Source organism: Arvicola amphibius, chromosome 4 (assembly GCF_903992535.2).
Source record: "Arvicola amphibius chromosome 4, mArvAmp1.2, whole genome shotgun sequence".
In the NCBI taxonomy this organism is placed as follows: domain Eukaryota; kingdom Metazoa; phylum Chordata; class Mammalia; order Rodentia; family Cricetidae; genus Arvicola; species Arvicola amphibius.
In genome coordinates, this window is record NC_052050.1 from 161,155,357 (window position 1) to 161,216,304 (window position 60,948).

The window sequence follows — 60,948 nt, forward strand, 5'->3', positions numbered from 1 at the left end:
GAGACTATTTCTGACACACAGTACCCAAACAGTCCTTAAAGCTTTTGCAGTTGATTATTTACTTATGCTATATACCCCACTCTGCTTGAAGGGAAAAAAAAAGAAATTTTGTATATTTCTAGTGCTTCTGAAACAATCCTTAGACACACACAAAAAATCCTCACATACCTTACAGGAAACCACCTGAGAGGGACTTTTCCATTGACATACAAGTTCCTTCCTAGCTCTGAGCACATTTGTGCCTGCTTGACCTAAAGTGTCTTTGGTAGAGATGAAGAATTCAGAGAGCTGGCTCCATTTACAGCAAGAGTTTCTATGCTGGGAACTTACCTAACCCAAAATAGACTTCCCAGTGAAACGTGACTACATAATATTAAAGATGCAGTAATTAGACACCAGATGTACTTAAACTTATTGGCTACAACCTCTTTTCAACATTACAAACTGTCTTATAACACCCACTTGACTTATAAATTTCTGCTTTGCCATTTTCTTATCTTCAGTTTACATGTGAAATCAATGCATCTATTTTTTTTCTAGTATCAAAACTATGCTGAATAAATACTACTGTAGACTTTTATGATTATAATAATGCATGGTTCTCCAGTATGGGACTGTCTCTATCTCCATCCATCCATAGCCAGATGAAGGTTCTATGGTGATATGCAAGATATTCATCAGTATGGCTATAGGATCGGGCCATTTCAGGCTCCCCCACATTGGAGCACCGGACTGAGCTCCCAAGGTCCAAAGGAGGAGCAGAAGGAGAGAGAACATGAGCAAGGAAGTCAGGACAGCTAGGAGTGCACCCACCCACTGAGATGGTGGGCTGATCTAATGGGAGCTCACCAAGGCCAGCTGGACTGGGACTGAAAAAGCATGGGATCAAACCGGACTCCCAGAACATGGCAGACAATGAGGGCTGCTGAGAAGCCAAGGACAATGGCACTGGGTTTTGATGCTATTGCATGTACTGGCTTTGGAGGGGCCTAGCCTGTGTGGATGCTCACCTTCCTAGACCTGGATGGAGGGGGGAGGACTATGGACTTCCCGCAGGGAAGGGAACCCTTACTGCTCTTCCGGCTGAAGAGGGAGGGGGAGGGGAGTGGGGGGAGAAGGAGGGAAATGGGAGGCGGGGAGGAGGCGGAAATTTTTAATATAAAAAAAATAAATAAATATAAAAAATAAAAAATAATGCATGGTTATTTCACTTTGACAAAACTACTGCAGATTACTATAGAAGTCATAATAAAAAACAAATTGCTAAGGAAAGTATGAACTTCTTAAGCATTTTTAAGACAATATGGAAATACTAGTGTCTATAATACATATATTTAGCATGAAATTAACATTCTCTCAATGTTCTCTCTTGAGATTTTGTTTGTTCTTTTGTTTTTTAGCATCTGTGCCAGAGTCCCATAATTTGAATGGCTTTAAAAATTAAGCACTGTTAAGCCTTCCTGTTGATACATCTGTATTTCGAAGGTTGTGTTCCAGAATAACTTACCATAGCTTTGATAACTACTTCAACAGATCAGCCACTAATTCTCAAATGTAACAGCAGCAAGTTATTCAAAAAATCCATCTTTTGAAAAATTTGATAAGATCTCATTGGGGGAGCAGGTAGGACCTGTACCTCCCACCCCTTTATGTCAGGAATCATCAAGCTCGGGAACCTCCTGAACTACACTCCAAACCCTAGACTCAGGCCAAGAGAAACTGAATCAAATCAAAAGCTGACACCAGAGAGCCAGGGTCAAATGGGAACTATTTAAGTGTGTACCTTGGAATCCCTGTACATGAGTCCACCAGGAGACAACGGACAGAAAAGTGGCATCTTGAAAAGCGATTTGAAGAATACCTAATGGACAAGTGGGAAACTGGCATCTCATAACAAGGAGTGTTATGGTTTCAGACTTGTATATCTGGTTCCCAGCTGGTTGAACTGTTTGAGGAACTTGGGAAAGATAAAACGAAGCTAAGTAGAAACCATGATGTAGTGCTACTTACTGGCTTCCTTTCCATGGCTTTCTCTGCTTGTTTTCTTATACAACACAGGGCCACTTTCACAACAATGGTGCCACCCACATTGGGCTGAGTTCTCATACATCAAGTATTAATCAAGAAATTGCCCCTACAGACATGCCTACAGGACATTCTTATAGAGGCAAGTATTCAGTTGAGGTACTCTCTTCCAAAGTGACTCTGTATTCAATTAATACAAACTAACCAGTATACTTGGGCATTCTGTCACAATTGGCAAGAAAAATCAGAAGTACCAGACTAGTAGTGAGTATAGTGCTGAAAGTTTAAATATCTGGCAGCGTCCATTGGGAATCCACTGTGATTGGTATGAAGGTGAGAGGAACAAGGAGCTATTGGCATAATATAGATCTGCGTGACTTTGCCTGAGAGAGTGCTTTATAATAAAATGTCCTCTAAAAGTGGCCCAGAAATACTAGTGAAAAGTATTAATTACAAAAGGAAGACCCATATGCCAGATTAATGGCAACAGATGCTGTGACTAAGGACAAAGGCTTTGGAGCCCATTGCTTGTGTTTATTGTTGATCTTCCTTCTCTGGCTCTATGACCTTAGACATGTGGTACACTCATCCATGAAATAGATAGAGTCATGTACTACCTTAGGGTCATTATGAGAATTAAAGGAGTTAATTATTTGTAAAGGGCTGTGCACGAATCTGAAAATGGGTAAACAGTACATAAATCCCTAGTAAACAAAACAGTGGTTGTGACAGTTAAGCATCACGCCTCTACCAGGAACACCTGCTCTGGCTTCCAGACTTAAAGGAGTCATTCCTTTTAACAGAAGGACACACGAACGATAACTGAAGTCTAAATCTAGAGATCTTAACCTAGTAACTTATTCTGAGAAAGAACTCTAGTCTTGACTCCAGTGCTAACTATTGAACTGAAACTTGTGTAAGAAAGCATGGAGATCATCATGTAGGCACTGTACTCCCCTGAAGAAATCATGTGGGCATCTGTTTGTTCGCTTTAGTAGACATTTCATAGCAAAAAGCAGCAGATAGATGTACAGGGCATAGTCAAGAGAAGAGATTCCCCCCTCAGGGCTCTCTGATCATCCTTTGCCTCTCTAAAAAGCAATCTTTCCTCTTTATAGGTGCTTCAGAAATACAAGGTTATTAAGACCATGTTTAATTCACATAGCTCAGATATCTTTGGGTAACTATGTCATAATTACTGAGTTATGCATTCAGACTGTATATAAAATAAATTGCTGTGTATATATGAAGAGATGAAAAATGAACTACAATATTCCTTATAATTGCCGCTACAGTCACCTAAATAGATTGTTAAAAATTTTACAGGACTACATTGAATTATACTGTGTCTCCACCTTAAACCTATGTGGCCCAAGGGTCATCCAACTTTATTTGTATGACTAACAAGAAAAATTCATGCTAGACAATTGACTGGATAAATTTTTTAGGTTTTATACTATAGATTACTGACTTCTCTGACCTAAAATAAAATGACAAAAAGAAAACTATCAATTCAATCAACTAAATAAACATATGGAATGTGTGTGCAACTGTTAAATTCAGTCATCTCAACCAAAGTGTGGATTCAAGTTTATTAAAGAATAATTACTACAGCCCACTATTTTAAAACCTCTTTTAAATATTTGCAATTTAGACACTATATATTTCTTTTGAACAGAAATAAACTTTAATGTCTCAGTATTTGCTTCATACATGAAACCATCACTCCTACATCCTTGCAAATGTACCTATAAAAACAATGAATGAGGAAGCCCATATAAAATATAGCTCTTTCTGGATAGCAATCTGTGTCTATTACCTTCATATGTAATTTCTGAAAAAAGTAAACAACTCATAAAATGTTTCATTTAATGAAACAATATCTTTTTAAAAAAATGAAGTCAAGAAAATGAAAACAGGTAATGGGCTTTTCACACAGACTAACAAAAGACTTTTGGTGTCATGAGTTACATCATCTTTCAACACAACCCTGCTTCCTCCTGGGAAGTTCTAAGAGGTTTAGTTTAAATTTTTCAGAAGCTTGTTTCATGTAAGCATTTCCACATATGCCAAATGATCCATTAAGGGTGTTCCATTGCAGCTTGAAGAACTCTGGGTTAAACATACAGGAACCTGTAGCCTAAGACGCTGAGCAAATATGCAGCTCACTTTCCATCTGATACAGCTCTGAGAGCAGATATTATCCACAGAACATTTGCTGCATTAGAGCACACATGGATATGATACCACAGAACTTGACAGGGCGTGTGGATATCCTGATCCCTTGAGACTAAAGTCCATCTTTACTAACTTTGTGGAAAGCTAGTCAGTTACTACCACTCATATATGGGATTTAAGAGTAAAGTTTTTTTTATATCAACAACTAGAGATCTAAGGTATGTTTTTGTACTTTCAGGAGGACTTTGTTTTTTTGTGTGTGTTCCCCCTTCCAAAGAAAAACCTTTTTTATTATTAAAAATTTCCACCTCTTCCCCTCCTCCCAATTCCTTCCCCCCCCCCCAATCCCCTTCCATCTCCCTCTCCAGTCCAAAGAGCAGTCAGGGTTCCCTGCCCTGTGGGAAGTCCAAGGTCTTCGGGAGGACTTTGTACCATCATGCCAAGCCATCTTTCTTGGCCCATACCTCCAGCAATTTGTTTTAGGTCTTTCCCAAGAGAGCACTTCAGGGATATGCACACATTTTTATTTTAACTGTGCTGTGCAGGAAAGTGTTAATTAACACAAACAAGTGTCCCAGAAACACCCCTCCTACTAGACTTACAAATCTTGTCTGAATTTTTGCAAAAAAAAAAAATTGATGACTATGTGTCACTGAGAATGTTCTGGACTCACGACATCACGTGAGCCCCAAAGGCTGTATAGAGTTAATGGTGCAACAATATCCTGTGGATCTTGAATGAGCGCCATGATGAGAGAGGGAGACGTGATATTATGGAGGACAAACTAAAAGATGCATATCCTGAAGGCATTTATTTCTTGGAAGAAGTTTAGACAAATTGCTTCTGGAAACTGACGTCCATACACATCAATCCTTTTATGTTTTGCTTTCTTTCCACTCAGTCACTCTCTGAAGAAATCACCAGACTTTGATATGATGAAAAAAAACAGCAAGAGCCCAAGTAGTTTCAGCAAGGTCAGGCATAGGACAGCAAGGATTTGAGCATGTTTGCACTTTCTGTATAAGTGGGAAGTAGTGAAGGCACATTCTAAGTAAGAAATAGTACAATGGACAAAATCACCAGGACTGGAATTGCTGCAGCACATTCAGCTTCCCTTGGTGGAAGCTGCATCTTGTGGGTAATTAGGTAGGCTCAGTAAGGGTTCATGAACCTGGGAAATTTGGAATGTAGCATACAGACAATAGGAAGCCATCAAATGCTCTTGGAATAATGAAAAATGTTGGAGGGGGTCACTTGTTTATTCCTGGCTGCTCAGCCCCAAAATAACCACACAGAAACTGTATTAATTAAATTACTGCTTGCTTTACCTTCTTATTGACTAATTCTTGCACCTTAATTTAACCTATTTCTATTAATCTGTGTATTGCCCCGAGGCTGTGGCTTTCCAGGTAAAGTTCCAGCATCTGTCTTCAGAGAGGCTACATGGTTTCTCTTGCCTCTGCCTTCTTTCTCCCAGCATTCAGTTTAGTTTTCCCCACCTACCTCTGTTCTGCTCTGCTATAGGCTCAAGCCAGCTTTCTTTATTCAGTAATGGTAATCACAGCATACAGAGGGGAATCCCACATCACAAAACCACGTTCACTTATCTGAAAGTACAATACAAATGCATGAGACAAAATGTGGAAAGCTAAAAAGTGGTGATGATTCAAACGCCCTGGCTGAACCTCTCCCTTGATGTTCGTTCTCAGAAAGAAAAAATAATATGAAATTGTCCTCAACTAAGTCCACCCTCTTTCCTTGTGCCAGAACTAAAAGTCAACTCACCCCAATATCAAAACCCCAAGTAAAACAGAAAGGTGGAAGAGGAAAAAAAGCTGTATGATCCTTTCTCCTGTTCACTCACTGAAAAATAACTTGGTAAGAAGCCTGTCCCTTTAAGAGAACTGGATTCCCTCAGCTAGTAAGAACCCTTTAAAATCAGTAAGCTTTTATTTGGAATGTAGTCAGTTAAACAATATCTAAATTGCCCTGGATAACAGATCTCATAGAAGCTTCTTATCAAAGTTACTAATCTGTCCAAATGCAATCTTCTTTATGCCACACCCAGCCCCACTGAAGTCCCTCCCACGTGCCTTTCAAGGTTTATATCTGAAACTCTGCCTAAAGCCACATCAGACTTTCCAGCTTCATTGCAAGAGCAGCTCACAGACACCTTCTTCGCTCTACCAGCGAGATTTCTCAACCTTCCTAATGCTGCGACCCTTTAACACAGTTTTCATGTTCTGGATAGTCAACCATAAAGTTATTTGTGTTGTTACTTCATAACTGTATTTTTGCTACTGTTAGTAATCAAAATGCAAATATATGATAGGCAGGATATTTGATCCCTGTGAAAGGGTCATTTAGCCCCCACAGGAATCATAACCCACAGTTTGAGAACCACACTAGCCCTCTCAACCAATGCTGATTTCAGCTTGTTTCTAGCTGGTTTCTAGTGGTCACAGAGGCTCTGAGGCACTTTCTTGATAGAATAGTTGTCAACCAAGGAAGTTGGGGAGGATGTAAAGTTATACAGAATTAAAAAGTCACTGTGAGCAATATGAGAAAGAAGCAGGTATCAAATAAAAGCAGAGAGTCATTTTTGGCTGACATATCATAGGAAGGACATATGGTTATGTCCCTCCAGAAGAGAAGACAACTTACAGAGCATGTCCACAGGATCTAGTAATAGATAAAACTTTGCCCACAGAGTTATATCCTTAAAAGCCTTTATCAAACTGCTGGGGCCTAAGACTGAAATTCATACTATTTATACAGGCAAAGAAACCATAGAAAGAAAACAAGGCTTCTCCATCACCCTGTTCTAAACTGATTCAGACTGGGTTGCTGGAGGAACAGATTGCTGATCCTCAAGGATTCTTCATGATCAAATCTGGGTTACTATATAACAATGAGGAATTTGTGTATCATAATCTATTTTATAAAATATTTGCATTTTAAATGAAGATGAGAGAAGGCAATGACCATAAAAAATGGAAATGCTAATATGTATCAATAGAGGGTAACATGGATTTGAAAGACATTGTTTAATTCAATAACCACCTATATAAAACCCTGTCACATAAAAATGAAGTTTCAACAAGCAGATCCAACCCAAAGTTCTAAAACTACAGATGTGTGTGGCCATAATCCGTTAGGGTATTATAGAATAACGAGTCTGCTATGGCTCTGTTACTTCACATTTATTAAGCTTGTTTTTTATATTAGAGACTGACTAGAGTTTGACCAATTGAGAGCTTTATTTACCCCAAAAATTCCATTTAAACTTACAACTAGATAGTAAAAACATTATGGAATTACATGGGAATGGTACTTGACTCAGAAAATGGAGTTTTGGAAGAAAAACTACCTAGAGGAAATCGTTTTGGAATTTGGTGCTGACGAGCGTAGGAAAAAACCCAGGCATTGACATGTGAACCATGGAGAGAGCACAAAAGCACACTGATGTAACAGCTCATGGGTCACACAAGAGACTACTAATCATTCCGCTGAGGTGGGACTGAAGTGCAAGGATGGTAGTAAGAGGAAGGCAGAACAGGGTGGTAATAGAACACAAAGCACTGTGCACTGTGGTGAAGTCCTGGCTTTTGGAAAGGAATAGAAGTTGAAGACATAACTTATGGTGTCAGATTGGTAGTAGTAATCTTCATGTTGGTATCAAAGCTAAGGACAGCCTGAGCTGGGGCAGGTATGGAGGCAATAGAACTAGGTGAGAGGCTGGGGAATTTTCTAAAAAGAGAGAGAGAGTTAAATGCAATGTAAAGAAAGAAGAAAGATAGGAAATGGGTCAATTTCATAGAGATGGACACTGTCAGGTGAGAGCAAAACCAGACTTCTAAAACCATTAATTGTAGAATGGGTGGATGGTGATAATTCTCCGAGACAAGTGATGTGTAGGCAGGGACATCTGAATATATATCTGAAGGTTGCAGTATAACTCCTCTAAGTAGAGAGTTTTTTAATCTTCACGTCAAAGACTTACACTATGTCAAACTATGAAGTTCTCATTCACAAAAATGATCTGTCTCAGACTTAAAGATCTCTATCTGACTGTCTGTTTGTCTGTCAGTCTGTCTGTCATCTATCTGTGTGTGTGTATGTGTGTGTGTGTGTGTGTGTGTGTGTGTGTGAAAGAGAGAGAACATATGACTTCATGTTAGCTCCTATGTCTGCTAGTGCACTTGTATATGTGTAGAGACCAGCAGGCAACCTCAGCTGTAGTTCCTCAGTTGCCATTCATGTTATTTTTAGAGACCAGATCTCACTGAACCTAGAGCCTATAGAGTAGACTAATGGCTGTCCAGAAAGCCCCTGACATTCTCCTGTACCTGCCCTCCTAACACTGTGAAGACAAGTATACACCAATACACCTAGCATTTTTGATATAGGTTCTTGGGGACTGAACTAAAATCCTTGTTCTTACAGAAGGAATTTCCTGTCTGAGTTTTACCCTAACCTCTGATAATATTTCCCAAAGATACTAACTTTTGAATTAATGTGTTCTGTAATTATATGGCTCACAGGTAAGTACTTCACGCTTTTTTTCAGAAAATCTTACCTTGCTGTGTACCTCTGGAATTTATTGAAAATCTGAGAGCCTGTGATTACTTAATAAATTTTTTATGATGCTACTATTTTTAAATTTCTTGTTCAAAATATTTTTCCTTTTTTTCTTTTTTTCTCTTAAATTTCATTTTGGTGGGAAGGGGGTTACAAGGGCAGAGGGTGAATACGAAAGGATAGGGAAATAAAGGGGATGAGATGCATGGTTTGAAAGACTCAAAGAATAAATTTAAAAATTAATTTTTTTCATTTACTAGTCTATAACACAAAGCATTAATATCATCCCTCAGCTCTTATTTTTCTTCAAAAATTCTTTAAATCCTCAGATATCATGGTTCCCAAACAGACCCAGGAAACATTCTTTCAAGGATCTTGCAAAATATAATCAAGATAATTTTAATCTAATAAAGTAGTTGGTAAAGTTCTAGCAATTCTCTCAAAGGGAAAATAATCAAACTCTAACAAGAAAAAGCTACAATCTCAGTGTAGCATACATACTATACTTATGCAAAAACCTTACAGATTATTGTATCCCTAATATTTTAAAAATATCTCCAAGTTTAAAATGTAAGGTCACATTCAACCAGAATGAGCCAAAAGTCACTTTTCCCAGCCATCTCTAATCAGAAAGCCTAGGATTTTGTCTATGTAAAGTCTCCTGGTCCCTGCTACTGTCTGTCTTAGTTGTGGTTTCAATTGCTGCTCTGGAATTCCATGACCAAGGAGGACATTGGGGAGGATAGTGCTTATTTGGCTTATCCTTCCACATTGCTGTTCACCACTGAAGGAATTCAGGACAGGAACTCAAAACAGAGCAGGATCCTGAAGCTAGAAGCTAATGCAGAGGCCATGGAGGGGAGATGCTTACTGGCTTGCTTCTCCTGGGTTGCTCAGCAGACTTTCTATAGAACCCAAGACCACCATCTCAAAGATGGCACCACCCACCGTAGGCTGGGTCCTCCCCCAATGATCACAAATTGAGAAAATGCCTTCCGCTAGATCTCATAGAGGCTTTTCCTCAACTGAAGGTTCTTCCTCTCTGATGACTCTAGGTGGTGTCAAGTTGACACAAAATCCGCCAGTAAAATCCCTTCACAGTTTACTGGTTTGTCGTAAATTTTTCCCTCTGTTATGGTTGGCATGTGAAATGTTCCCCACTACCACATGTGTTTGAACTTGTGATGCTATTTGGGGAAGGTTGTAGAGACTTCTGTAGAAAATATGGCTGGCAAAGTTTGCTCTGGCAGACCCTAAGTTTAATATTTCCTTCTAGTTCCACCCAAAACTCTCCACATTCTGGTTTGTGCCTACAGCCAAGTTCCCTACTCTACTCACCTACCTGCTCCAGCAACCATCCAGCTGTGAAAGACTGAACCTCTGAAGCTGAGCAAAACTTAATTTGTTTCTCTAGGTATTTGGTCACAGCCATGAAAAAAGTATCTACCATGTTCTTTCCATCATTGTGTCCCCTTCATCTGAATGGCAGCTAGAGAAACTGTTTTTCCATCAGTACAGTGGCTACACCTGAATCTACTGCTTTTTCAGCCAGCAATTGCAGGCTCCACAGATACTGACCTACTTCTCAGGCAGTGGCTTGGTGGGACTTTTATGTACTGCCAGATCTGCCTCCGGCCACTGCCACCAAATGTAGTTTTTAACTAAATCTCTATCATTCTATTTATCAATAAGATTCAGAAGTCAGAGACCAGATAAAAAACCTGCAATTTCAGGGAGGTTGAGAAACAGTTAACTGACCCCAGTGTCTCAGAAAGAGAGTATCCTTCTGCTCCACCAAACCAAAAAGACCTGCACACCTCAGACTCTCCCTACTGCTTCCTATGCATCTCTGTGTCTCTCTATCCATCTTGCAGACTCCCTCGGACTCTCTGATTACTTTATGTCAATTGGTTGCTGACTCTGCTGTTCTCTGTGGTTTTTGTCCTACCCAGTTCCCACAGTTGTTAAGTCCCAAAGAAATCACACAGAGGTCTATATTAGTTACAAACTGATTAGCCTAGTAGCTCAGACTTCTTATCAACTCTTACAACTTATATTAGCCCATTATTCTTGTCCATGTTAGCCACATGGTTTGGTACCTTATTCGGCAAGGCAGTCACATCTTGCTTCTTCTGTGACTGGGTCACAACTGTGGACTGCGTCCTCTTCCCAGAATTCTGTTCTCATTGTCCTGCCTATACTTCCTGCCTGGCTACTGTCCAATCAGCATTTTATTAAAAATAATACAAGTGACAATATGAAAAACCATTTCTCACAGCACTCTGCCTCGAGGTTTAATTAATGCAAATGCAACTTTGGAGTTCACAGTGTGATCGAATATCCCACAACAGGGAATTCTGTGATATCACCATACCAATTTATTTCCTTCCTTTCCAGGGTATTCTCCAATGGCTTTCTCTCCCATTTAGAAATCAAGCCAATGTCTGAAAATGGCTTGCAAGACATCCCAAGATAGACCCTGCTTTGGCTGATTTTATGCCAACTTGACAGAGCCTAGAGTCATCTGTAAGGAGGTAACACCAACAGAGAAAATACCTCCATAATGGACTCTAGGTAAACCCATAGAAAATTTTCTTAGTAATTTATGGGGGAGGGCCAAGCCCATTTTGGGGCTGGTTGTCCTAGGTTCTATAAAAAAGGAGGCTGAACTAGCCATGGGTGGTAAACTCCACGCCATGACCTCTGCATTAACTCCTGCCTACAGGTTCCTGCCTTGAGTTCTTCCCCTCACTGCTTTTGATGTTGAACTGTTATTTGAACCTGTGAGTGCAATAAACCTATTTCCTCCCCTAAACACAGCCATATCCTAATCCTCTCTCCTTCCTCTGTCACTGCCCTCATTGGGCCACAGTGTCACTGGCTGCTGTGAGTGACTCAGTCATGACTGTCATATCTTCTGAGATGTCCTTCACCAAGGGTCTTCAGCACTGACTCATCCTATATTCTCCCTCCACCACTTTCTTAGCAGTATATCATCTGTCCACTCTATTTAAAATTGAAACACAACACTCTTGCCCAGAGCCTCCAAAACTGCTGACTACCTACTAGTTATGCCCTGAAAACATAAGCTCAGTGAGGAGAGCTATGATTCTGCTCTGTTTTGCTTTTTGGTTCACATGCCTGGTACTGAATAGGTTTTCAATAAATGTTTGTTGAATGACTGTAATTGCATAGTAAGCAGATTTTTTTATAATGAAAAAGAGTTTCCTGTATTCAGTTGTATCCAGAGAGAAAAAAATTAAAGCCAGAGGAGAACCTCAAGATAGCTAGTCGGAGCTGTTTCTCAAGATGCTCACTGAAAGATCATTCTGGGACGCCCCACTCAGTTTCTAAATAGCTACATCTCAAGGGTCGCATATCTCCTCCAGCTCACATGCTCATTCTCATTATCTGAAGAATGGGTGTAATATAAATCTGACCGTGTCTTCCTCCTGGAATTCCTGTGAAAAATCACAAGAGTAAGCTTTTAAGTCCTCACAAATGATGGCTATTATTACTCTCTGATTCATAATAGAAGTCACCTTTAAGCAATAGGTAGTTATTTCTAGGAGCCACTGCAATAGAAAAATTCTTTCATGCTGAAGAGCTCTAATCAATGGTAAGTAGAAAACAGTAAAAGTAACTGCTTTGACATTCATCCATTAGAATTTCCAGACTGACCAAATAGCATTTCCAGTAATAGCTATCTATTAATCATGATTCATCAGCAAGATCACTGTTTAAGGGGTGTATGTGGAAGACCAGATGTACAACAAATCTACTAACATGAGCCAAGACCAGGGAGGTGAAGGTTATCCTCCTCTCTGGAATGACTTTGAAACTCAAAATTTCCTACCTGAGTTATGTTCCTCACTATCCCACCCAAAGCCATGATGAGGGGACTTTTTTAAGATCCAGTCTATTTGGTGTTCTTTAAGCTTCTTGTATCTTCATAGGCATATCTTTCTTTTAGGTTGGGAAAGTTTTCTTCTATCATTTTGTTAAATATATTTTCTGTGATTTTGAGTTGAACTTCTTCTTCTATACTTATTATTCTTAGATTTGGCCTTTTCATGGTGTTCCATATTTCCTGGATATTTTGGATTAAGCTTTTGTTAGATTTAATGTTTTCTTTAACTGATGAGTCTATTTTTTCTATTGTATCTTCAGTGCTTGAGATTCTCTCTTCCATCTCTTGTATTCGACTGTTCATGCTTGCATTTGTGGTCCCTGATTGTTTTCTCATGATTTCTGTTTCTGTAATTCCCTTGGCTTGTGTTTTCTTAATTGTCTCTATTTCAGTTTTCAAGTCTGGAATAGTTTCTTTCATGTGTTTGATTGCTTTTTCTTGGTTTTCTTTAAGGGATTTGCTGATGTCTTCCAATTTTTTGTTTGTCTTTTCCTTCATTTCTTTGAGAGAATTTCTCATTTCCTCTTTAAGAGTTTCAAACATTCATCTGAAGTTATATTTTAGGTCATTTTCTTCCACTTCATCTATATTTGGTTGTTCAAGTCTTGCCATTGTAGGGTCTTTAGGATTTACTGGTGTTGTGTTGCTCTTTGTGGTGTTGCATGTGTTCTTACCTTTTCATCTTTTCCTCTAATAGATGTGGTTGGGGCTGTCTAAGATTCTGTTGATTAATCTTCTATGTGCCAGTGAATGCAAAGCTCAGATGATTGTTTTCATAGTATAGTCAGTGCAACAGTTCTAGTTACCCTGTTGGTTACTCCATGTTCCTGGAGATAGCTCAGTGCTCCTGAGCTTTGCTCCACTCTCTTGGAGTTTGCTATCTCAGGCCTACTTTGGCCTAGCTTACAGGCTTTGACCTGTTTCTGTAAATCCTGGTCTGGATTCTCTCCTACAGAAGTCCCTGGCTTGAAGTTGGTCCTGCAAATGTCTCTGGCTCCAGTTTACTCCCTCAGAATTCCCAGGCTCAGGTGCACCCAGAACTGCAGAGGACCTGGCTCAGGCTTACTTCCTCAGGGGTCCCAGACTCACGCTCTGACCCATGGAGGTTTCAGGTTCCTGCCTATTCCCTTTGATGTCCAAGACCAATGCGCAGACCCACAGAGGTCCTGGATCAGGCCTGTTCTCTCTCAGGTCCCAGACTCATGTCTGGCCCTACAGAGATCTCTGGTTCCTGCTTATTTCCTAGGAGGTCCCAGATTCACGCCCAGGCTGGCAGAGGTCCTGGTTCAGAACTAGCTCCTCTGAAGTCCTAGACTCATGCCCAGACACACAAGGAGTCCTGGCTTAGGTCCACTCCCTTGAAGGTCCCAGATTTATGTCTGGACCCTCAGTGGTCTCTGGCTCTGGCCTATACTCATAAATTTCATTTAGCTGTCTTTCTCTTTGTTTCTCTTTCGATTATAAAGAATTTTTAATCTTTTCTAATAACTATTGGCTAAGAAATCACAAACTTACTATGAATATTTCTCCAATCTTATTTTTTGCCTTAATCTCATTTTTTCTGCATGTCTTTTTTTGACCTTCCTGCTTCCTAATGGTTCCATACAGCTTTATTTACTGTTTTATTTGACATATTTGGAAGGCATAAATCCTATTTCTATCCTTGTAGGGGTTAATGTTTTTCAGATTTCGACATGCTATACCCATATTTGATTACAAAAATATAAGGCAATAGCTCTGATTATAGCTCGATGTCAGAACATGTGTTTATCAGGTTGAGGGTCATCCCTATCACCAGAAAGAGAAGGAAGAAAAAGTGGAGGAAGAGGGGGAAGAGGAGGAGGTGGCATCAGCAATGATCATTTGGGCAGGTGTTAAGAATAGTAGTTAGCACAGGATGAAGATATGAGTAATGTCCTCCAGGCCAAGTCTGGCTATCCATGAATCACATGATCTTTCATTGTCTTGCCAGTAGCATTGCAAACAGCACTCATGTCAGAGACAGTGGGGTCACAGAAAGGAAACTGAACTTCATAAAGTGTCAACAACAAACTCTGGGGTTTATTTATAATGGCAGCACACTTAAAAATATGCTTTAAATTCATAAGCAGTCTCTCTATGTCAGGACCTCAAAGGACTTAAGTACAAGCATTCCCTTCCCAAGTACACATTATTATTGTTTGAATTAGATAACTAGGTAAATACACAAACAGAAATAGGAAGGAAAGTGAATTGGGGGAGCACAACAATTAAAACATAAAGGGAGAAAGACAAGAGGTGAGCAGGAAAGGAGGAAGAAAGGATTAAGTCTTACTGGAAATACCCTGAAAAGGCCTGGGTGGATGCTTTGGGTTGAAAGGTTTACAGGGCTGTAGAACTGATAATTTAAAACTAAGACCTAAGTCTTTCAAGGATATGATTAAGAGCACTCAAGGTATAGAGAATAACTAAATGGCAAGGTTCTGGGCAAACAAGCATTATTCATTCCAGAAGCACAAAGAGACAATTGTGACTAGAAGACAGTAATATCAGGAAGAGTGTAGAATGAGATTAGGGGAAAAAAAACAGATTTCTGTTAGTCCCAGATCCGCGAAGTCCCCCTAAAAGCAACAAGGAGACCAAGTCCCATATGTAAAAGCAAAGAACCTTTATTTTATACAAGTTTGCAAACTTTGTCTCTCCACTGTCCAACGTATTGGAATAATCAGAGAACCCCGAGCTCAGTTAGAATTGGGTTTTTATAATAGTAGAGGTGGGGATGATGGGATTTGTAAGGTTCAGAACCTCTGACTGGTTGACATTTGTCTAGGGGTGTCCTGGTGAGTGTGTGCTGGAAAGGGTGAATCTACAATGGTTGGAATGTTAGGAATTTCCTTTGGATGGTATGTTCTTGGGTGGTGCTTCAGTAATCTCAGCTTGTGGTCCTTCCTGCAACCAGGTATTGCTTCAGGGTAAATTTACCACGCTGAGTCCTACACTGGCAGGTGATAATGGTTGGAAGTTAAGCACTTCCTTTGGGTGGTCTTTTTCTATTAAGCTTATCATGGCTGGCTGAGTCCTACAGTTTTAAAACCAGGCATGGAGGTATGCACTTGTTATCCTAGTGTTGGTAAGGCTGGAACATCTAGATCTCTAGAACTTGCTGGACATCTATCCTACCTTAATCAGCAAGCTTCAATCCAGTGAGAGACTATCTGAAGGGGGGAAAAAGATAGAGACCATCTTTTTTAAAAAGTGAGGGTGGCACCTGAGGAATGACACTGAAGGTTGTCTTCTGTCCTCTACATGCATGCATGCATAAACACATATACATGCACACCTGAGCACACAAACACAAACACACACACTCACATACCAATAAAAGAAAGAAAGAAAAGTGGATTATACCAGACCTTGTAAGGCTTCACACATTAGAGTAAGGTGTCTGAAGTTCATTTTATGTGTCTTCAGAGTTTTTAGTTTAAAAATAAGTCCATCTATGCCCACATTCCCAAAAAATATGGATTATGGATGATTGCCTTTGTTTAAAATATTGGTTACAAGTTGTTATGGATAATGGTCAGTAGAAAAGCTAAACAAGAGAGATTCAATTCAGAGTTCCGGTTTTTAAAAGGGGGGAGGGTAGTGCCATGGGACACTGTCACTTGTATTATTTTTAATAAAATGCTGATTGGACAGTTGCCAGGCAGGAAGTGTAGGCGGGGCGACCTGGCAGGAAATAGAGGTGGGACAACTGAACTGCTGATCTGAGGGAAGAGCAGTCTGCAGTCCTGACCCAGCCACAGAAGAAGCAAGATGTGACTGCCCCACCAGATAAGTTACCGAGCCACGTGGCTAACATGGACGAGAATAATGGGATAATATAAGTTATTAGAGTTAATAAGAAGTCTGAGTTACTAGGCCAATCAATTTAAAACTAATGTAAAAAATAAATAAATAAGTCCATCATGTAAGTTCTATTTTTAAAATACCACACTTTGGCTGGGGTTAAAGCTCAGTGATATAACAGTGGTATAGCATGCATGAGGCTCTGGGTTCAATACAAACACACACACACACACGAGAGAGAGAGAGAGAGAAAGAGAGAGAGAGAGAGAGAGAGAGAGAGAGAGAGAGAGAGAGAGAGAGAGAGAGAGAGAGAGAAATGTGGGTAATATTTTTAAATATCACACTGAATGAAAACCTCTTATATACCAGCAGAAGGAATATGATTCAATATATCTAAATGAAAAAGTCTTGAGGCTCCTCAAAAATAAATTAAGGTAGCTACAATATGATCTTCCTCTGTTCAGTATACATCCACCAAGAATGAGATCAACCTGTCAGAGATACCATCTACATTCCTATGCTAACTGAAGAACAAATTATAATATCCCAGAGATGAAAATGACTGGAGTAGCCATCAACTAAAGAAGACCTAAAGACATTATAGTGTGTCTCTATAAAGACACGGAATACTATTTAGCTATTAAAATGAACAGAATCCTGTTATTTATAACAACACGAATGAAAGTAAAGACCAATATGTCAAGAGGAATAAACTAAATCCAGAAATACATATGTTACATGATCTCACTCACATATTGTACTCTGTCACTTTAATACAGTAGGATGGAGATTGCCACAGGCTGGGGAGAGTAGCAAGGAGGTAGAAAGGACAGATAGTTGATAAACAGGTACTATTAAGTTAAATAAAGATAAGAAGTAACAGTACTCTGCCACAGTAATGACTATAAATGGCAATAATGAATGCACTGAACATTTCGGAAAGACATTGAGTAAAGGGTTTGGAATATGTTCACCATAGAACAGTCAAAGATGTTTGAAGGTATAAATATGTATAGCCTGTTTTGAGCATGGTACGCTGTACACACATATCAAATCTAGCATGGTGTATAATGTTTGTGATTTGATGTACCAGTTTAAGATATTAATTTAAATTTTAAAATTCATCATGGGTGCAGGGTAATGCTCATTGTATGAAGTTCCTGATGGGAAAGAATGAGGACCTGAATTTGGATTTCCAGCACCCAAGAAAATCCAGGAATGGTGATACATGCCTGTAGTACCAGTGGTGGGAAAGGAGAGGCAATGTGTCCTTCTAGGTTTGGTGAGAAACATTTCCAAAATATAAGCTGAAAGGCATTCCAGAAAACTCCCAGAGTCAATCTCTGGCCTCCACACATATATGCAAAAGCAAGCACACTACACACCACACACACCACACACCACACACACACACACACACACACACACACACACACACACACACACACATACACGACATCATAAGGGGAAGGGAATACTGCACTAACTAACTAGTAAATATTTGAGAAATACAGAAAATAGAAAATGAAAGCTGAGCGAGACTATAAACTACGGCTGTTGCACTTCCCCCATTCCCACTACCACTGCCGACAGAGCAACTGCCTCATCTGCACATGAAGGCCTGGTCTCGTGGTGCCATCTGGTGGCCATAATAAGAACTGCTCCAGTTACTCCAAAGAATTGTGCCTCCATCCAACCCGCAATCTCAGTCCTAATCAAATGATTTCAAACCCAGTTTTTAAAACTATATTTAGTCATTTGTTTTATAAATAATAAAACAATAAGATTGTTCCTTCTTAAAATTGAAAGTCTGGAGCAGGCTGAGTGGACTAGGTTGAAATTCTTTCTTAGGTTGAAATTCTTTCTCAGTGCTAATAGACTTATGGAAAAATAAGCAGCAAGTCATTTAAAACCACTTACAGACTCTTCTAGGATGTAAACGATGGGTGAATAAGATCATTTATGATGCACTTTACTGAATAGGTTGGAAGCCATGCTTCGGTTTATTATATTTTTAGCTCAGAATCTGGTTGCCATGTGAAATCATAACATCTGGAACAGCTGGTAAATGCTGAAAGAATTCTGCTTTGGGGAAGACTTTTATAATATGAAGGAAGGGACTTTGCTTCAAAGGAACACTATTTATAACTTCAGATGGCAATTATTGAAGCTTGCTTTGGCTACCTGTCATGAAACGCCTGTTTCAAGATTCTGGTTGAATATAATTGACTGCTGCAAAGCAGGTCTTTTTATTTAAATATATGATGCCAAGGGCACCAATCCTTCTGAGAAGGTTTCCAATTGCAGCACAGTAGCTAATTGCAAAATTATAAAGGAACTACTCTTCATCCATTGCTTCTTGTCCATCAGATCAAAAGATCTTAAAGAAAATTCTTGCTCACCCAACTTTATTCAGGAAACTTTGACACTTTAGAGAAGTGTGATAAAAATCTTATTTCACGGGGCATAATTCTCTCCCACTGTTTCTGTTAGGCAGGGCATAAGCGTGGAATTTTTCTCCCCAATGTAATTAAGGTGACCCTAACTTTGGGAATATTTTTGTATCCTCCCATAGCAAACTAAGATCTAGAGATGCAAAGGTGAAATTCCTCTTTCTGGGAAAATGAATTGCGATGTGGTTTTCGGAATCCCTGTGCCTCATAAGGACCTTATCTCACTAGCTCTGCCATGTGTTACCAGCATAAAGTGTCCAGTCTCGTGGGCCTACTCTACATGGGGTGAGTGAGGGATCACAATCCTCTTCTTTGTTGAGAGTTGTCTGAGAATCTTTCACCACCAGCAGCAGCAATTAGACCTAATTGACACCCTGGGTACCTGTTGAACCATGAGATCAGTGATGGAGGGAACAGGCAAAATGAATTACCCCTTTATCTCTGGAAATGAACTCATCGGTTCTGTGTAGAGCTGCTATATTCCTGCTACTTGGACTGGACAAGGGAGATAGATTAAGGTAAAATTATTCTGTGAGGCTGTCAAACATGACCACTGAGGAAGGTCGGTTAGTCACATGGCCAAAGCAGAGTGATTATGAAAGCCACAGCTACTGCAGGCCTCTCTTCTTCACCCCCCACATCACCTCACTCCCTCTTATCTCCCTTTCCCACATTAGGATATCCCTTACAATATCATAAATTCAATCAAATCAAGTGTACTGTCAGCATTTTTATCTCCTTTGCCTCAGAGCACACACTGTTTATACTCAAATGATTTGCGACCTAGTCACCCAGCAGCTACAAAGGGATGCCATTTGTCTTTGCTATCTCTGCAACTATCCATCTTACCTACTTCACAAGAGATGAGAGAGTACCATGAAAATATGTTTTTTCTCATTTTTTTATTAAAGATTTTCATCTCCTTCCTTCCTCCTCCCCCTTCCCTCCCCTCCCTTCCACCCATACCCCCACTCTACCCCTCTCCAAGCCAAAGAGCCATCAGGGTTCCCTTCACTATGTTAAGTCCAAGGTCCTCCCAGCTCCCCCTAAGTCCAGGAAGGTGAGCAACCAAACTGACAAGGCTCACAGTGAGCCCTTCCATGCTGTAGATTTCATGCTCATCGCCGTTGTCCTTGGTTTCTCAGTCCTCCTCCACCGTCAGCCACATTCAGAGAGTCCGGTTTGGTCCGCTGTTCCATCAGTCCCATTCCAACTGGACTTGGTGGTCTCCCGTTAGATCTGTCCCACCGTCTCAATGGGTACACGCACTCCTCACGGTCCTGACTTCCTTCCTCATAATCTCCCTCCTTTTGCTCCTCATCAGGACCTTGGGAGCTCAGTCCAGTGCTTTATGTGGGGCTCTGTCATTTTCTCCATCCAATGCCAGGTGAAGATTCTTTGGTGATATGCAAGATATTCATGAGTATGGCAATAGGATCTGGACATTTCTGGCACCCTCTCCTCAGCTGCCCAAGGAATTAGCTGGGGGCATCTTCCTGGACACCTGGGAACCCCTCTAGAGTCAAGTCTCTGCCAACCCTAGAATGGCTCCCTTAATTAAGATATATAATTCCTTGTTCCCATATCCACCCTTCCTATATCCCAACCATCCTATTCCCCCAAGCTCTTCCCATCCTCCACTTCACACTTTTCTCTCCCCATCCCGGAGGTTTCTCAGGAAATTTGGGATCAACCTACCCCAGGACCCAGCAATCCCACTATTGGGAATTTACCCAAGAGATGCCCAATCATATTACAAAAGCATTTGTTCAACTATGTTTATAGCAGCATTATTTGTAATAGCCAGAACCTGGAAACAACCTAGATGCCCTTCGGTGGAAGAATGGATGAAGAAAGTGTGGAATATAAACATATTAGAGTACTACTCGGTGGTAAAAAACAATGACATCTTGAATTTTGCATGCAAATGGATGGAAATAGAAAACACCATCCTGAGTGAGGTAACCCAGGCCCAAAAAGATGAACATGGGATGTACTCACTCATAATTGGTTTCTAGCCATAAATAAAGGACATCAAGCCTATAATTCGTAAAAAAAAAAAAATCCTAGAGAAGCTAAATAAGAAGGTGAATCCAAAGAAAAACATATAGTTATCCTCCTGGATATTGGAAGTAGACAAGATTGCCGGAAAATATGTTTTTAAAAGACTGGTGTGAGCTATTATCTTTGCAGAATATTAATGCTGCTATGTACCTGTGTTTGTAATTCTAATATCTTTGTCATGTCTGCTTTAAGTTGTTGTTGGGGGGAAAACTCTCAGAAATTTTCAGGGAATAGTTAATATTACTTTTCTCTGCTACAAGTAGCCAGCAGATAACTTGGCATCACTTAAGAAAGAGCAGAAAGCAAAATGCTGACATTCTGCATTCTTATAAAACTCTTCCCTTTCACTCAAGTCAGATGCCAAAACTTTTCTGGAGGCTGAAAAACAAAAAAGAAGTGAAGTCTTCACAACATCAGTTAGTGCCTCCTGTGAGCCTTGAAGAGCAGTAAGCTTGAAACTAAACAAAAGCCATCTATGTTCTGGCTTACATAACTTAGAAAATATCTGAGGCTTTAAGCCTTCCTTTGGGAGAAGAGAAGCTAGAAATGGTTGACCTAGAAATCATTTAGCCTTTTGAGCTGACTGAGCTCAGATCTTAGCCAAAACCAAGAGAGGCCTTTTAGGACCATTTATAACCAGATCAATATGTCACCCGGTCCTGCCCTCACCTCAAGTTTTTGTTGAAATGGAAATGTTTACTCAGAAAGAAAACTTCCAAAAGAAGGAATATTGCAGTTGGCAGTCTAAGGAAGGAATCTGTTTTCTTTAGTTTTCCCTTGACATCCCAGGAGAGTCCATGGCAAGTTGATGAACTGTCATGTTGCGTCTTTTGTATTCTCATTGACTAGTACAACACAGAACAGTAGGAAATACTCAGCCATGCCTTATCACAAAGGAATACAGAGCTAAAGAGATAGTTACGTCAGTTAGGGATTGCCTCACAAGCATAAGAAACTGGAATCTCTGTTCAATAACCCTATAAAGCACTGGGCATGGCAATGCTTCACTTGTAATCCCAGTGCAGGGGAGGCTAGAATAGGTGGATCTTTGGGACTGTCCAACAAGATAACCTCACCTAACTAGTAAATTCCAGGTCTGTAAGAGACCTTGTCTCAAAAATACAAAGTGCAAGGCTAAACTTGCACACATGAACACACATGGGAGGGAGGGGGCAGGTGAATGAAAGGTCCCTTAAAGATCAATAAAAATGCAGCTTTATAGAACTGCATCTACTCCATTCAGCCGAAGGAATGAATGCTCTTCACTGAAGTCCAAAAACAAAATACCTGACGTGAAATAGAAAATGTATACTATTGGCTGAAGAAACAACACACTTTCATTTACTCTGCATTTCATTGACTCTAGTTGTACCCCAGGCCCTGTCCTGGGACAAGGATAAAAGACATTAGCTGCCTCAGTAAGAACTGAGAAAAGCTGAAATGGCAGAGACCAGAGCAAATAAAAGCAGCAAGTTATGTGAAATTGCTGTTCTTGCTGTATCGTAGGAGTACAGGGCGTGTGGGGTTGGTGCATCTAAGTTCAGTCTTTGTAGCATGACTGGGGAACCATAGTGGCAAGAAGGGTGCCCTAGATTCAAAGAAGATGCAGAAGATGAAAAATGGGCTGAGTGGAGGAGTCAGGGAGATTGAGGAAGAGGGAGAAGATGAGTGGCAGTGGCTGCATAATGGAAAGGCAATGTTCAGTAGAAAAGAAAAAAGGAAGAAAGGGTAGAACGGACAGGAAAAGAAAAGTAATGGAGGCTGAGAAAGCCTGAATAAGGTGGTTATACCATGACCCCTGTTCCACCTAGAACACCAGGTTGGACCCAAACCAGTAGGTAACTGCCACAGAAGAGAATTAGATAGGAGGGTTAATTGGTCAGATTGTCTGGAAAAACCATTTACCTATTCTGATGATAAAACACACTTCTTGTTCCCTACTCCTTCCTCAGAGATCCTTCAGTAAGCTTCAAATGCATGGCTACAAAGAGATGCTATGATTTGAAGAAATGCAAACAATGGAAAACAAAACTTTGGTTAGATAAGAGGGACAAATTCAAAGGGTTCATTGCTGGGGCTGAGGTGTGACTCAGTTGGTAGAGTGCTTACGTAGCATTAAGGAGTCCTGGGTTAACAACACCACATAAATTTAGGCATGGTGATTCATGCATGTACTTCTAGCCCTCAGGAGGGGAAGACAGAGAATGACACATTCAGGTCACTTGAATACACAAAAAGTTCATGGCAAGATAGGCTACATTAAAGTCTGTCCTCCCCCAAACAAAAAATATTATATCAGGGCTATAATCTATAATCTCTGATTTTGCAACATAAAAGAGGCACTTGACACTTAAGACGGCCTCAAGTTTCTCACTACAACACTGATAGAATTCATGCCTAAAGATTTGTGCAAGAGGCACATTTCCTGTGTCAGAATATAACAAGAAATACCATAATCTAGAGGAGGCTCTGCGAGCTCAGGGAAAGTATTAGTGTACAATATTCTAATTTTGCAACGGTGCTGCTTGTGTTCTTTGTTCATTTTCTGTATCTGTATCTTCATCAGCTATTACTGTTCTGATTTTAAGTGCAGTCATTTTTATCTCACCTAAGCAGAGTAAGCTTGCAGTCCTCTTAGAAAGGCTGAGCTCGAAACCATACACAATTGCACAGGAATCCAACTGCAGAGCTGTGACAATAAAGTAAACCCCACTTCCGTGACTGTGAGGTGACACCTGCTCCCTGGTCAGTCTTAGTTTTGGATCTTTCAACTTCAGTGCCTTAGGCTTCATGATCCATATCTGTGCATTATTTATTTTGCCTTTGGCATCCAGAACCCACGGGTTTAAACATATGGACAGACAAATGGACATAACTATGTTAGTAGTCACTTTCCTGTAACAAAATGTACCTGAAAAATCACATTTTCCCAGGTCTACCCTTGGGCACTTTAAACACTTAAAACCAAGTAGAGATTTTTTTTATTTGTTTAGGGTTTTTTGTTTTGTTTTCTTTTAGTTTTAGTTTTAAAGTTTCTTGTTTCCCAATTTTGCACCGAAGTTAGCAAATACTATACTATGCAAGAATTCTATTTAATCTCCAAAGTAAAAAGTAGGGTTTTTTTTTTCAAAGTTTAGCTTTGGAATTTTTTATTGATTTTTATTGAGCTTTACATTTTTCTCTGCTCCCCTCCCTGCCTCTCCCCTTCCCTTCAGCCCTCTCCTAAGATCCCCATGCTCCCAATTTACTCAGGAGATCTTGTCTTTTTTCTGCTTCCCATGTAGATTAGATCTATGTAAGTCTCTCTTAGTGTCCTCATTGTTGTCTAGGTTCTCTGAGATTGTGATTTGTAGGCTGGTTTTCTTTGCTTTAGGTTTAAAACCACTTATGAGTGAGTACATGTGATAATTATCTTTCTGGGTATGGGTTACCTCATTCAAAATGATGTTTTCTAGCTCCATCCATTTGCCTGCAAATTTCAAGATGTCATTTTTCTCTGCTGTGTAGTACTCCATTGTGTAAATGTACCACATTTTCCTTATCCATTCTTTGGTCAAGGGGCATTTAGGTTGTTTCCAGGTTCTGGCTATGGCAAACAATGCTGCTATGAACACAGCTGAGCACATGTCCTTTTAGCACAGTTGAGCCTCCTTTGGATATATACCCAAAAGTGATGTTGCTGGGTCTTGAGGAAGGTTGTTTCCTAATTTTCTAAGAAATCACCATACTGGCATCCAAAGGGGCTGTACCAGCTTACATTCCCACCAGCAACGCAGGAGTGTTCCATTTTCCCCACAACCTCTCCAGCATAAGTTGTCATCAGTGTTTTTGATCTTGGCCATTCTTATAGGTGTAAGATGGAATCTCAGAGTTGTTTTGATTTGCATTTCTTGGATGACTAAGGATGTTGAGCATTTCTTTGTAAAAAGTAGTTTTTAAGAGTTATAAGCAGCTCAAATGTGACTTTTCACAGTAAACTCTTTCATCTGGGTTTGAAACTGTGTTAAAATTAGACAGCAAAATTTTTACCACTTCTTAACTGATTCTAGCAAAGGCTTTATTCTGTATTCTTACTATCTCTTTCCTCTCACTAACCCAGGAAATTAAGAATTAAATGTGTATTAGCAATGTTTATGTTATGAATGTAAACACAAGAAGGTCAGAAAACATTTGACTAAAGTCCTCATGCACATTGTAACTCATCCACTCTGTTGTGTGAAAGCCCTACACTCATGTGTTGTTTTTCACATCTAGAGCTTAGTGAGAAATGTATATGTCTCTGAAGATTCTCATTTACAAAGAGAACATTCATTTTTACCTTTACTGACATGAATCTCTAATCTAAGTAAATTGAATTATTCACTACCATGTAACCTACCTGTAGAGAATAGTTTAATTTTTCCTCTTGTATTATTTATTTATTTATTTATTTATTTATTTATTTATTTATTTATTATGTATACAGTATTCTCAGTACTCTGCCTGAAGGCCAGAAGAGGGCACCAGACCCCATTACAGATGGTTGTGAGCCACCATGTGGTTGCTGGGAATTGAACTCAGGACCTTTGGAAGAGCAGGCTGTGCTCTTAACCACTGAGCCATCTCTCCAGCCCTCCTCTTGTATTTTTTATAGGAACTTTATTTACCTTTCATGGTGGGTTTCTTTTTCTTTTGAGACAGGGTCTCTCTACATAGCTCTGGGTATTCTGAAACTCATTATACAGACCAAGCTGTCCTGGAACTCACATAGATATGCCTGCTCTGGCACACACGTGCTAGAATTGAAGGTATGTATCACCACACCTGTCCTTCTAGTATTGCTTGGTAATAGCTCTCAGGACAATCCAGCATACTTCAAAATACACTCTGCCCCCCCACCGCAAACTAGTTTTTTTTTAAAAAAAAAAAAAATTCTTTTAACTTTATTGGAGGAGCTAGGAATGGTGACTGATGCCAATAATTGCTGCACGTAGGAGGTTGAAGCTAGAAAATTGTCATGAGTCCAAGACCGACTTGAACAACAGAAGAATACCTTGTCTTAAAAAAAGAATAACTAATTAAAATTTACTACAAGAAATACACTATAAATGTTGGGAAGCGGCAATTCAAATCCCATTTGCATTTTGCCTTCATAGTCAAGAAGTGATTTTTTGAAGAATCTTGCCAATGGAGACTTTGAATAAAACAGAAAAGAGAGAGGCACATAAAACTAAGTATACAGCAGAATGCCTTCTCCAGTAGGAGACAGTACCCCTTTCCCATATTTCTCCAGGAAAGAGCATCTCCTTCTAGACTTTCCCAGCAGAAGACATCCTTTTATCCACAGTCCCCAAGGGACAGTGGCCTCTCCCAGCCTCCACCAACAGGAAACAATTCCATCATTCCAGACATATCTGCCCATATAGCTTTCCTTATCCGTGTTGCATCCTGGACAAAACACTTCAGGCTCATATTTGTAGTGGCACTTTGTTTATATTTTAATAAATAAAGTTTGCCTGAAGATCAGAGAGTGAAACAACAGCACTTGTCAGCCTTATATACCAGGCAGTCGTAACACACACATTTAATCCCAGTAGTTGCATAGAAACCTGGCAGTGCACAACTTTAATCCCAGAACTAGAGAGGATAATAAAACAGGAGGAGATCGCTCTCAGTCACAGTCTCATTCTGAGATGTTGGAGACAGGATCACTATTTCCGACTGAGATAGAGGTAAGAACTATTGGCTGACTGTTTTACTTTTCTGACCTGCAGGTTGAACCCCTCTCTGAGATTTAACTGATCATGCTTCATATATTCCTAATACAGTCAATAATTTCTTGACAGCTAATCATATCTGTCTGTATTGTTAGCAATCTTTTTTAAATTTTACAACATACTATTAATTTTTCATATTTCTTCAATGAATTAAAACAAGATTCTACCAGATTTCCTTTTTTTTGGGATAGTTACAAAGAAGCCTCCAAACCAATAAGATTGAGAAAAAAACTAGAGAATTTATCTTTAAATAGCTCTAAAAGGAAAGAAGAGCCATATAGAGGCTCTTCCATTCCAGACAGCAGCAATCTTTTTATTTTTTTAATTTTTTATTAAAAATTTCCATCTCAACATGTTGGCACACACCTTTAATCCCAGAATTTAAGAGGCATAGGCAGGTGACTTAACTGAGTTCAAGGCTAACCATGGGTCTATAATAGAACTGTCTCAAATAATAATTAATTACTTACTAAATTAAACATCATGGAGATATTAGCCAACAGAAAGTAGAAAAGCCATGTCTGCTAAAGACTTGTCACCTAAATGGTTATTTTCTCCTGACAATATTTAATATTATGAAAAACAAGTAAATTTGAAGTGTAACTCCTACCTTTGTCTGCTTCCATAAAGGATTTAAAATAGTTTAAAACAAGAAACTATATAGTAAAGTGATCTATCAAGAGAATTTGTTTCCTTCAATGGAATTAAAGTAAAAAATAATAATAATGGTTGTTAAAATTTTTAAGAAAGATAAGACTTCCTACAGAAATGCTATGGGGCCTAGTCAAGCTACATTGTCAGGAATTTTGTCCAAATATTAATCCAAGTTGGAATGCAGAATGCCCACCACCACCTGTTTTGAATCTTAATCTCCAGATCTCCTGGTGGTAATTTCAAGGCTTGGGAGCCTTTAGAAGAAGGAGTCCAGCTGGCAGAAAAGGACCACTGCATGTGGGTCTTTTGCTATTATACTTCTGGTTACTATCTAGGTCTAGTTCTTTTTGCTTCCTGTTGCACCCCATGTGAACAAGCCACCACAACTCACAGCCACTACCATGAGCTTCATTGCTAAGCTGGTGTGTGCCATCTAAACCCATGAGACGAATAAGTTCTCCCCTCAGTCATTTCTGAGATCCCCTCAGTTCACAAAGAGAACCAGAGCTTTGCACAGTGTGGAATGGCAGTGCCTCCTCTAGTGACATTATCAAATGTCCTGTATAAAGAATCTTCTGGAACTTGGTGGTGGTGGCACACACACCTTTAATTCTAGCACTCAGGAGACAGAGGCAGGTGGATCTCTATGAGTTTGAGACCAGCCTGGTCTACAGAGAAAGTTCCAGAGCAGGTTCCAAAGCTACACATGAAACCCTGTTTCTGAAGAAAAAAGAAAAGACTATTCTAGGATAGCCTTAAAGGCTCTCCCTCCCAAGCTATCTCTTGAACAGAGTGGAGCCCTGTTAACATGGAAAGGTTTCTATGGGTTTTTTATTTATTTATTTATTTATTATGTATACAACATTCTGCCTCCATGTATGCCCACATGCCAGAGAAGGCACCAGATCTCATTACAGATGGTTGTCAGCCACCATGTGGTTGCTGGGAATTGAACTCAGGACCTCTGGAAGAGCAGCCAGTGCTCTTAACCAGTGAGACATCTCTCCAGCCCCTCTATGGGTTTTTAAAAAATGAGAAGCATAGTATTTTTACACCAACATTGTGGTTCACATATGTTCCAATGGTGAAGTATAAAAAAAAGTGAGGAGATTCAACTCAAATAAAAGATAGACGTAAATATGCCAGTTCTAAAGTCAGCACAGCTGCCATGGGCTCTGATATTTTAAAGCAATTGGTCTGAGCTGATGGAAAGATTTGTTTTAAAAAGTAAAACGCAAAAGTAAGTTTTTGACCATGACTTAAGTCAAGCTTTCAGGAGAAAACATAAGTAGTTTTTTTAAACATAATTGAATACAGTATTAAAATTCCCTTGGTAAATCTAAGTACAGAAGTAAATGTTTAATGTAACAGACAAAGTCTCTGCCCCATTCTGACCTTCCCACTGGAGGGCAATTTAGGTGGGTACTGAGACTCCCCAGAATATTTGAAGGACCACTCCTTGTATCTACCGGTTCACTGTTGCACAGCTTTGAGTAATTTCAACAGTTATAAAGTGAAACACTGGACTCTGAACTCACCACACAAATAAGGTTTTTGAGCTTACAGAGCACAGGAATTTCCATAGGAAATCCACTGGTTGTATCCTCCATGGGAGAGCCATATACAGCGTATGTTCTAATATTCCATTTCCAAATGACCAATGGCAGTCAGAATTCTATGAAACATGTCTGTTAGTTACTATAGTGCAATGAATTACCTTATTCTGGTACCAAAGTATTAAGCATGTATATAAAGAATAGTCAGGCTTTGCTGACTTAACATGGGAGGCCTTACCCTTTTTGAGGAATGGATGAGGAGTGGGTTGGGAGGATGTGGGGGGGAGCAGAAGGAGGAAAGGGAGGAGGAAGTGTGGTTGATATGTAAAATGAATAATTGTTTTTAAAAAAAGAGGTGTCCATCTTGGTCAGGATATCTGTATATTACTGCCTCAGGTTCTGAAGACCATGACTTAAGAGACAATGTTGACTGTTTGGATTATGTATATCTAAAGAGTAATATTAAGGCTCTGAAGGCAATGGCAATGACAAATGGTTGACAAAGAATTAATTAGATGATGATTGTCCTGGGGCTGGTGAGGAGAGCATAATACTCTTCCCTTTGTGGTTCTATAGAAAAACTTCATTTGCATATAAAAGATAGGAAAGGTTTGTATTTTATTAACTACAAAATAGAATCATATTTCTACTCTTTATTGGGAAGTATGTTCTAACATATGTTTGTTATCAGAGGCAGAGAATACTTGCTTGAGGGAATTCTAATCTATTAGCAATCCAATCTACATGAAAAAATGGACTTAATTTCTAAAGTAGCTTTAAATTTTAGATTCCTAATGGTTAGTTTGAGCTGTTCTTTGAAGTTTTCATCAGAGTTCTGAATCATCTCCAGGGCAAAGACCTTCTAATGTGCCACAAGAAGTAAAACATGTTTGATTTGGTGGCAGCTTCAACTCTCTAATTATCTTACAGATTAGATTGCATTGGAGATAGACCCACGAAATCATTAATTCATTGGTTGACTTAGGTTCAAAACCCCTTGACCATTTACAACCACTTGTACCTAAGCAAGCCCCTTAAACATACTGCAGAAAGTCATACAAGTAAACATACTTGTAGACAAGTCAGCTCACATCTGGGTATCTGTTTTCCAAGATGGTTGTAAGGAATAAATATACCAGTGAATGTGAAGAATTCAGCCAATTTCCCAGTTCAAATGAACTTTGAAACAGGATAGCTTACTTGACAATTTATCATTCTCTGCAACACCCCACCACCTACACCAGAAAGTGCCTTTCTCTGCACTTCTTGAATATTTTCTTCATGTACCCTCACACACACACACACACACACACACACAAGTGTAAGAGAATGGAGAAGGACACAACAGTCTTACATGTATAATCTATAAACATTTCTGAACATGCACACAGATCTTTTTATTTGTTTCAGATAATTCTAGTTGTAAGAAAGAAGACAAAATAATTCCTTAAACTTGTACATATCTTTCTCTGTGGTTCTGTGTTTTTGTATAGCTATGTATGCTTTCAGTTCTTTGTCCTATATTCACTTTATGAATGAGAACAGTGAGTTAAAAACAATATAAGAACTGCTGAGCTGGTGCAGCGGTGATGTCACTGATAGCCGGGAGGAGGTCCCTGTCAGAGCCTGTGCAGTTGTTCCTTTTGTTCTTTAGCTTGACTCATAGTCTCTCTTCCAGTTGACACTTCTAGATAACGTTTGTCTACTTCTTTAGACAGCAGACCCCTTTCTGTGAGATTGACATCTTAAGGTCTTAGAAGAGGACAAACGTGTGGCTCATTGGACAGAAGATGTGCCTTGTGTTTAACACAACTATATTCCAATTTTTATCGATTAGACTGATTAACCTTCCATTGCTGGGGGAACTAAGTGCTTTTTTTCCCTCTGAAAACAATTGTTCTGTATTGACTAAGCTCCATGAAACTTGTACCCTACAATCTGGCTGAGTTGGTCTCAATACAGTTGGAGTCTTCCATGTGGAAAATTCTCTATTTAGCAATTCCATGCACAGAGAAAACTTGAAATTCATAAGTGGTTCAGTAAAACACCAACCATGTAGAGTGCAGTAAGAGTTAGAGAGAAAGTTTATGTATGATTAGTTGTGTACATCAAGGTCAATCAACAGAATCTTGTGGGGAGCTTAAAAAAGAAGAAAACAGCACAGAAATTCCTACACTGAACTGCAAATATGTCAATCCTTTATTTCAAGTTCCATGGGACAGTCCAGATTGAGGACTGTGGCAGAGCTCTTTCCTCTGGGTGGACATGAACACCATCTTGAAGAAAAACAGCTATATGAGTCCTTAACAAGATCAGAACTGTTAACATAGCATGGAAGGAAGTGAAAAAAATCAGGAGTTCATGATTAGACCCTGATGAGATCCTCACAAGGGCTCTTATTTTCTTAACTTCATATGAGGTCAAAAAATTGCCTAGTACAGGATTCTGTAGTTGTATAGCTTACTGCAGGTGGGATTTTTCCAGGGTATCACTGCCTGTAGGTTGTCTAGGGAACTAGTATAGCTGCTTACGATTCCTCTATGTTTTTACAACTCCAATAAAATCCTTAGTTTTCTAAGTTGAACTTGGATGAATTTCTCACTTAGGTCTGGTGATACCCTCTCTATCTGTGGTGGACAGACATTTCTTTATGTGTTCCCAACAAGAGTTATGTAGTAAAAGCCAACACTGGTCTAATTTAGTATAATGTAGTGTGCTGATCATGTGTTTATATACAAAAAGAAAAATTAATACCTTGGCTCATCCCACCTCCAGAGTATCCTCAGCTCCTAGGGTTAAAATTACTTCCAATAATACATTTGAGTTTTTCAAATTGCTTCATGAAGATTATTTGGATGTACTACAAGTACATTTCATGGGAAAACATGCCTCTAATACATCACAAATTTGAAAAGGAAAAATATAGTATCTGATGCCAAAACATTATACTATAACAAAGAACAGTCTTCCATGCCAGTCATCCATTTTATCTTGGATGACACACAAGATGATGCCAAGTTCATTTCTATAGTGGTGTACTGGTTTGAAAGAGAAAGGCCCCCAAAGAGAGTGAGAGGGGAGAGGGGAGCAGAGAAAAATGTAGAGCTCAATAAATATCAGTTTAAAAAAAGAAAAGGGGCAACTTAATGGGAAGTAGCAAGACTGATTACCAGAGAGTTAGAAAATACTTAAGTACCAATTTTTATATATTTATGTGTCAGTGGTACATGTATGTTCACGTGGGTGTGTAGACATACAAGTGGTTGCCAGATATTAAGGTCTGGAGTCTTCTATTGTTTCTCATATTATTTTTTGAGATAAGGTCTCTCACTGAACCTGAATTTTCTAAATTTATATAGACTTGCTGACTAGTAAGATCCAGGGTCCCCTGCCTTTAACCATCTCTCCTCCAACACTGGGGTTACAAATGCCCACCACCATATCTAGTTGTTTTTGTGTGGTCATGGGAACCAAACATAGGCCCTCATGCTTGCCTAGAAAGTATCTCATCAGTTGAACCATCTTTCCAGCTCCATAGAATACTTTTTGAAGTTTAAATAAGATATTGCAGATAAAATTTGCTCACAGTATTTTGTATAGCAAATATTTGTTATTATTGTTGGTTACAGTTTAAATTAATAAACATTAATAATTAATTTGCATACTAAATATAACTTTTGAAACAAGATTTCACTATGTTGTTCTGACTGGCCTTGCACTTGCTATGTTAGACCACTCTGGCTTGGAACTGCCAGAGACCTGCCTCATGTCTGTGCCTCTAGGGTGCTGGTATTAAAGGCATATGTTACCACAGCCCATCTAAATATAATTTAACATATTGCTTGAAACTTCCCAGTGTCTGGTAGTTCTTGCTGGTGACAGAACAATTTAGGCCAACATTCTAATACAGTTTCATCCTGTATCCAGCTTCTGAGTCCTGAAGGGATTCTCCCACGGTAATAGCACTAATAGCTGAAGCATGTGTATATGCTATTTTTTATTGTTTTTAAATTTTGTAATGATCCACTGAAGATAGTAATTAATAACCACACTTATTAAGCCCGTTAAAACTTTTAAGTCCTTTTTATTGAAGGCCAGATCAACTGCAGACTGAAACCTCTGAAAAGTCCCTTGGTGCCCAGTCTCAGGGGTACATAGATTTTAAAGACAAAAACCCACCAAGATGCACCAAAGTTACGTAAGGGTTAGAGTAACCTTGGAACATTCATTCTTGACAAAGAATAGTAGTGATTTTAGACCTAACCTGCCAGTTATTTCGGTTAATGCATCTGGACAACGGACAAGGCCGTGGAAATCTTAAGTGTATTTCCTAGGCCGACAGAGTTGAGAGCGCGCTAAGCAAACATAAAATGCAGCCGAAACAGGATGGCGTTATCTAATCATTTCATTTTCATTATCCTCTTCTGCTACGCTCAACATCCAAGCTCGGCTTGTCGTTTTTTGTTGCTGTTGTTTGTTTGGTTTTGAGAAATCATTATGGTATATCAACATTCAACTTCTTTTTATTTTTGGTTTGGATGAACCAGTCCTCCAATCCCCGAGGTGGCGCTGCAGCCCTCTCAGGGGCGTTGCTGGAAGCCGGGCGGCTCCTCTGTCGGACGAACCAGCGTCGGCGATTGCGTCATCGCGTTCGGCGATTGCGTCATCGCGCTCGGGTGCGCGACCGCCGCCCGCGTACATTTGAAATGGCGGAGGAACTGCGGCGGGGTGGTGCGCTGCGGGGCCCTGAAGCCATGGTTCCGGCGAGCCCCGACGTGGCGGCCGAGGAGGCCCCGGCGTCCTGGCAGGAAGGTGAGCCCTTCAGCCCGCGTCGGAGCACCGCCTCCCCGGCGGCGGCCGGCCGTCTGCGTGGGGAGCTGTGCCCGCCAGCGCCCACTCGCGACCTCTTGACTCAGTCTGGAGCGTAGAGGGAATTGGAATCCACAAATGGAAAGGACACGTGAAACCTTGTGCTCACTTTATTTGTTGAGCCAAGATATATCTTTATATCTATATCTATATCTATCTATCTAAATATATATATATATATATATATATATATATATATATATATATATATATATATATATATATATATATCTACGTCTACATTCTCCGTTTTGAAAAACAAGCTTGAACTCTGACGGAAGTATCTATCCTTAATACTGAAGACAGATGGCTTGCCTGCAGTCGGCAGAGCTGAACTGGCGTAGAATCCAGCAATAGAAATAACCCAGTTTTTCTAACCCTTAAGTTCTTTGTTCCTGGCCTTGGAGATCCCATTTCCAACTTAATCTTTAGTTGCCAATTTAGGACCTTGCATGTGCTAGAAAAGCACTCTACCACTGAGTTACATCCCCAGTGCCTGTTTTTGTTTGTTTGTTTGTTTTGTTTTGTTTTGTTTCGAGGCAGGGTCCCTGCATAACCCTGGGTGACCTACAGGCCACCCTCGAACTCAGAGTTCCACCAGCCTCTACTTCCCAAGTACTGGGTGGGGTTAAAGGCCTACAACACTACACCTGGCCCTTTTAATTTCTTTTTTTTCGCCTCCCCCCTTTAATTTCTTAAAGCTTGTTTATATTAACATGTTCAGTTATGTGTACTAGAACCAGTTCTGTTAAAGGGAGAAATAGGTGTGACTTAATTCTGCTACTAACCTGCTTTATGAACTGCTAAAGTTGTTTACGTACAGTTTGCCCCCTTAGAAAACAACCAGTAGTTCTGATGTGAGAATGCAGTAATATGAAGAGTCAGCTTTAAAGCACTGTAAGGAACTAAATTTTTACATTGTATTTGGAATATAAGAAAGTTGAACTTACAAGCCAGGGGTGATGATGCGTACCTGTGATTCCAGCACATTGGTGGTAGGAGCAGGAGTGACAGGAAAAGGTCATCATTGAGAGATGTTTGCCAAAGGAAACTTAAAGAACAGCATGAAGACTAGAGTAGATCATAGTATTCTCACCATGTAATGAAGCTATGTGAGGTAGTAAAAAACAGTCCTTCTTGTTTTAATCATTTCTTAAAATATAAATATAAAAACAAATGCCTTCAACAGATGACTTTGTTATATTTCTTGAAAATATTTGAAATTATTGCATCAAGGACCAGTACTTGGCTGTTATTTACATTTAAGCTGTTCTTTTGTGTCTGTCGCATATGAGAAAAACATAAGAAATAGTTTCTGTAACAGTTTCTTTAGTAGTTACCCAGGCACTCCTGTAGTAGCAATTGTATCAGCTCATATCACTGCTTTGCTTTTAAAGTGTGCAATTTAGATGTCTGTACAGTGATGTGAATGAGAACTCCTGGAAAGAAGCTATGTGTGCAAAGGCATATTAAACTTGTATGTGTAAAAGTTTATTTAAAGCATGTGTACAAAGGCTGATTCATTTTAGTGATGTGGAGAAGTTGTGGACCCTAATTGTAGTTTATCTTGGGCTACTTTAAATAGTCACTCCTTGCCCACCTCTATGTCAGATCTGATATCACATCATTAACAGATAAGTCAGACCTAACATGCTATGACTAGCAGGTGCAGCTTTACAGCATTTTGAATGCATTAACGTAACAAACCCTACTTTCTACCAATCAAAGGGCTAAGAATGCTATCAGAATTTGTCATTTACACTTGAGAGTTCTATGCCTACCTATAACTTGCCTCTTGTTTTCATCAATGTGTTTGAAAATGTCTTGATTTATGACTTTTTGTTGTTGTTTTTGTTCTGTTACTATAAAAAAAAAAAAAAAAAACTTAACAAAACTGCTTCCACACAGAATGTAGAATTTGGCTTAACCTAAAACTGTGTTGCTGGGTATGCTGGCTAATTTTATGTTAACTTTATACAAGCTAGAGTTATCCGAAAGGACCGAACCTCAATTGAGAAAATGCCTCCATAAGATCCATCTGTAGGGCATTTTCTTAATTAGTGATTGACAGGGAGAGCACAGTCATTTATGGATGGTGACATCCCTGGGCTGGTGGTCCTGGATTTCTAAGAAAGCAGACTGAGCAAGCCATGATGATCAAGCCAGTAAGCAGTACCCCTTCATGGCCTCTGCATCAACTCCTGCCTCCAAGTTTCTTCCTTGCTTGAGGTCCTACCCTCACTGCTTTTGATGATGGGTTATTATAAGGAACTGTGAGTGAAATAAACTCTTTCTTCTCCAAGTTGCTTTTGGTCATGCTATTTCATGACAACAATAATAACCTTAACTAAGACAGTACTTATATTTTGCTCCAGAATAAACTCTCTTATCCCTTCCCAAGTGGTAATTGTGTTTCTGTGTTGATAGGACGGTTTTCTTTTTTTTTCCCCTTCAGCTGTCAGGTCACCCTAACTGTTGGATAGTGTACCCAGGATTGTCATTTTCATGGGTAGGAAAATAATACTCTGTTTGATCTCATGTATTTCTTTTAGGAAACAGTGTTTAGCTTCTTCTATGTGAGCTTTTAAATCTGTTTTTGGAGTTGAACTCAACGTGGCAGTCATAATATCTTCATTGGAAAACTTGTCTTTGAATGAAATTGACCAATAATAGAAATCTAAAGTTCTGGCTTTATTTTGAGGAGCCCTAGATCATGTGTGTACATACATCATGTGCACATAAACTTTCCCAATAATTCATGTATTCCATTTGGTTTTCAAAAAGTGCATATCAGAGATAAGATGTTCTTCCTATTAAGATCAATCATCATAGTGATGGTCTAGCAGGCCTTGATAGTCTTTGAACTTTAACTTATTCCCATGACTTTCCAAATTCCAAATAGTTAATCACACAGAATTAGTCAAATTCTCCGTGTTTGGGTTGATCTAGTGATGCTGTGTTTTTATTTCAGCTGGTTTTTAAGTGTGTTTTTTGTCTTTTGACAGTACATCACTATAAATTAGCAAGTTTTTTTCTGTAATATATGTAGTAATTCACTCTTGTTTACAGTTTCTGGAAATCAAATGTTGAAAGCGTGGCCCTCTTTCGAAAGATAAAAATGTTTCTGGACAATTCTTCACTGCTTAAAATATGCAGATATTTTCACTTTCTGTTTCTAAAGCTCTTCTCTAACAATTCATGTGTGAGAAAATCACATAACACAAAACAGTTATCTTGTTCATCAGATGGAGCTATGGCATTGATTCTTAACGGATTACAAACATTTGTGATGAGTAGGGTTTTCTTTTATTCAGTATAAAATGTTTCTTTGGAAATCTGCAACCAACAATGTTGACTTTACAGTCTTCGGCTCAATAATCACATGCTTTAGAAATTTGTCTTGTTCAGCTATGGAATAATGTTCTTTATAGAACATAAAAGCTGTGAATGGAGAATCATCTAAAGTGGAAAATCAGGACCAAGACATGGCTGCCTACTCTCTCTCCACATCTATTAAATATAGAGCGAGAGAGAGAGAGAGAGAGAGAGAAAGAGAGAGAGAGAGAGAACAAGAACAGACCTCAAAACCTGCCCCCAGTGACACACCTCATCCAACAGTGCCATACCTCCTAATCCTTCCTAAATGGTCCTCCAACTGTGAACCAAACATTCAGATATATGAGTCTATGGGGACCTTTCTCATTCTAACCACCACAGTAAGAAATGACCTTTGGGTATACTTTAATCAATAATTCTGATGGCCTCACAGACAAGGAAATGGAAAGGAGAAAGCAGATGTAGGAAAATAAAGGAAGGCAAGGAAAGAAAGCCTAGTAAAAGTTTCACATACCTTCACTGAGACCTCAGGAGAGCACTCTGCCGGCCTTAAGAGCTACCATTGGAATTATTTATTTAGTAATCACTTTGCCTACAAAAAAAACTTTATTACATAGAATTAGATATGCTAGTATCCAATCATAGCTTATGAAATCTAATTACACCAGCTTATGTCTAAGGTAGTTTGCATTTTTTGCTTCTTGCCATACACAGAGTCACTGGAATTAGAATCTATCTAGTTGTAAATCAAGTAAACCTTATTCAACCTTAAGAATCTCATTCTGTTTTTTTGAGGGGCCACTGACAGACTCATTGAAAATAAAGGTCCCAACATACCTTTTGAGAAGGCGTATAGGGATGTAGTTCCTTTTTTATTACTAGTTTTTAAAGAAATTAATATAAGATTTTCTTGTGAATGTATGTGTGCTTGTGCAGGTTCATCTGTACCACATACATACAACAGCTTGCATAGGTCAGAAGAGGGCATTGGGGTTCCTATGAGCTGCCACATGGGTGCTGGGAATAGAACTCTGGTCCTCTGCAAGAGTACATATTTTTTAACTGCTGAGCTTAGAGTACTGTTTTTGCAGTGGATAACATAAGTTTGATTCCCAGCACCCACACTGAGTGACTTAAAATTGCTTGTCACTCCAGGTACAGGTAGTTCTAATACCTCTGGCCTTATACACTCACCCCCACAGACAGGCTTACACACATACAAAGAAAAAATTTACCTTTGAAAATTTACTTTTGAAAATCAAAACTATTACCTTTGAAAAAGAACTTGTATGGCTTCCAAAATCATCACAGATAGTGACAAAAATGTCTGAAATTTTCTAAGTGGTTGTTTGAAGTATAATTTACATTTCAAGATGTTTAAGCTTCAATAACTAGTGATATTACTGATCATGAAAGGTTTTGTAGAGTATTCATCCTCAAAAATCTTATTTTTATTTTGTTTGGATTATCTAAATAGACTTGCAATTAGGAACACTATCTAATAACTGAATAGTTGAGTTTGTTTGTTATGTTGTTTTAGGTTTACACCAGGATGCAGATCCATGCAGTGATCAGAGCTGTCATGTTAAGCCAGGTGCTGCTGTAAAAACTCTTATGCCAAAAGGAAAAAGTATTTTTCCACAGATTATCCCAACAAATGAACTCTTGTTTTATGAGCGGTTCAGAGCCTACCAAGATTACATTTTAGGTGAGTATTTGTCTTTTTATAGCTTTATTTCATAAATAGATTGTCCTCAGATTATCATTTGTTCTGAGAAAATGGATTCAAGTAAATTTATTAACTTCTCATTTATACATTTCTAATTCTTAATTTGTAGCTGACTGTAAGGCCTCTGAGGTAAAGGAATTCACAGTCAGCTTCTTGGAAAAGGTCCTCGAACCATCTGGATGGTGGGCGGTCTGGCACACTAATGTGTTTGAGGTGCTTGTTGAGGTAAGTTGAATTCTCTCAAGACATTTTGCTACACTTTCCTCTGTGTTTCTGCTTTTGTTCTCCAGGTCCTGAGTTGAATTAATCTGTTGTTTTTAATCTTCCTTGGAATCATTGATCATTTTTAAGGTTATATGTGATAATTTTCATAATACATGGCATCCTCATACATGTGTGGCATACTTTGTTCTCATTTGCTGTTGTGTTCCCCACGTACCCCTTCTACATGGTTCCCTCCTTCCCCCAAGTTAGTTCCAGTTTCTGCTTTCTTATCACATGTATTCCTTTACCCTCTTTGTTTTATACCGTTCAGATCTTTTCATGATCTCTTTCCTTATTCATATATTTTTAAGTTCATTCATTGTATGGTGTGTGTGTGTGTGTGTGTGTGTGTGTGTGTGTGTGTGTGTGTGTGTGTGTGCGCGCGCGCGCGCGCGCACGCGCGCGCATGTGGAAGTTGAAGCATAGCTTGTGAAAATCACTTCTCTCTTTACACCTTGTAGATTCAGGGCATCAAAATCAGGTAGTCAGGCTTGGCAGCAAGCACCTTTATCTGCTGAGCCTTGCCAATCTCTCTAGATTCTTGACCACAGTTGTATAAAATATATACCTATACCAGTGAATTTTTTTTTTTTTTTTTTTTTTTTTTTTGGTTTTTCGAGACAGGGTTTCTCTGTGGCTTTGGAGCCTGTCCTGGAACTAGCTCTTGTAGACCAGGCTGGTCTCGAACTCACAGAGATCCGCCTGCCTCTGCCTTCCGAGTGCTGGGATTAAAGGCGTGCGCCACCACCGCCCGGCGAACTTTTGACATCTTCATCTGACATTTTAAATATTTTAAATATTTCAGTGTCTGAACTTAGCAGTTGAAAAGTTGTGTTATTGGAAGTATCCTGTTACTTTTTTCCAATTATTTGTGTATTTTGTGATGAACTTTCACATCTGTTGGTTTAGTAAGTATCCTTTTTTTTTTTTTTTTTTTTTTGAGATATTACATGGACAGCTTCCTCTTGAGGTGTTAGTTTCCAATGCCACTCAGTCAGGAGAACACAATTATGATGTCTCAACACTGAACTGTAGAAGATATAGTAATAAATTTAAAATTGATTAAAGCCCACTAATACATCACTGCTGACCATAAGATGAAAATGGGAAAACTCATGTATAATGTGCTTTGAAGTTAAAAATTATTTAGGATAAATGTGTATATAGTAAGTTAATGCGCTAAAAGAAAGAGACTGGGAAAAGAGAAAAAATAGAAGAGAGGCAAGGTTAAGTAAATGAAAAGAAGAAGGGAGGTAAGACGTGTTAAGAGAGGAGAAGAAAGAGCAAGAAATTAGAAAACATGAAAAGGAGGAAAAAAAAGAAAGTTTGTTTGTTTTTACTTCCAGGGATGAGAATGTTCAAAATTATCTAAATACATGAAGAGGAATAAAAATTAAAATTTATTTTTAAAGCAAAACCAGTAAATACTACTAAAGCTGTATTGCCAAAGAAAAGGGAGGGACGGGGGTATAAGACCCCAAAAATGGGGGGAATAGATTACCCACTAATGAAAAAAGTTCACAAACAACTGAATGTCCGAAGGGGAGTAATAAAACCATTTTTAAAGATAAAGTGAAATAAAAATACAGCTGGTATTGTACTAAAGACAAAAGGCTGAGGCACAGCAAAATATAAGGGACAAATAATAATAGTAAAACTGGAAACTGTAATATGCACAGGGTGGGAGAGGTAGAAAGTCACTGGTCTTGTGGACTTTCATCTTTCCTGTGGCTTATGCTGGTGTTGGACCTGTATCTGACAAGGTTCTGATGTTCACCACAGCGGTCTTTAATTTAGAAGTTTGCCTTTGTGTCAACAGTGGGCTGTGCAGATTCTGTCAGCCTCCTGTTGTTTCCCAGTTTATACCCATGAGGTGGATACTTGGTAGTTATCTCTCCAATGCATTAAGAATGTAAGAAACAGCTGCTATACTGAACTCTTGAATAGGTTTAGCCTGTCTGTACATTAAAAGTTTTAAATATTAATCATAGCCAGGCCACAGTGGTACACACTTTAATCCCATCACTCAGGAGGCAAAGGTAGGTAGATCTCTGAGATCAACATCAGCCTGGTCTCCAGAGAGAATTCCAGGACAGCCAGGGCAGTTGCACAGAGAAACCCTGTCTTAAAAACCATAGATAAACAGACAGAGACAGATATTGTGAATCACACTGGTGAAGGGATGGAGCTGTAGTTTATAGCAGTGAATGACAGATGTGTGACTCCGGAGGTTGATTGCTCTGTTTTCAGACTTAGGGTAGTGGGTTTTTCTCAGGTGATAGCTTCTGCTTTTGACAGCTGAGACTAGGGCTACTTTTCTCTGCACTTTACTCCAGCACTTTTTTACTTTTCAGCATCTGACCCGTCTCTCTGCAGCTAGCACCCAGAATTGTCTACCATCTGGGCTTGTGGCATGTTAAATTTAAGCTTCCTATATTGTTCCTCTTACTGAGGTTCCTGATTTTAGCTCAGTTTCAAATAAGTAACATGGTGCCTGGCCTCTGCTCTCCAAGTCATACAGAGTAATAGAGTAGAATTCCAGAGGAATCACTGCTTCACCAAAACTCACAGCTGGCTTTAAGGCTTGTGAAAACTGTTGGCTTGTTCTGAAGTAGAACTCTCATTCTCTTCTACTGGTACCCACCTTACTTACCTTTTGGAGGAGGAAGCTTCTGCTTCCCCTCCAGCTGCTGGAGAACTCGATTCACCTTTTTCTGAGTGCTTTTCTGCTTTCCTATCACTGCTGTTTTAGTCTACAGTGCTGTTCGTCTTTCTCTGAGATATTCTGGTTTTAACATTCTGAGACTTTTTTTCACTGTGTCTCACAGAAGCAGTTTCTTTTCTGCCATCTTACCCAGAAGTCTTCTTGTTTATTTTTCACCTTGATTTTAGGCTGAGGCTAAGAACCAGTTCTGTTTTCTTTATTCTAACCCATTTCATACTATAAAAAGCTAGATTAAGCTGGGCAGTGGTGGCGCACGCCTTTAATCCCAGCACTCAGGAGGCAGAAGCAGGTGAATCTCTGTGAGTTTGTGACCAACCTGGTCTACAAGAGTTAGTTCCAAGACAGGGTGCAAAGCTACAGAGAAAACCTTGCCTCAAAAAACAAAAAAACTAGGTTATAATTAGTATTTTATATGTGTGTTTCAATTTTGTCTTCTGGGTATTAAAATGAATAACATTTTGAATTTCAGGTTACAAATGTGGACTTTTCAGCTTTGAAGGCAGTAGTGAGACTCGCAGAGCCATGCGTCTATGAATCTAAATTGAGCACTTTTACCTTGGCGAATGTGAAGGAACTTTTGGACCTGAAGGAGTTTCAGCTGCCTCTACAGGAGTTGTGGGTGGTGTCGGATGACTCACGTGAATTTCACCAGATGGCACTTGCAATTGAGCATGTCAGGTAGAAAGGGATGTTGCAGTGACCCTGTGGTCAGAACTATAAATTAAGTAAAATAATTCTGGCCCTTTTCTGTCATGATACTTAAACCTGAGTCCTTATAACTCCTAGGAAATGTTTTCACCCCCGAGCCACACATCCACGCCCTAGCAAAGTCTTTTTAAAATTAAACAGAAATTTTAGTATACCTTATCACTTCTAACTCATTGAAAAGTTGGAAAATGTGCCTGGAATTCTTAGTTATTGTTCAAATTCTTCAAATATTGACAAAATATAAAGGATTCTTAATTTTATGGATTTAGAAACTCCCTTTTGTAGGGAGTATTTCTCTGTCCTGCCAGCCAGCTCCTAAATCAACAATTAATTATGAAAGCTTGGCTAATAGCTCAAGCTTGTTTGTAACATGCTCTTATAACTTAAATTTACTCATTTCTATTCATTTATGTGCTGCCACATGACTCATGACTTGTTACTTTATACCCTGCATGTCCTGCTTTTTCTGAGTCTTGCTGGCGTCCACACTTTTTTTATTTCCAGTCTTCTCTCTCCCCCGAAAATCCTGCATAGCTGTTGGCCCTTTAACTTTTCAGTAAACCAGTCACAGTAGCATATTTTTGCACAGTGTTAAGAAATATTCCACAACAGGCTTTTAAGTCATGAATGTTAAGGCTTGTGGTTGGTAAACTTGGAATGTAATAGGACAGAAAAAACAATGAAAGGTGAGAAAATAGATATGGTATATTTTGGTATGTATATATTTACTAAAGAAAATTTGCTTTTAGCTGCTTAAAGTGGATATATATCATGAATATCTTTAATTGAACACTAACATCTGAATTTCTGAGTAAAAGAAAAAATTGTATTAGTGATAGAAACATTTGTTTTCAAGTTCTATATAATCTATGCAGTCAAACTTGCTAGTGCATTGGTACTTTTGTATTTGCCTCTTTAAGGTGAGGAATTAAAATACCACTCTCGTGTCAATATAATAGGCATTGGTATTTATACTTATTCTTTTTTTTGTTTGTTTGTTTTTCGAGACAGTGTTTCTCTGTAGCTTTAGAGCCTGTCCTGGAGCTAGCTCTTGTAGACCAGGCTGGTCTCGAACTCACAGAGATCCGCCTGCCTCTGCCTCCCGAGTGCTGGGATTAAAGGCGTGCGCCACCACCGCCCGGCTATACTTATTCTTTAGTAGTAAGTCTTAGTTGTCTAAACAAATTATCTTTCACAAATAAAATTCCAAAGAAACATACATTTGAAAAGATATTAAGAATGATAAAATTAACTAGGAACTGGAAGATTAGGTAATGTGATATCAGTCATATTGTTTTGTGTTCCGTAGTCTAAAAAGGTATTTTGTACTTATGATTCCTTTAGTGGTTTAAACTGATTTTACTGAGTCCTCCCTAACACCCAGACTTACTATGCTCAGATTGACCTTATCAAAGCAAGACCCCAAAAAAGTGATTAGCACCTAGACTTTTATATACAAGACTGGAAATGACAGTGAGTACTAAAAGAATTACTGTGTTGCGATGACTGTTCGTGGTTGTTTCTTAGAGAAAGACATGAACTTGAGTCTGAAAGGTTAGCTAGGAAAGCAGGACAAGTGCAGGATGCCAGTGAGATTAACATGCTCAGAACACAGTCCTAGGAGATACCAGAGTGGGTGTTTTTGTAGATCAGAAGGTACAGAGTTTGTCAGTCAGTTATTTCTATAAGAGACCAGTGGGAGAAGACTGAAGAGTATTCGTTGTTTCTGTAAAGCAAAAGCAGAGAGAGGAATAGGGAGGTCAGGAGAATCAAGCATAAGTGCTTGCACTAGAGCGGGGCATTCATAGGACAGGACAGAAACTGAGAAAGAGCAACTGAGACTTGAGCATCTAAGGAGGCTGATGTGTGAGGCCCATTCTAGTTTTCTGCTTTGAAAGAGTAAACTCTGGAAGAGATGTACAGTGACTGATGCTTATGTATCTATTACTTTGTTAGTATGGATAATATTTGAGCTAGATAAAAAATTTAAATATATTTACCAAGTAGAGAAAGTAGGAGGCATTTGACCAACATACTACAAGGGAATATGAAAGAATATGTGAAATTGGGAGTTTGCATGTAAGGGATTTAAAGCTTACATGCTTTAAAAGCAGAAGTGCTTTAAAGATACATGCTCAAAATGAATGAATAGTATGTCTGAGATTTAGAAATCCAGTGTGAACATGATATAGGAGAGAAGAGGGATAAGTGAGTTGGGTAGAAGGGGGGGGGATGCCTGAATTGATCATTTTGGAACTTGCTGTTCATATTGTCTGTGTTTTCTTTTATCATATATGTTAGAAATTTTTCTATAATGTGTTAACACATCTGGGGAGTTTTAAAGAAAATATAGATCTTTCCCCTCTGAGATTCTCATTTATTGATTTAGATTAAATTTTTGTTGTTGTTTTGTTTTGGTTTTGAGATAGACTCACTATGTAAACCTTGCTAACTTGGAACTTAGTATGTAGACCAGGTTGGCCTCAAATTCGCAGAGGTCTACTTGCTTCTGCCTCCCAAGTACTGAGACTAAAGATATACACCACCACCCAACTAGGAAATATAAGTTTTGAAAGTATACCAGGGGACTCTAATGTGTAGTCGTGGTTGGGATCTAATCCTTTATATTATATTCCTATATCATCACATTCACTGCTTTAATAAAAGCAGTAGATCTTACCAGTAAGTACTAGATTTATATTTGTTGTTATATCTTATCCCTTGTCTCTGAAAGAAGGAAATATTACATTGATTTACCCACGGGACATCACTCATTTAGAGGCCAAATCAGCATTTCACCTGAAATACATTTAAAACAGCTTTTATTTAAACCCCAATTTCTTTCTTTACTACCTAAACAAATGGCACTGCCATCTATCAAGCTACTGATGGTCAGTAGATAGTTGTGTTGCAGTGTAAGCCTTGTCAGGGCATCTGATGACACACACCTATAATAACAGCACTCATGAGACAGGAGGATTAGGGGTTCAAAGCCAGCTTGGACTGTAGTACACAATTGTGTCTCAAAAAGCTAAACAGACAAAACCTAGCCCCACTTAAAAAAAAAAAAAAAAAAACAGACACAGAAACAAATCACCCTAACAACAATATTACAATATTGTAGAGAAATTTATTTGAGGGACTTTATTTTATGTGACTCATGAATGTCAACTGTAGCAAATACCCCAAATTGACATATCTTAGAAAATAATGTTTACTTGATTTGTTGGCATGTAGGATTCCTTTGATTTCCTGTTTATCTCTCACTTTTTCATAATTCCAGCTGTTAGTACATAAAAATCTTTAAGACATATAAAACTAAGGTTTTATACCTTTTTGTTATGACACAGTACCCCAACAAAAGCAACTTAGTTGAAAAAGGGTTTCTTTTAGCTTGCTGCTCATAGACATAGCCCATCATAGTAAGGAAGGTAGCAGCGGTATGATGCCTTCCCCAAACCTTGTATAGGCATGATGGAAGCAGAGAAATATCTGAAAGTATAGCCATGCTAAAACATTAAAGCCTTGTGCCCCGTATTTCTTTCAACAAGACTCGATCTCCTAAACATGTCCGAACCTTCCCAAACATTGCTACCTGCTAAGAACCAAGTGTTAACCCACTTGAGCCTATGGTAGACGTCTCATATTCAAACTACAACATCTACCTTTTGAACCAGCAGTTGAATTTGATTGATATTAAGCTTCTTTTCAGGTTTTTCTACAAAAACATTTGGAGGAGTTGGGATGAAGAAGAGGAGGATGAGTATGATTATTTTATCAGATGTGTTGAACCTCGACTGAGATTGTAAGTATTTATTACTGATGTAATAGACACATATACACACACACAGGAGCTTCTGTTGCGCCAATAGTGTAATCATGCCAAGTTATTAAAAAAGCATTGTGGGAAAACAGACACCTGCGTTTTGTGTGTGTGTGTGTGTGTGTGTGTGTATACGTGCACACTTTTTTGTTTTGTTCGGTTTTAGTTTTTGGTTTTTCGAGACAGGGTTTCTCTGTAGCTTTGGAGACTGTCCTGGAGACTGTCTTGTAGACCAGGCTGGCCTCGAACTCACAGAGATCTGCCTGCCTCTGCCTCCCGAGTGCTGGGATTAAAGGCATGCACCACCACTGCCTGGCTTACATGAACACTTGTAGTCTGACTTTTTTTGGTTTTGTTTGTTTGTTCGTTTTGAGATAGAAATTCTAACCCAACTTGGCTTTGAACTTGTGATTGTCCTACCTCAGTCCCACTAGTATTGTGATAATAGCCTATGCCACCATGCCTGGCTGTTTGTGAACTAAATTTAACTTAAAAATAGAGTTTTAAGAAGCCCATATTTAAAGCTTGTAAATCTGAATTGTTGGGATGTAGGCCGCTCCAAGACTTCCTCAGAGGCCCCAATGAAAAGAAAAAGGGAACAGGGAACTCTAGTTCTGTGTCCTTACCCAGGGGTAAACTTGGCAAGATTCCAATATAGGACTGATGCCAGGGCCTTGAAGGAGTTACGATTTTGGCTCCTGGAAATCTGGCTTTCCCCTCTGAAGGGCTATGGTTATCGGTATCTGTAAAGGTTGCTGTATCTGAGGAATTCTCTGCTTTCTTTGTCAACGTTATCTAATTTAGTTCTCTGCTATCCTTGGCCATTTGTCCCCTTGCAAACAGTGTATAAGATGCTCTACTTTTTGATAAACTTGCTTGAAATAAGTTACCAGTTTATGAAAGACCTCCTGGTTCCAACAATCTGTCTCCTGTATTTCTCATTTCTCCCCCTGCATCTTGACACCTAGCCATTTGGGACCCTTAATACTGTGTGTTCAGTTCACTGAATAAGATTGAACTGAGCTAGTACATTATGAATCCTAGATATTGTTAAGAGACTGAATATTTTCTAAGTTTGTTCTGGTTGTTCTTAAGCAGCAGTGGTTAATTTTAATAGATGTTAAATTTAATTATAGGTAAATATCATCTGTATCTGGCATATTTGATCTTTACCTGAAGAAAAAAAATGTTCTGATTTGACACTCTTGCATGTGCTAACAGTGATTGTTAATATGGTATTGAGAACCTAAGGGATAATTTGTTGTTGTTGTTGTCATGGAGAAGAAACTATGACACTTGATGGAGAAAATGGTATGATAGAAATGTTGGCAGATGCGTGGGAAAAGTTTTCTGTGCTGATACAAGAGTTGTCCAATAGGCAACTTTTAAAAGTAATCAAACTATATTGTTTTGATTTTATATTATGTGCGTTTTGCCTTTCTAATTCAAAATATGCTATGCAAAAATGTAGGGAGCTGATATACAACTGTTGGTTATTATTTCCAGGCTTCAGAGTATCCATAAATTAAGAAATATGCTAATTAACATGGTTGCAGAAATGCTAAGAGACTTTCTCTAAAACTTGAACTTGGTTTTCACAGTTTGATCTGACACATCAGTCAGTGATGGTCCCTGGTTTGTTGTTTGGAAAGTGGATTTGCAGATTATCTTTAGATGCATATAGGTTAACTAAAGAGGAAGAATAAAAAAGTAGGAAGTGACCTAAGAATGGTGACTTGCAGACAAAGAGGGTGCTAAAAATAATGGTAAAATAAGCTGAATCTAAAAAATAAGCTGAGTTTTGGAGGAGTAAATCAAATCCTAATGATAGGAAAATGTATTAGAAAAGGGAATGGATTTCAATTTGCTTTTAATCTTTCAGGTATTATGATATACTTGAAGATCGAGTTCCCTCAGGACTGATTGTTGACTATCATAATCTTTTGTCTCAATGTGAAGATAGTTACAGGAAATTTTTAAATCTGAGAAGCAGTTTGTCAAATTGCAATTCTGATTCTGAGCAGGAAAATATCTCCATGGTGGAAGGGTTAAATTTGTATTCAGAGATTGAACAGTTGAAACAGAAGCTAAAACTCATTGAGAATCCTTTGTTGAGGTATGTGTCTTATTGTTTTTAAATATTTAGCATATCGTCTTACTAGCTATCTTAGTGAGAACTGATGGCTCTTTTTTTGTTGTTGTTTTGTTTTTGTTTGTTTTTTAAGATATGTTTTTGGTTATCAGAAGAATTCTAATATCCAAGCCAAGGGTGCTCGTCAAAATGGCCAGAAAATTACCCATGTTGTTTCCTCCACAATGAAGACAGGTCTGCTGCGGTCTCTGTTCAGGGACAGGTTTTGTGAGGAGTCTTGCAGAGAAGAAACAGAAATTCAGGTAAAAGAAATGATTGCTCTAAGTAACTGCTTTTGATTAATTCCAAGTGTTCATCAATTCTACAAAGTGTTTGCAGGAAGTTTCTGGAGTTGGTTTTCTGTGAGATCCAAATAGTAAAGCACTATTCTTTTTCAGTGATGGCGATGCAGAGGTGCACGCTGAGCTAAATGCACTATTGAAAAGATAAATAAAAACAAAGTTTGGATTCATTTTCAAATGAGACATGAAGGTGCTTGAAGTGACCCAAGTGACTTTGGGTAATGTATATTTATAATGTGTTGTTTTCTAGTTTCATAGTGATCTGTTGTCTGCTATAAATGCCTGCCATGAGGGTGACACCGTCATTATTTGTCCCGGTCATTATGTGATTCATGGCACTTGCTCCATAGCTGACTCCATTGAGTTGGAAGGTGAGTTTGGAAGATCATAACCAAACTTTCACCCATAGTAAGTAACTGTAAATTGGTGCTCTTGATTAAATCTATGATTCAACCCATCTGATTTCAGGTGAGGTGCTTTGACACATTAAGGATATTTAAATCATGTAAGAAATTAACCCAGTGTTTAAAAAGTTTGAATCATGGGTGTTTATAAAGTCTAGGTTCCAGAAGGTTGATAGTTTATAGAATGTAAATATATTTCTAGAACAAAAAAGTGTGTGTGTGTGTGTATGTGTAAATTTATTAAATATTTTACAAAGTAGTGGGTTTCCTTATGACGTTCATACATGTTTAGTTTTCACTTACTCTTGCCACAATCTCTACCTGTCACTATCTCCTGCTTCCCTGTCTGTGTTTTAACCCTTGGATCCCTAGTACCCCCCTTCTACTTTCATATCACATGTGTTCTATTATTTCTCGCACCCCTCCTTTTGTGACATATACATACATCCCTTCCATCTAAATACAAATATATAAAAATTAAAAGCTAAGATACACATATAAGAGAGAAAATGAGGTGTTTGTCTTTCTGGAGTCTGGATTACCTCACTTAATATTTTCTGCTTCCATTTACCTGTGAACTTTATAATTTCATATCTTTTTAGGACTGAAATATATGCCACAATATGTGTACTGTATATATGTATCACAATTTCATTATCCATTATCAGTTGATAGATATCTAGTCTCTATTTTTTTCTGTTATAAATGGAACAGCAATAAATATGGATGAACAAGTATCTCCTTAGAAGGTGTGAAGAGTTCTTTGAGTGTGTGTCTGGGGGTGAATATAGCAGAATCATATGTTAGGTGTTTTTAGCATCTTGAGAAACTTTGATACTGATTTCTATAGTCCATATTACATTCCAACTAATAGTGGATAAGAATTTCTCTTTCCACATCTTCACCGCATCTGTTGTCATTCATTTCCTTAATAATGGTCTTTCTAACTGGTGAGATGAAATGAAACAATTTTAAAAGTTAAAATGTTTTTAATTTGCATTTCCCTAATGGCTAAGAATATTAAATACTTTTAAAGATATTTATTGGACATTTGCAACTCTTTGAGCATTCTCTTTTTAGTTTCATGGTCTGCTTTTTCATTGAGTTGCTTGTTTTGTTTTAGTATTTTGAGTGTGTGTATGTATATAGATTATATAAAAATATCTTTTGAGTGTATATATATATATATTATCTTTTTAATGTATAGCTAAAAACATTTTCTCCTATTTTGAAGGGTACATTTTCCCTCAATTAACGGGACCCTTTGCTGTATGGAAGCTTTTTAATTTCATGAGGGCAAAGTTATTGTTTGTTGATCTTATTTCCTTGAATACATGGAATCCTTACCTATGCATAGTTCTTGGAGTTTCCCCTATTTATTCCTCTAACACTTTTCAGAGTTTCAGGTGTTATGTTAGACCTTTAATCCATTTATAATTTTTTTTTCTGTCTAGGGTGAGCAATAAACATCTACTTTCATTCTTCTATATGTGTGTACGTTTTCCAGGCACACTTGTTAAAGAAACTGTCTTTTTTACAATGAATAGTTTTGGCACCTTTGCCAAAAATCAAGTGACCGTAGCTCCATGAGTTTGTATCTGGATCTTACTCACGAGTACCATGTTGTTTTCAGTAAATGGTGATTTTTTTTTTTAAAGCTCATTAGACCCTTGGCTTTATTAGGACTCTTTTAAACTTTTTATTTAAAAAAAAAAAAAACTTTTTTATTTAAAAAAAAAAGTACTTATTTATTTTCCTTGTTTGACAGTTTCATATTCATATATTCTCTTATGATTTATTCACCCTCTTGCCTTTTATCATCTGAGCTACTTCTGCTTCCTATGTAGTACCCTAATGGCTATAACATTACAGAAAATGATAAGCCCTTCCTCTCCAGCAATCATTGCCGGTCATTAGCTCCTCAGGAAGGAATGAGGTTTCATCTATCCAAGATAGAAAACTGAACAGTTCAGTCTTGTATAAATATACAAAAATGTTTGTTCATGGTTACAGTGGCCGTGCCCTATGCGATTGGCAGCAGTTCATGGTACTCTTTCCAATCTTATAATTCTTAAATTGTTTAGTGCCCTGTTTGCTAATCCTTGGATGGCAATTGTTGCAGCAGAGGTTGATATAAATGTCACTTGGCAGTCATGTATTCTTAACACTCTGATCTGATATGTTTCTTCCTCTTTGCGAAGGATAACATCACGTTTAGAAAGCAGTTTGACAGCATGTTCATATATGGAGACAGGGGTGTATGCTCTTCCTTTGGGCCCATGAGCTTCTCAGCCATAGGAATTTGGCTAGGTTTATAGTACCAGCTATGTAATCTATCTGGAGGAGCAGACCCTGCATCCATTCACAAAGCAGTTAGCTATTACCAAGATAGTCATGCTGCCATTGTATTAGTGAGCATATTCTGTCTGGCAGGTGTGTGTTATTGCATGCATATTCTATAGATCAGGGAGAATGTTGATAAGATTTTTCCCTTAACAGTCTAGATAACGCCCCCTGATACTATGAGCCCTAGCCAGCGGAGAGGACATTCTCTGCACAGTCCATATCATTTTCTGTGTCCTTTAACAAAAGTGTGTTACACTCAAGTTCTGGTGAGTGATTAAGAGTAGTGACAATGGCCTATGTTCTTTTTGTGACTTCTGAGACATTTCTGGTCAACAGGTCATAGGGCAGTACACCACTTATTGTACTAGGCTCTTGTTTAAAAGCTTATTACTTCTGTGAGCAGCATTATGCATACACGAGGGTCCCTCCCTTTCAAACTTACTTTTAATTTAAAATTCTTTTTCAAACTTGCTTTTAATTTAAATTTTTCACGGTATTTTTTTTTTTACCTTATAAAGTACTGTTTCTATATAGCTTTTATTGCTTCCTTAGTTTTGTTTCCATTTTTCCTATATTCCCAGTATCCCCATATCCCTACCCAAACCTAACCCCCCACTTTCATGTTCCTGCTTTTAGTACCTCCTCCCTTAGTGCTTCCTCTATTCATGGCATTTTGCTAGTGTCTATGGGGAGTTTTAATTTTTAAAAATAAAATCTAAATTTAGAAACTATGTATACAAGAAAGAAAATAAGGGTTTCCATTTCTGAGCCTAGGTTACTCAGTGTAATACTTTCCAGTTCCACTCATTTTCCAGCAAATTTCATATTTTTTATGGCTGTATAGAATTCCATTGTGCATATGTACTTTATTTTCATTGTCCATTTGACTGTTAGACATTTAGATCATATTAATTTTTTTGTATGTAGACAGTTCTCTTAACTTTTCTTAAGTGTTTACTCTCTTCCTTAGGATATGGTCTACCAGATGACATTGTCATAGAAAAGAGGGGCAAAGGAGATACTTTTGTTGATTGCACGGGTATGAATGTTAAAATTTCAAGCATAAAATTTATTCAGCATGATTCTGTAGAAGGAATCTTAAGTAAGTATCTGGATGTTTGGTGTATTTTGAGCTTTGAGAGAAAAGTTTTCATGGAAGATAAAATGTAATACCACTTGCATATTGGCTGGTTAATACTTCATAATCATGATGATTTATGGATCCTCATGATGAAAAATAACTCAGTTTATTCTTGAAAATTTATTCATTTCTTTTCTATTAGTGTTTTGTTGTGGTGGTTTGGTTAGGTTTTTGAGACAGGCTATCACTCTGAACCTAGCCATCATGGCAAATGGCAATCCTGCCTCAGCCTCCTGAACCCTGAATTTATAAACATGTCTCACTACATCTAATACTAGGATAACAGTGTTAAAGTGATAGAACCCTTTATATGTTTCCTAGTAGTAGATAATTAGATTTTTAGATTCTATCCTTATAGGATCAGATTAGTTTCCCTGGAGTATGTTCTTATAAGAATGAACATGCTACCTCTGTACTCTTCGTTGCTGGTACATGTGCCCCTTCTACATGCAGTTCCTTTTCCTTTGTACCTCTCTACATTGTAACATATCTGGGGAGCTCTTATCAGATACCATTGTGTTCTGAGTTTACAGATACTAGACTTGTGTGTGAGGAATTTTATTATACACACACCAAAAAGACCAAGACATTGCTCTAGTATTTGTTTTATGGGGTATGCATTCACCTGTTTTTAAAGTCCTTTTCTTTTTCGAAAGTACCCAACAAAGCTGTTCATTGATATTTATGTATCAATAATAATAAAAGAATATTATATACATTTTTATAATTAATATGTGCTTTTGCATTTCTTAGATCAAGGGGTGTCTGTGTGTGTCTGTGTCTGTGTGCCTGTGTGTGTGAATGTGGGTACCTACCTACCATTCTGTGACTGGGGCAGGGCAGTCAGAAACCAACCTTATGTGTCAGTCATTGTAGATGGAGGCTGCTCATTCGTTTTCCAGCCACCCAGACACATAACCACACATAAACTGTATGAATTAAAACACTGCTTGGCCCATTAGCTTGTGTATATTTCTAGCTAGTTCTTACATCTTAAATTAACCCATTTCTATTTTATACTTTACCACAAGGCTCATTATTTACCAGTAAAGTTTCTGTGTGTCTGTCTCCTTTGGCAGCTACATGGCTTCTCACTAACTTCTTCTTTCTTCCTCTATCTGCTTGGAATTTTCATCCTTCTCTATTCTAATAATCCACTGGCCAAAACAGCTTTATTCATTAACCATTAAAAGCGACACATGCAGAAGGACTTCCCACACCAAGTCATCATCTTCCACCTTGTTAGAGGCAGGATCTCTTTATTGTTAACTGATGTTTATACCAGGGTAGCTGGCCTGGGATCTTTTGGGGGATTCTCTTGTATCTACCTCTCATCCCACTATAGGATCACTGAGATTACGTGTGTGCATTACTGCGCCTGGGCATATAAACTTAGGTCCTCATACTTAGCAAGTGCTTTAGCCACTGAGCCAGTCATTTATTATTAAAAATAATGCTTTTAGTTTTTAGAAAATAACTCAAAACAGGTACTGCTTCATATTTTATGAGTTTGTAACGTGTAACGAAATTTAAATGTTACTCTGAAAAATACCTTATTATATGATTATGGTCTAAACTCTCACAGTTTGTGCGGTCTTCCTGCTTTTGCATTCCATTTTGGAAACATCAGCCATCTTAACCATCATAACCTGATAAATTTCTAGTTCTCCTTCTGGAGCATCCAGTTGCTCATCCTTTATATAGAAGTCCTTATTGAATTAAAAATTATTCCATCTTTATACCTGTTCACCTCTTTTACTTACTGTTTTTTTTAATCTCATGGCACATGTGCTTGATTATTGAGAGTAGGCACTGAAAAGCAAAACTAAAAAAAAAAAAGGAAAAGGTAATCTATCAGTAGCAATAACATAGTGATTTTGAGTTTATTCTCAGCGGGAAGCCTGTCAGGTTGAGGAAAGGGTGTGGACTAATTGTTTACATTTAGAACTCCTAAGAGACCATAGTATTCTTAGAATTTAAACTTTATTTTTTATAACTGCCTATAGTTTAACATGTTTTTATCCACATTTTGCTTGAAAAATTATGGTGGATTTTGCTTCAAGGTTGATGTCAACCTGTTGGCTGCTTTCAGCCAGTATTACCATGGCATATACATAAACACATACGCTATATGGTTAGAGACCTGAAATAGTACATATCTTAAAGCTATGCATTAGCTTAAGTTGTAAAAGCTGATTACATGGGAAGTTCAGGGCAAGAAAAGTTGGTTACACTGTTCTCTTAAAGGTCAGTATAATAGTTTGAATGAGAAGGGTCCCCATTGGCTATTTGGACGCGTGCTTTCCAGTTGGTGGACTGTTGGGAAGTGCTAGAAGGTAAGGTCTTGAAGGTGTGTTATTGGCAATGGACGTTAAAGTTTCAAAAGCCCACATCAGGCCTGCTTTCTGCCTGCTGATCAGGATGTAAAAATCTCATCTACTTCTCTAGCACCGTGCCTCCCTATCTGCCACCATGCTTCCCATTGTAATAATATACTAACCCTCCAAAACTGTTAAGCAAACCCCTGATTAAATGCTTTCCCTTATTTCTCTTATAAGAGTTACCTTGCTCATGATAAAGCACTGAAACAGTGACCAAGAGAGCAGATTGTTTTAAATAGGCTGACTACACAACAGGATAGGTTAAGTACATAACCCTAAATGATATCAACACATATTATTAACTTGACTGCAAGTGCATCAGAAGTGTTTGGGAAGTCAAGAAATATCTATAAATCACAACATCTAATGTTAGCTGTAAACTGTTTATGATATTGGTATATCACTTAAAGTAGTTGAATTGATATTTTTGTTACAGTCATTCATCATGGCAAGACCACACTGGAAAACTGTGTACTGCAATGTGAAACTACAGGAGTCACAGTACGCACATCAGCAGAACTTTCCATGAAGAACTCAGATGTATATGGTGCCAAGGTATTGCTTTGTCTTTAGGAAGAAGTAGTTACGGTGTTTAAGTTCAAAATAAATCAAACAAATAAGATACCAAGATGTAAATCTATTTCTTCAAGGAAATTCGGACATTAATAATCTAGTCATCTAAAATTTGGGTAAAATGCTATAAGGCCTCTATAGCATTTTATAAACAAGGCACTGGGAGGAAAAATGATTATCTAACTTTCCCTATGATAACCTTAAGAAGGATAGACCCTTAAGATTATATCCTAGTGGGACTGGAGAGGTGGCTCGGTGACTAAGAGGACTCAGGTTCAGTTTCCAACACCCATATCAGCAGACTAACACCCATTTGTAACTTCTACTCCAGAGGATCTGACACTCTCGGGGTGGACTCTGGGCATCTGTACTCACGTGTACACAGGCCTACATATATATGACAGAAGTTGATATTGCCAGTCTTCCTCAGTCACTTTTATATTATGTTTGAGGAGCTCAGTTAGTCTGAATGGACAGTGAAACCCAGTGATTCTCCTGTCTGTTCTCCCTGCACTGGAATTGCAGGTTCACACTGTTGTGCCTGGTTTTTTATGTGTCTGTTTGGGATCCAAACATTTCATGCTTGTGTTGCAGGCACTTTAGTAAACAAACCATTTTTTTCAGTCCATAAATATAATTTTTGAAAGTGATTAGTTATCAATAATTGCTTATCATTGGAGTATTGCCCCAATATTGCTTGATAGCAGTATGGAATAGAACTGCCTAATAAAGGCCAGCAAAAAACTTGAAAAACTGAGTTTAGTCCCTAAGAACCAAAATGGAAGAAGGGAGAACCAACTCCTATAAGTTATCTTCTGATTTCCACAGGTACACCATAGCATGTGTACACACACACACGTGTGTGTGTAAACTTACATACATCCACAAAATAAATAAATGTAAAAGACCTAATAAAAGTTATCTTTAAAGCTTTTTATTTTGCAGTGATGACATTTGAAAGGCTAAGAGAAGTGATAGTAATAAACCTTTATGGTTGTGTCTTTTTAAATATTTATTTTATTTGTATGTGTGTGACTGTTCTGCCTGCTTGTATGTCTGTGTACCACATGTATTCCTGGTGTTAATGGATCGAGGTCAGAAGAGGGTGTCAGATCTCTGGAACTGAATTTAAAGATGGTTGTGAGCCACCATATGGGTGCTAGGAATTAAACTCTGGGTCCTTAGGATGAGCAGCCAGTGCTCCTAACTGCTGAGCCATCTCTCCAGCCCCTACTCTTGACTTTTTAAAGTGGATGCCTCATATTTTATAGGGTGCCGCTATAGAAATATATCCTGGGAGTAAGTGTACCCTGACTGACAATGGGATCCATCACTGCAAGGAAGGGATCCTCATTAAGGTGGGTATTGATTGAAGCACTTTTTTCTTAGTCAGAATGATTTTACCTAAAATGTTATGTGTATTTAATTCTCATGTTGTGTTGTTATTTTGTTTTGTAAAGTATAAACAGTACATAAATTTTAAGAAAACTAATAGTAATTAAAAGTCTTTTGATACCTGGGTGGTGGTGGTGCACACCTTAATCCCAGCACCCGGGAGGTAGAGGCAGACAAATCTCTAAGTTTGCGGCCAGCCTGTGCTACAGAGTGAATTTCAAAATAGCCAAGACTACATAGAGAAACTCTTATTTTGAAAAACTGGGGAAAAAAAAGGGTCTTCCAGTAATCTTAAGTTATCTTTAGATCTGCAGAAATGACAGCCACACTTACTTTGAACTCACTGCTACAACTTACTAATAAGCATAGCTTTTGTACTTTCATTTTTAGAAATAGTGTGGGGGAAAGATAGAGAATTTATGAAACATATTTAATATGACAATTCCTTAACCTATTTTCAATGTCACAGGACTTCCTTGATGAGCATTATGATATTCCCAAAATTTCAATGATAAATAACATTATACATAACAATGAAGGCTATGGTGTTGTTTTGGTGAAGCCTACGATTTTCTGTGATCTACAGGAAAATGCCCAAGATGAAACTGATGGTATGCCATGTTCAGTAATTTGATTAAAATATGTAAATGTACTTATTGTAGGTTCGGTCCCAACACTTGGGAGAGAAGATCAAAGCCCGAGGTCATATTTAGCTACAGAGAGTCAGAGATCACTTTTGAAAACAAACAAACAAAAAACCATTGACTATGCTTGTTCTTAGAGACATAGGAGCTTGGTGAAGCCATTATAGAATCTAAGCGTGAAAAAAACTTTCAAATTTGACTTGTTGATCTGATTATTCAGAGCTTTGGTGTGGTTCGGTGGAAGTCCCTTATCTTTGTCATCTTGTAAGCATGTGGCTTCTGTAGGTATTTGTGAAGGATAAAAGCCGGAAAAGAATTTTCTGGGTTGAAGGTTGCTTTTGCCTGGAGTGTATTGGAGTTTACATTTACTTTTCATGGGTAAAAGTAACTCGCAGTCACCGTTGTTCCTGGCAGTAATGGTGAATGCAATGGAAATCTGTGAATTTCAAGACATTGATATAAATCACTTTTAAATATCAGACATAAAGAAATATAAAGTAATGGTGTGGCAATGGAGATTTTGAGGTAATTTAGAGAATGGGCCTTGTCATTGTTCAGGATCCTTCCCACTCAGGGTAAAATTGAGATGTATATTGAATAGAATCTTACCTTGAAAGCTCTGGTGGAAGAATCCTATTTCTGAGTTTCTCTTCAGCAACTAGCAAGGGGGAAAACACACACACACAAAGAAAAAGCAAATAAGAAAAAGCAAAAGAAAAAAACTTTAAAAGCCTTAATTGTATTGCTTGGTGATAATACAAAATCTTTTTCTCATTTGATAATCATGAGAGTACCCTCTTGAGGATGGGAATCATGAGGTCAGTTAATTAGATGGTAGATTGAGAGTTCATTTAAGAAAAGTAGCACTATTATATTATTCTTTGCATCATAGCTCCCAGTGCAGAGCTTAGCTGATAATAAATGTCCAAGAAAATGTCTGTCCAGTGACTAAGATTCTAGGATGAAGAAGGTAAATGATGTTTAAAATTGGTGACCCTATTAGTGTCATGAAACTTTGCAAGAAAATTCATTGAGATTTTTATAGTAAAGAATTGGTAAAATCCTGCTATAAACTCTTGGCAGAAAATACTTGAGTCTAACAGCTAGTGTTAGAAATAACCCCTTTGGGGGGCTGGAGAGATGGCTCAACGGTTAAGAGCATTGCCTGCTCTTCCAAAGGTCTGAGTTCAATTCCCAGCAACCACATGGTGGCTCACAGCCATCTCTAATGAGGTCTGGTGCCCTCTTCTGGCCTTCAGGCATACACACAGACAGAATATTGTATACATAATAAATAAATAAATATTTTTTTTTTAAAAAAAGAAATATCCCCTTGTTGCTTTAGACTATATATTTAACTTCATTATAATTTGCTTCCTCAGACAATACAACAGAGAGAAATAGAGAGGTGGGTGCCACTGAAGGATTAGATCTGGAAGAAATGCTTCAGTGTGTGACTAGCAAAATGGAGCTTTCTGCCACAGCTAACTTTTCTGAACAAGCTAAGGGAAACTGTGAAATTATAAATGAACTACTTGCTACTTCCATGCAAAAAGGCCGGATGAAGAAACGATTGAGCGAACTTGGAATTGTTCAAGCTGATGACAACATAATGTCACAGGAGATGTTTATTGAAATTATGGGAAACCAGTTTAAGTGGAATGGCAAAGGGAGTTTTGGCACATTTCTTTACTAATATCAATAGCTAACAAATAGTGTATTTTGAACATATCCTGAGAATCATGCTGCTCATGCAGTTTACTTCATTTGCTTCATGGCTGTATATTATATAATATGTACTTGATTGAGCTTGTGTAAAATGTGTATTTCTATCTACATGTTTTCTTCATGGCTGTATATTATGTAATGTGCACTTGTTTGAGCGTGTGTAAAATGTGTATTATATCTGCATGTTTTCTTCATGGCTGTATATTATATTACTTCATTGGGCTTGTGTAAAATATGTATTTCTATCTACATGTATTATATACAACACATTTCTATGTAAGAAAGCCACAAAAAAACCATAAAATATGGCTGTAGGTGTAGCTCAGTAGTAGAGCATGTGAATTACATGCCCAATGCCCATGCCCAGGTTCAGTACCCAGCATTTTTCTTCACCTCCCTCACAAAAGGAAACTGATTGTAGATTTCTTATCTAGAAAAGTGTGCTTTCTTAAATACACAGTTCTCCCATATTAAGCCTAGTGGTACTTTTTTTCTTGTAAAGTCACTTCAGCATTGAAAGTGGAGGAGAAAGAGATGCAAGATGTAAGAACAAGCATGCAGTAGATGTCATGTTTACAGTGTTCTTTTGTTTGAGATAGGGCCCCTACATAGCCATTGCAATCCATGCTGGCCTCAAACTCATTGATCTGCCTGCTTCTACTTCCTGAATGCTGGGATTAAAAACACATGCCATCATACCTAGCTTGGATGGAATACATTTTTATATTGAAATGTATTGTCATCAAAACAACTAAATAACAGGTTATGGATATGAAACAAATGTCTTCAGAGTCAATATTGTATATAAATGATTAATAAGAAAGCACCTTTTTACTACAGTATACTAATCTATTTCCCCTCTTGTTGCTTTCTGCCCCTCCCCTTTTCTATTTAAGTCAGTATCTTTTATACCTCTGCTGGTTTAAAACTGTGATCATTAATGTCCATGAGCTTCTGATCTCCCACCTTTACCTCCCAATGCTCTAAGATCACTGACCTGGAGCACTATTCCCTGTTTTATGTGATTCTGGAGACTAAACTGAGGGCTTTGTGTGCTCTCGGTAAACACTTTACCAAGAAAATTCTCAGCCCTCTGGTCATTTTTCTTAATCAAAATATCAGTAGATATGTGTTTTTGTATTTCATGTAAGTTAAAAGATTTTACTTATTTTTCATGGGGAAATGTAAACAAATCTCTACTACCCCCAGATTTACCGAAGTAATGATTCCACACAAGTCTGGTTGATAAGAAGTTACAGTTGTGTAGGTGACCCAAAAGAGCTACATCACTGCACAATCCCACTCAATCATGAATGGAAGCTATTTCATGTAGTTCCACCTTCAGTTAATCTACCGCCTGTATATTCTAGCAATACCCCCTTCCCAACAATCTCTTAGAACTGTGAGACAGGAGGAAAAGGTATAAAAAAATCCTGTAAGGGTC

General features: G+C 38.3%; 1 protein-coding gene across 2 annotated transcripts; it reads left to right on the forward strand.

The window, feature by feature from the left end:
- The first annotated feature begins 33,686 nt into the window (after positions 1-33,686).
- On the forward strand, positions 33,687-59,978 carry Shcbp1 (SHC binding and spindle associated 1). Of its 2 annotated transcripts, XM_038327412.1 has the most exons (13): positions 33,687-33,817; positions 38,751-38,918; positions 39,049-39,164; positions 42,398-42,606; positions 46,349-46,441; positions 48,342-48,575; positions 48,685-48,853; positions 49,143-49,263; positions 52,613-52,744; positions 55,601-55,719; positions 57,009-57,095; positions 57,602-57,743; positions 59,159-59,978. In XM_038327412.1, exons 1-13 carry the CDS (start codon positions 33,712-33,714, stop codon positions 59,470-59,472), a joined length of 2,010 nt encoding a protein of 669 aa, XP_038183340.1. In that variant the 5' UTR covers positions 33,687-33,711; the 3' UTR covers positions 59,473-59,978. The 2 variants fall into 2 exon arrangements, with proteins under 2 accessions (XP_038183340.1, XP_038183341.1); XM_038327413.1 differs by lacking the exon at positions 38,751-38,918 and having other exon boundaries at positions 33,692-33,817.
- Positions 59,979-60,948: the final 970 nt, after the last annotated feature.

Coding starts and splice junctions, on each gene's coding strand:
- Shcbp1 (XM_038327412.1), top strand. CDS start 33,712: ATGGCGGAGGAACTGCGGCGGGGTGGTGCGCTGCGGGGCCCTGAAGCC. Junction 42,607..46,348: donor CTTGCAATTGAGCATGTCAG/GTAGAAAGGGAT, acceptor GCTTCTTTTCAG/GTTTTTCTACAAAAACATTT. Junction 55,720..57,008: donor CAGATGTATATGGTGCCAAG/GTATTGCTTTGT, acceptor CATATTTTATAG/GGTGCCGCTATAGAAATATA.